The sequence below is a fragment of the Tachypleus tridentatus genome, chromosome 6 (assembly GCF_004210375.1).
Source record: "Tachypleus tridentatus isolate NWPU-2018 chromosome 6, ASM421037v1, whole genome shotgun sequence".
NCBI lineage: Eukaryota > Metazoa > Arthropoda > Merostomata > Xiphosura > Limulidae > Tachypleus > Tachypleus tridentatus.
In genome coordinates, this window is record NC_134830.1 from 138,473,560 (window position 1) to 138,545,648 (window position 72,089).

General features: G+C 33.9%; 2 protein-coding genes across 4 annotated transcripts; both read left to right on the forward strand.

The window, feature by feature from the left end:
* Positions 1–36,995: 36,995 nt before the first annotated feature.
* Positions 36,996–52,209, forward strand: LOC143253802 (sphingomyelin phosphodiesterase 4-like). Of its 2 annotated transcripts, XM_076508204.1 has the most exons (9): positions 36,996–37,117; positions 40,184–40,267; positions 43,010–43,234; positions 44,424–44,526; positions 45,172–45,233; positions 47,034–47,206; positions 47,623–47,922; positions 49,364–49,426; positions 52,070–52,146. In XM_076508204.1, the coding sequence occupies exons 1-7, from the start codon at positions 37,073–37,075 to the stop codon at positions 47,870–47,872; spliced, it is 942 nt and encodes a 313-aa protein (XP_076364319.1). In that variant the 5' UTR covers positions 36,996–37,072; the 3' UTR covers positions 47,873–47,922; positions 49,364–49,426; positions 52,070–52,146. The 2 variants fall into 2 exon arrangements, with proteins under 2 accessions (XP_076364319.1, XP_076364318.1); XM_076508203.1 differs by lacking the exon at positions 49,364–49,426 and having other exon boundaries at positions 52,070–52,209.
* Positions 52,210–56,567: 4,358 nt separating this feature from the next.
* On the forward strand, positions 56,568–66,855 carry LOC143253801 (sphingomyelin phosphodiesterase 4-like). 2 transcript variants are annotated; one of them, XM_076508200.1, is made up of 7 exons: positions 56,568–56,683; positions 57,321–57,445; positions 59,444–59,483; positions 60,029–60,195; positions 63,103–63,321; positions 63,994–64,266; positions 65,971–66,855. In XM_076508200.1, exons 2-7 carry the CDS (start codon positions 57,425–57,427, stop codon positions 66,331–66,333), a joined length of 1,083 nt encoding a protein of 360 aa, XP_076364315.1. In that variant the 5' UTR covers positions 56,568–56,683; positions 57,321–57,424; the 3' UTR covers positions 66,334–66,855. The 2 variants fall into 2 exon arrangements, with proteins under 2 accessions (XP_076364315.1, XP_076364316.1); XM_076508201.1 differs by lacking the exon at positions 57,321–57,445 and having other exon boundaries at positions 56,583–56,683.
* The last annotated feature ends 5,234 nt before the right edge of the window (positions 66,856–72,089 follow it).

A 72,089-nucleotide genomic window follows, 5' to 3' on the forward strand; every position in this document is an offset into this window, starting at 1 on the left:
GATGATATTATTAGTCCTTCGAGTTGGCTTTTTCACTAATATTTGGTGTTCCATTAAAAAGCGTAAGTACAGGGTGAAAAAAGAATTGCCAGCCAATAATAGATGAATATTAGATGACTTTGACGCGTGCTTTGTACATTATACGTTTGGTGTCTTCAGGGAACTAACTTCTGTATAGTATATAAAGTGAGCGAGTAAAAAAAACCCAACAAAAAACCAGTACATATATTGTTATGTTTTATTACATATATTCATATAATACACTAACATTCGAAAAGAGATTAAAAAAAAGACAATAAAAACATTTTATTTATGTCAAACAATGTAGGGCCCACAGTATCAAAAAGAAGGCAAACACGAATATAAGGATGATACAGTTATACATAGATTATCCCTACATGATTTTCAATATTACAATTTAAAGGCAATCCCTAAATGTTTTTATTACTTGTATAGTATCGTGTACATGATTTTCTTCCTAAACAATTTATTAAGGTGTTGGTCTGGTGGTTAGGACGCTCCACTCGCAATCTGCTGGTCAAAGTTTCGAATTCCTTCACCAAACTTATTCGTCTTTTTATCCGATGTAGCGTTATAATGTGACGGTCATCCTTCTTTGATGTTGATAAAGCGTATCCCAAAAGCTGGTAGTGAGTGGTGTTGATTAATTGCCTTCCCTCTAGTCTGTCACTTTTAAATTAGGAATGGCTAAAGTGTATAGACCTCGAGTATAGCTTTCCGCGAAATTCTTCAAACAAACCTTAAATGTTGCAACGTTCGCCCAACTGTCCTGAGAACAGTGGCATTACACACGATCTGTTTGTCTTTGTTTTGGTCGTTATTAAGCGCAAATTTACACTGTGGACGGTCTTTCCTCTGATAAACATGGGTATCTAAACCCAGTTTTTAGCGTCGTAAGCTAAAGTACTGAACTTACCACTGAGCCACCTTCAAAGGCTGTTATTCCATCGTTTTAAGTTATCAATACTATGAAGCTTGGTGTCTATGTATGTTGAAAATTTTCCAATTTCCCTAACTGTAACCGGTATCGAAACCCGGATTTTAGCGTTGTAAGTCCGCAGACATACCGCTCAGTCACTGGGGGGCTGAATTTATTTTCCACCAGTTACCTTGCAATTTGCTTTACTTATATTTGAATTTATTTTCCACCAATTACCTTGCAGTTTGCTTACTTATATTTGAATTTATTTTCCACCAATTACCTTGCAGTTTGCTTACTTACATTTGAATTTATTTTCCACCAATTACCTTGCAGTTTGCTTACTTATATTTGAATTTTTCGATATTCTCTTTTATGACATCCAACACTTATTCATGTTTGATTAACTTATAAATATATATGTATATATTTCAAATGTTTGGATGCAACTCGTTAAAACGTTAAAATATTTCAAAATCTCATTAACGAAACGCGTGTAGAAACAGAACAATACATGTAAATCAATTGGTTCTTCTCTTCTGTCTCCAAGATGGCTCAGCTGCACGTCTAGGGGCTTATAATGCAAGAAATCGGGTTTTGATTCCCGCGGTGGGCACAGCACAAATAGCACATTCTTTAGGTTTTTGCTTAGTAACAACAACAAAAAATTCGTCTCCTCTAAATTAACAAATAGACACACTCTGCCGGTTCCGTGAGATTTTTATAAGTTTGTGTCGAATAGAGGCCACAATAAAGATTAGTGGGCTGTCTTCCAAGATAGGATCAGTCAACACCAAATGACTTCTCCAGCTAATTTACTGACTGCAGGTTCGGTCTTGTTTAATCAGCTGCCTAACAATATATTTCATATGGTTTCATATGGCGGATATTACGATTTTTACGGTGGTAGAACTATATAAACTCCCACCCAACCCATGAGTTTCTTTTTCACCTTCCTCCGCCCTCTATCTCGTGCTCTGTCGCCCACACCCCGCTAAATTCTGTTCTACCAGTTCAGCTACTGTCCCCGTAGGCAGCAAACATCGTGAGAAATACGAGGCTACAGCTGGCCAAGATCCGGGCTTCTTTTCGGACAGCAACAATTGAACCTAGGCTCCGCCCACTCCTGGAAAAGACGAAGTTAGATTTGCTGCAAGTCATACCTTCCTTCGATTTTGAAGAAATTGGCAAAGTCACGTATGACAATGACGAATCGCTGCCATTGTACTGTTTTACGAAGCTTTTAACCCAAGTTCATTCAAACCCATCATTTGTGGCAAGTGGGTGTAGGGAGGAGTGGGTGAGGAACCACTGCTTTGTTTCTATAACATTATCCAAAACAGATTGCAGAGCAAAATGGGTGTAAGTAAATGACAATCGAGTGTTTTCAATAGTCTAGTGTTCATTAAAGCTGCAAATGGGCTAATATACTAATTTAGACATAAAATTTTGTTACAAGTATGTACGAAGCATGTAGTAACCAATCTTTAAATAAACTCTTTTCAGAATTTATACTAACTTTCTTGTAATAGCAGATTAAAAGTTCTTATGAGCAATGAGTCTGTTTTAACGCAAACTCGCTCAGTGAATTATATGTGCCACATCCACTACTGAGAATCGAACTTTGTATTTTAGCATTGCAAGTTCCGTATACTTACCGCAAGACGACCAGGTGTGGGGTGGGGCAGTTCTCATGAAGTATTGGAGTGGAAATCGTGTAGATGCGATACAGTAAGAGTATAAGACTCCAGTGAAATTGTTTACAATTTTTTTAGTCATTGTTTCCCTACTTAAACGGTATTATAATATGCACATATTTGGGCTGAATGGAACATTTTTAAGGTGTGTATATAAAAGTGATTACTGTACTCGTAACGTTACATTTCTTCACAACCGGCATATTTTTGGTTACTTACTTCTTCTTTCATTACTTACCTGTTTCATACTCAACAACAAAAAAATAAAGAAGAAAACATCTCCGTAAGAGAATTCTTTGTGTGTTTTTTTTTTAATTTCGCGCAAAGCCACACGAAGGCTATCTTTGCTAGCCGTCCCTAATTTAGTAGTGTAAAACTAAAGAGAAGGCAGCTAGTCATCACCGCCAACTCTTGGGCTACTCTTTTACCAACGAATAGTGGGATTGACCGTCACATTATAACGCACCCACGGCTGAAAGGGCTAACATTTTTGGTGCGATAGGGATTCGAAACCTTAACCACCTACCTGGCCATGCCAAGCCTTCTATAAGAGAAGCTTTTCCTTGGTGTCTCAGCAGCAAATTTTGGGGCTTATATTGATAAAAATCTGGTGTCGATACCTACAGTGGGTAGAGCATAGATAGTCCATTATGTATTGTGAGCTTAACAAAAAACGAACAAACATTCAGGATGTTGACTGGGAGAGGTCAAAGGGAGGTCGTTTTCGTTCCCTCAATCCAAAGATGTTGAGAGATTAATAAATGAGTTGATTTTTTTTTTCACACATAGCTGCACAACAGGCTATCTGTGCAATGGGTATCGAAACCAAGTTTCTAGCATTGCGAGTCCGAAGATATACCGCTCTGGGTATATATACTGGGGAGAGAAGTGACAATCATTAGTAGTATGACACGTATAAAGCTGTTCAAGTAAGAATTTGTCGGAATTTTTCAGGATTCGAACCATTATAGGAAGGAGTATTCGAATCCTGAGAAATCATAGAGCATCTCCATTGATTAATGCAAGTTAAATCTGTCGATAATATTTTTGTTTATTTAGTTTTAGGAATATTTCCGTGTGTACTGTCGGGTTATATGAAGTACAGAACAGCATGTGAAATGTTATAATCGTCAACAATTGAAAAGACCCAGGCTGGTGTTGACTGATCTTGTAGGTTCTCACGTGCTCTCTATCTCTTTGTCAGTTTCTATCTGCGAGTTAATAGACCGTTATTATATATGCTAGTTTAATATTAACATTAAATTAACATTGTAACATAGTCAGAATATCTATTTTACGTAACAGTTTATCCATCACAAAAGGCAGAATAACCCGGGGCTTATCTTATGACAACATAATTTTGAACTTAACTACGCTGTTATTTTATGTAATTGTAAAGGGGTGTACCAAAGTTAACCCCTCGAAAGAAATACATTTAATGATATTGTATGCTGCTACTATACATTTAGAATAATAAGCGCCTAATAAATAGGAGACAAGAGCCCCTACTAGTCCACCGTGGAGTTAATTTTCCTACTTCACGGTAGGGGGTGGCATTCGTAATAACAGAGTTATTTATATACGCTATTATTAACAACTATGTGAGTTTGTATATGAAAGCAATCTTTGCTGATATATAAGAATAAAGTAACAAACAACGATTTGTTAATGTGGTGGTTTATTTTGAGAAACATGTGGTATGTTTCCCGAAATAAAATTACGTCACTCTTTGTTTGTCAGTTGTTTGTCAGTTTTATACTAAAAGTTTGACAAGTTGAGCTTTTCATTTGTTTTTACCCCTCTTTCCAACAACGTATAGCAGAGTACGTCTCTCTCTGTATATAAACACACACGTATAAACACTTCACTGTATCTCATTCCTTTAGCCAATCACAATTCTATTTGTTTCTGTCAGTTTGTGGTTTATATTCCTCACCCATAAGTGGCTCTTCATGTGGTTTCATACAGGATTTGTTTTCCTTGAGGGATCACCGTATACCCTAAGAATTTATTGTTCTTGAATATTTCATGAGGTACCCTTCAACCCCAGTTTCTCATTTTTTTATGTCGCCAGCTCCCCCTGAAGACCGAAACACGGTAGCATCTGTCACTAACGTACATGCAAGGAACAAATCTGTAAATTACGTGATGTGTTCTTCCTTTAGATACGTGTATACATACTGATGTCGCAGTATATTTAAAGAACAGTGGAGCCACCTATGAGATATCATCGCTCGAGTGGGACAGCGCTAAGTCTATGAAATGGCAACACTAAAATCTCAGGTTCGATTCACCTCGGTGGACACAGCAGATAGTCCAATGTGGCTTTAATCTATAACAAACCAATGATATATTTCGATTTTAAAGGCGTGGTACAATATAATACAGTGACCTATTTAATATTTTGTCATCTAAAGACCACAGGCGACGGAAACATTCGAACTGGGAGAAGGGGTCACCGACAATAGGGAACACTTTACTGATTATGTGTAAAAAGCGGCTTTCAGTGATAATTATATACGAGACTCTGTTCCCATATTTAGTTCATATTTTACTACTGGGTCAAAGTTGGTCTTACATATTCGCTGTTAGGGCAGTAGACATAAATCTATTACACTATACAACAGTATCTAGAACCGATGTTTTCTCTAGCTAATAATTATTTTCCACACTAGCTGTAATTTAATTTGGAGCCAAATGATACATGGTTCACAAAAATACCCCAATCCAAAAACTCTGTATTGAACCTAAAGTACTAACACATATTCCACTGTCATTCTATTAATATTTATTTAAAAATATACAATAACCAGTTTTTCTACTGTCTGTACGTGAATATTTATTTAAAAAGACAATGACCAGTTGTTTCACTCTCTTTACATAAATAGTTATTTAAGAAAAAGATAATGACCAGTTGTTCTGCTGGTTTTGCATGAATATTTATTAAAAAAACAATGTCCAGTTGTTCTACTGTCTTTACATGAATATTTATTAAAAAAAACAATGTCCAGTTGTTTTACTGTCTTTACATAAATATTTATTTAAGAAAAAGATAATGACCGGTTGTTCTACTGTCTTTACATGAATATTTATTTTAAAATACAGTGACCAGTTGTTTCTCTGTCTTTACATGAATATTTATTTAAAAAGACAATGACCAGTTGTTCCATTGTTTTTACATTAATATTTATTAAAATAAAACAATGTCCAATTGTTTTACTGTCTTTACATAAATATTTATTTAAAAAGACAATGACCAGTTATTTCGCTGTCTTTACACGAATATTTATTTTAAAAGACAATGGTCAGCTTGAATCTGTGAGACATTTTTCGTCATCCAAACAATAATTTTATTTTTGCGTTAGTCATGGGCCTTACCTAGGCAGGTGGATAGGGTCGCGAAATCGAAACCCGACACTGAACATGCTTCTCCTTTCAGTCGTTGTAATACGATGGTCAATTCCACTAGTCATTGATAAACAGTAGCCCAGTGATTGGTGGATGTTGTTAATCATACAGTCTATCTTGGCAAGTAGAGGCGTCAATTTTCCTGGCCCGACATGACCATATGGTTAGGACACTCAACTCGTAATCTGATGGTCGCGAATTCGAATCCCTGTCACACCAAACATGCTCGCCCTTTCAGCCGTCAGGGGCGTTATAATATACGGTAAATACCACTATTCGTTGATAAAAGAATAACTCCAGAGTTGACAGTGGGTGGTGATGACTAGCTGCTTTCCCTCTAGTCTTACACTGCTAAATTAGGGACGGCTAGCGCAGACAGACCTCGCGGAGCTTTGCGCGAAATTCAAAACAAACAAATAAACAGAAAGGAATATCAATTAAAACAACAACAACCTTATAAAGATATGCAGTTTCATAAACACAAAATGTTGTGGACATAATTAGTGTGGTAGTGTGTTTCCGTATCCACACACACACACACAAGAACATTTCTAAACCATTCGTGGATCTATCTAGCCGTATGAGCCCCAAATCCCCATTTTTTGGGCTCAACTCACTTGTATTTGAAAAAAAATGGATTTAGATTCTATGGGGATTCAACAGCATGTAAGCAAAATTTCAAATTAGTCGTTTTAATTTTATGAAAACAGTCTGTTTTTTAAATCAAGTAAACGCTTATATAATATCATGTATAGCTTTACTATGGTAAAATGTTTGTTATGTTTTTCTATCCAATTAAAACCGCAAAATTTGTTCCCATAAGAACGAGTTTTTTTTCGGGTAACGTGTGATAACCAACAAATGAGAGTTATTACGTAAGTTTATGTATCTATATTTATTTTTGTTAAGCACGATGCTACAAAATGGGCTATCTTTGGTGTGCCCACCATGAGGTTATGTATATAACTGTGAATATGATTAGATAAAACAAGCTTTCCACCAATGGTAACTATTATTGCCCTCGTTTCAACCATACTCTTGTATAGTTTCATTCCGTCTCGAGAAATGGCGAGAGTTTAGATAGAAGAAGACTAAGTGGTTGTTGGGAATGTGACGTCACTTAGGGCATCCCGACCTGTGATAATAGGAACAGCTAACGGTACACGAAAACTTTTGGCTTGGTTTAGTTTGTTTTGAAATTCGCGCAGAACTACACGAGGGCTATCTGCACTAGTCGTCCCTAATTTACCAGTGTAAAACAACTAGTCATCACCGCCCACAGCCAACTCTTGGGATACTCCTTTACTAATGAATAATTGGATTGATCGTGACGTTATAACGCCGCCACAGATGAAATGGCGAGCATGTTTGGTGTGACGAGAATTCGATTTCGCGACCCTCAGATTGCGAGTCAAGCGCTCTAACCACATGGCCATGCCGCGTCCGTTTTAAATGGCACATGTTATCACTATGACCTATCGATTTACCGTGTGACATATTTTATTTTATCAAATATTAAGTACGAATCACTGGTTTGGTTTGTTCTGAATTTCGCGCTAGCCGTCCCTAATTTAGAAGTGTAAGACACCTAGTCATCACTACCCACCGCCAACTCTTTACCATCGAATAGTGGGATTGACTGTCACATTATAACGCCCCCGCGGCTGAAAGGGTGAGCATGTTTGGTGGAAGTGAGATTCGAACCCGCGACCCTCAGATTACGAGTCGAGTGCTTTAACTACCTGGCCATGCCGGGCTGAGAACTTTTGAGAAACATTAAAATGAATTAGAAACAAACAAATAAAAACACCTCAAAATTGGGAGGTAGTCTCAGTGAGTAAAACACCTCAAAATTGGGAGGTAGTCTCAGTGAGTTAGCAACCTTTTCAATCTACCAGTACACAACGTTTGCGTGTTGTTGATATATCCTTTAGTTAGTTCTTTTAACGTTTTATTAATATAACCAATCTGTGAGATTCAGGATTATACGAGTTGTAAGAAAAGACGTGTTCTTTCTTAGGTTTTCCAAAACTTTAAATGACACCTATTATTTAAGTACCGAAACAAAGGAGCGGAGACAAGACTTATTTATTTATTTTTTCAAGAATGTCATTTGTGTGTTTCCCTTACGTGTTCTTTTTATGCTGATGGATCCGAACTCACGTTCCAGTTAGCTGTTTACCTCTTTGTGATTGGTTACGTAGAACATTTGCTAACCATAGCAACCGTTGTTAATTATTTCTGCCTCTGTCTGTCAGTTGTTTGTGACATAAATTATAATTCCTTATAATAAATATATTAAACCATCCAGTTTTTGACTAAAGTTGAAGACGAACGAGTGACTGCAAAAATGGATTGTAAAAGTTGTCAAGGTAGTAGCCCTAATCTATAACACCATGTTGTTTCTTGGCTTTTTTATCTTTCTTTTTGTCGTCGATTGATATATTCAGAAGATATCACGAGTTCTTTTGTTTCTTTGAAATCACTTTTTTTTTAGAATAATTTTTAAAAGTTTTAAATTAAAAACGACACCGCCAGGTGACGGATGAACACATTGATTCTTTTGAAAATGTTCTTATAAAATAAAAATGCCTTGAAGGTATTTTTGAATATTAAAAAATCAATATCAAATAAGTCATATAGCTATGAACACTTTGAAATATTCTCGTGTAGAGTAGTGGCTAGCGTTCCCAGAGTGTTAATCCGAGTGTCATTCTAGAAACTGGCATGGCACGACGGTTAGGGGATATCGACTCTGAAGGCGCAGCTCCCAGATTCGAATCTTCTAACCAAACATACTCGCCTTTTCGATTGTGAAGGCATTATAATTGCGTTGTACTTAAACATTCCTGGATATCGTTAGTTTGTGCTTGAAACCAATAATAAAGTGAATGAAGAATTAAAAAATTCTAAAACTCTCCACCACTTGAAGTTTCCATAAGTAACAGTCTGTGACTCAGACGAAAGCATCTTAAAAACTTCCCATAATACTTAAAATGAAGAATATCTTCCCCAGCTTTGCATTCGAACCTTTACTTTAGCACTGACTAACATTACTCATTGAAATAGTTAGGCCTCTACGCAATTATATCTGAAGTGTAACTTGCTCGAAGGGCCATACTTTCACTCATGGTAGAGGTCGCTGCTTGGCTCATGTTAAATTCATCAGGCCTAACGTTAACCTTAAACATCGTTAGTGCAACCGACAAAGACGAATAGTTTTCGAGATCCCACATTTGTTTGAATGTCAGCTCTCCGAGAGGACAAAAACAGGGTGAGTTGAACAACTTATCACTAGAGGGCGACGATGCTGATTGAGATAAATGGTTAAAAAAGGGTCTCCGACTATCTTTGCAAACGTTGAAAACAAGCTTGTTATTGTAGTTTTACGCGTTTGTTATTCTATTCAATTAAACTGCTGTTATAAACCATGAAATGTACATCAAGGTAACAACAGTTATAAAACAATTTAATACTTTCGGTGTACTATAAATACCTTAGTCCCCTTATCATTAAACCTAAAAGACACTAACTCGTATTTTTTATTAAATTTATTACTTACGTCAGTGGTAAGCTTCTGGTTTTGCAATGCTAGAATCTATAGCTTGGTTCTCCGCAGTTGACAAAGGGCAAATAATAATTTGTGTACCTTTACATTATAAATAATAATAATAACAACAGTGTAATATTTTGTTGCTATAAATAGCATCTCCCACACGAGTGATGTTATTTTCAGCTGAGGATAGTGGTGTCGTTACTGATAGAGAAGTTGATAATTTTAAAAATAAATTTGATTTAGATTCACGTTTATTTATTTAATTTTTAACCATATTATTTAGCTGAATAATTCTGAAGAATAAAGTAGTCTTTCGGTTCTGCATATTCTGGAAAGTTCTAGATAAATATAGGATTAGTGTTTGAGTAAAGTATTATTTGTCTGTTTCTAATTACGCGCAAAGCTACGCGAGGGTTATCTGCACTAGCCATCCTTAATTCAGCAGTGAAAGGCTAGAGAGAAGGCAGCTAGTGATTGCCACCCGCCGCCAACTCTTGGGCTACTATTTTACCAACAAATAGTGGGATTGATTATGATATTATAAAGCCTCACGATTGAGAGGGCGAGAATGTTAGGTATTCGAAACGCGCCACTCACAGATTGCATAGCTCATTGTTTTATATTAAGGGCATCTTGCTATAGAGGGAATTTAGACGCAGCAGGATTTGTTTGTTTGTTTAAATTTGAGCACAAAGCTACATAATGAGCTATCTGTGCTCTGCTCACCACGGGTATCGAAAGCTGGTTTCTAACGGATGCTGTGCCATTGAAGGGGCAATGCAGTCGGTAGGGTGCCCTTAATGTCGAGGTTTTATTATTGTTGCTACAGATGCTCCTCTGACGAGAGAGGGCAAGTGGTTAAGGCACTCAACTTGTAATCTGAGAATCGCGGGTTCGAATCCCCCGTCGCACCAAACATGCTTGCCTTTTCAGCCGTGGGGGTGTTATAATGTTATGGTCAATCCCACTATTCATTGGTAAAAGAGTAGCCGAAGAGTTGGCGGTGGATGGTGATGATTAACTTCCTTCCCCCTTGTCTTACACTGCAAAATTAGGGACGGCTAGCGCTGAGAGCCCCCGTGTAGCCTTGTACGAAATTCAAACAAACCAAACTGACGAGAGAGATTATTTTTTTGAAAAACTTTTTGTTTATCGGGATTAGTTCATATTTACCCTTGAGTTACATTCAATATATTTTTACGACTTCAAATTTCAATAATAATTGCAAAAAAAGGAATTGCAATTTGCATTCAACTATTGCTGTTTTGCCAGGTTCAAAATCCTCTACTCAGTAATATGCAACAATGACATCATTTCATTTGCTGCAGCCTGCCTTACAGCCAGTTTCACAGGAATGAGTCATCTGAGCTGTGACAATTTCCCTATTTACTTGAAAAATTGCATAGCTTAACTAAAACTTGCCAGATGTTTAAAGTGCTGAACAGAGATAAAAGAACAAAAACCAGCAACAAACAACAAATTTATAAATTACTGACAAAAATTAAAACTAGGGGCCAGAACACTCAGGCGTCTCAGAAATATCTAGCAGGACACCAACACAACATTACAAAAACCTGTACACCTAATCGATCTAATTAAAAAAAGTATATTCGTATTTCAAATTCGTAAATTTAAAAAATGTCATATAAAAATATTAATATCAGTAATTTTTATTGTATTCTGAATTTTAAGGCCCTCCATTTTGTTAAATATATAAATTTAAAGCCAGTCTTGTTATATGTATGTAAACAGTTTTTGTGCATACTGTAAAAACATTAAATAAATAGATCAAAGTGTTTACAACTAGAATTCATCAGAGTAATAAAATTGCACTTTGAGTCTTTGAAAGCGTTTATTACAATATTTGGTTCGGAACAATCCAATAAACAATGCGGGAGTTTGAATACTCTTCAGCCTTCTGTGATGTTTGGAATTTAGTGATATGCCATAGAGACATACAAATATATTTGTACGCATAGTTCTAAAATTCTGTTTCCCTATCAACAGACTTATTCATCAACGAATGAATATTATTTACTCACAAATGTTTGAGCCCTTTCAGCCGTGGGGACGTTATAATGTTACGGTTAATCCCAATATTCGTTGGTAAAAGAGTAGCCCAAGAGTTGGCGGTGATGACTAGCTGCCTTTCCTATAGTCTTACACTGCTAAATTAGGGACGGCTAACGCAGAGAGCCCTTAAGTAGCTTTGCGCGAAATTCAAAAAACAAAAACAAACAAACACAGATATTTAGATTTTCGTTATTTTTGTTAAAACGCGAAGTAACAAATGAAAAATACTTCGAAAAAATTTATTATTTACAGCGTTATGAGCAGTAGAAAAGTTATTTAATAAAATTTCGAAAATGACTCTCTTAAAAGTCATGACATGCTTGTCCCCCAGTGGCTCAGCGGTATGTCTGCGGACTTACAACGCTAAAATCCGGGTTTTGATACCCTTGGTGGGCAGAGCACAAATAGCCCATTGTTTAGCTTTGTGCTTAATTCAAAACAACAACATGACATGCGCACTTCAACCTGTCTCAGCGAAAGAGTTAACTTCCCGCTTTATTGAGTACCCTATACATAAACCAACATACCTTAGTTGATCATCTGAACATCTTCCTTCCAATCAACAAATCTTCTACCTGTTTTAGGTTTAACCTTAATCTAGAATATCGGGGTTCTCATTATTACAAGATTTATTTGGGTTGCAAATATTATAATAAATAAAGAGATCGGAAAAGCGTGTTCTTAATTTTACAGTTTGTTTTGAAGTTCTACTGTATCGTTTTCACTTCATAATATTTATCACTTGGATAATTTACTGGTTACAAATTTCTCCACCCGGGCCCGACATGGTCAGGTGGTTGAGGCACTCGACTCTTAATCCGAGGGTCACGGGTTCAAATCCCCGTCACACCAAAGATGCTCGCTCTTTCAGCTGTGGGAGCGTTATAATGTGACTGCCAATCCCACTATTCGTTGGTAAAATAATAGCCCAAGAATTGACAGTGGGTGGTGATGACTAGCTGCCTTCTCTCTAGTCTCACACTAATAAATTAGGGACGGCTAGTGCAGATAACTCTCGTGTAGCTTTGTGCGAAATTCAAAACAAACTAAAAAAAAAAAAACTCTCCACCCCATCCCTCAAGATAAAACTTCCGATTTTAAGATTTGAAAATGGGAATTTGTCCCGGTTTTATTATTTGAACATCTGGTCAACCTACGTTAAGTTTGCTTTTTTTCTCCAGTTTATTTTGGATTATTTTATTTTGTTTAAGGTTTTAAATAAAACGAAATTACCAGGTAACGAAAAAACAAAGTTATATTTTTCAGTAACTATTAGTTTTGTGTTTTTTTGTTTTTTTTTGCAGAATAGTATATGTTTGAGGAAAAGTCGTTATTGAGAAACTTTCTAACCTTGCAGCCAGCAGAGGTCCACAAATTGAATTATATTGAGCAATTTTTACTTGTTACAACGTTCAGTATAATTAATTGACTTCAAAAACAAAATATTGAGTGCAATCAATCAATTACCGGGTAAGATCATAGGGGATCCAACAAATAATTAATAAGGTTAATTACAATATTGATGGTATTTTTATCTGCATTTGGTGTGTGTGTGTGTGTGTGTATGATTCGAAGGTAATTATGTATTAAGGACTCCGTAGCCCGAGCAAGTTGGTGCTTACACAGCTTAGTAAACTTTACTTTAAAAGCTAATGGCATTCATTATCGGTAATTTTAGGGTTAAGCCAGTATACAGACTAATATTACGGTACATCAGTCTCTGTAAGTTGATTTACTTATAATAATAATAATAATAGTCTAATTAAAAACGAGCGAGTCGTAACATTGTAACAATACTTCCCACGTTTTACTTTAAATAAATAATACAGTTAGTTACTGAGATATTGTGAAGAGCTTTTACCTAAACAAAAACAATTTTATCTTGGGCGTGTATTTATAATTTCAAATTCTCTGTTCATTGATAACTACAGGGTTTGTTTGTTGTTTTTTTTATCATATATTTGCAAAATGTGTCTGGTTTAGAGGACTAAAAGCTTTGTTCTTGACTGGGAAGTGGCATTACCAGCTACCCAGTGTAGGAGGGGCACCGTTAGTACGGTGATAAATAAACTAGCACCAAGCACTAAATCAGAAATGGCATGTGTGGCCACGTTAGAAAATAAATAAAATAGATGAAGGGAGGTAAACGTCGAGTGCTTATAGGAACTTGGCAGAAGTTATGCCAAGTTGGGAATAAACAAAATAAATCATTATAAACAATTATTTAGTTTATGAATGTACCAAAGCAGGAGGCCCTGGCATGGCCAGGTGGTTAAGGCACTCGACTCGTAATCCGACGGTAGCGGTTCGAATCCCTGTCACACCAAACATGCTCGTCCTTTCAGCTGTGGGGGCGTTCGTTGGTAAAAGAGTTGGCGGTGGGTGGTGATGACTAGCTCAAGTCTTACACTGCTGAATTAGAGACAGCTAGCGCAGATAGCCCTCGATTACTTTTGCGCGAAATTCAAACCAAAACAGGAAAATTTGACTTAAAAAAAATTTAAACGTTGAAGTATTGGAAACAGGCCTATTGTTACATATCTCGAAATCAAGATGAATGTGAAAAAAACATCAAAAAATTATATTTTCCTGTTATTTTGTTTTTACCTGCGCAGTGATACGTCATGTTTTGCATGTTATTTTTAGGATTCGGTGTGATAGCGGTAAGTTACGGACTTACAAGGCTGAAAATTCCGGGGCTCAGTTCAACGTGAATGGCGAAAGATAGATAGTTTATTGTGTTGCTTTGCACAATACAATTGATTCGTTGATTCAATCAACGATTTTAATAAGAAATATTTAACCCTTATTATGCCAGTATAGGCTCATTTTAACGTCGTGCACTGAAAAAGGAAACTCACAAAAAACACAACAAGCCTGACAAGAAAAAAAGTGTTAGTGGTCGTAGTGAAAAAACCTCCATGAGGAAAATTATACTTAGAAAAATGCTAACATACAATACAATATTATTACTACATAGCCGACGTTAACTGAATAAGAGAGAAAAATATATGAGGCTCAGTTATGTTTTGAATTTCGCGCAAAACTACTCGAGGGCTGTCTGCGCTAGCCGTTCCTAATTTAACAGTAGCAGACTAGAGGACTAGAGGGAAGGCAACTAGTCAACATCACCCACCGCCAATTCTTGGGGTACTCTTTTACCAACGAATGGTGGTATTTACCGTTACATTATAATGCCACCACGACTGAAAGGAAGAGCATGTTTGGTGATAGGATTCGAACCTGCGATCCACAGATTGTGAGTCGAGTGTCCTAACCATCAGGCCATGTCTGGACCTAAGTTTCTTCGAGCTAGTTACTCTTCTTCTCAGTTCTGATCTAAACTACACTGAATATAAGTTTATAGATTTTAATAGAATGTCATGATGTTTACGCAGATATATAAGAGATATTTTTAACAATTAAAAAACAACAGACAAATCGGTGACAATGGTAAAAGGACGTCATATCTGCCTGGTATGACTTAGTAGTTTGGCGTAACTCAAAGTGCGAATACGAGGGTTTAAAGTTTACGTCCCGTTGAAAAAAAACAACAATAAAACGCACCATGCACTGTGTAGGTGCGCTATAAGAGAGATCGTCAGCTTCCACTATTCGGTAAAATAACAGTAGTACAAGAATTGGCGGCTGATGCTTTTGACTAGATAGATAGCTGTCTTTGCTCTAAGTAATCAATCAGTTCAATATTATAACTGAATATGTGCATAGCTTTGTACGGACATTTTAAAACAATCAAATGAATGTTACAATACACATTTTTTTACAATAGTTAGCTGAAACACAACATAGTTTGTCGATATACTTAGAAATCATCATAACTAATTTGAAATACATTGTTGTTTGATAATGGGAATCAAAATATCCAAGATATTTTGATAAACCATAGTTTCAGAACTAAGCCTAAAAAAAAGCATAGGATTTAACTTCAACAAAATACAGCTACTGCGTGCGTTTGTATATATATATAATACTGATGTATATTTAGCTTTATATATATTGGTTGTTGAAAAACCCGTTCCATGGTGGGGGGTGAGACAGGAAAACAATTATAATAGCTTTGAAAGCGTCTCTGGTATTTTCAGTCGTGCGTGACACCAAACAACCTTTTAGGCTTAACACAAAGGAAAAAATAAAAAAAAAAAATAAATAACGAACGTTTAGAAATAAAAAAAAACTCAATTTCTGCACACAGATGGCTCTTGTACTGACCTATTGTCTTATTTTTAATAATCACGTGAGCTGTAAATGTCCAGGTGTGATTATTTCTTACATGTGTACTGAGATTGAACAAGTGAAACAATTGTCATCATTAAACACCCTTATAATTTGTATAACTTTTCCAAATCTTTTCAAAAGAAGTGCTACGTGATTTTAGGATTTTGAAATATTCGACAGTTATTTTTCTATGAAGATGGCCACGTTGGGATATCGCCTGTGTTCACCGAGTGGAATCGAACCCCGGATTTTAACGCTGTAAGCCCATAAACTTGCCGTTGGCTCACGAGAGACATTTACGGAAGCAAGAAGTATGTGGTTCGTTGTTTTTACATGGAGTAAAAAACAAGTAAAATAAATCGAAAAATTCCTTGTCAAAATGAGACTTATTAGATTTCAGAATTTGCTCTTGTTTGGTTCTTTTCGAACATAAAGCTGCACGATGGGCTATCCGACCACCGCGGGTATAAGAAGCCTCGTTGTTCATACGAGCTCCAAGACATCCTGCTGAGCTATCGGAGGGGCCTTTTTTTACAAGAAGGATTATTAATGAAATATTAATTTATTTTTACAATAAAAATAACTTTAAATCATAAATCCAGTTTGGAAAAGGAAGGTAAGAAAGAACAAAACTTTTTTTTTTTTACTCGTTTACTGCTGTTGAACTGCCCGGTACAAAAATGGAATGACCTCTTGACCTTTCACTGTCTTGTTCTTGCAGGAGACCTCTCCACTTGCTTGTGAAGAAATCACAGGAGGGGATAATGGCGTGTTACTACTGGGTCGTATTCCCGAAAATTTGTAGAAGATATCTGCGCTAACTAAATGTGGTTTTGAAGTGATAGACTAAAGAGAAGGCAGTTAGTTAACACTACCTAGAGCCAATGTTTGGGTCATCTTTTGCCAGTAGTTGTAAATAATAATAATAATAATAATACACCTTACAACAACTTCCGGATTTGCGGAGATAATTCTTTGTTTATTTGTAGTTAAACACAAAGTTACATATTGGGCTCTCTAGCATAATGAGCCCGCAGATTTACCACTGAGCTATTGCGGGGGAAGTTAGAAAGATAAAGATTAAGTGGTGATAGTTTACATCTTATATGACTTGAATACCAAACAGAACAAACGCCCTCTCCCCTCCAATAGAAGGCCCTATTTAGAACTGCTGACTACAGGGACGCCAAACGGTTAAAAGCACCTGCTCTCTACACGACTATTAAACAAATAGCAGGACTGTCCTTCACTATTGTAGCGTGCACACAGGAAAAATTCTGATTCCCAACCTAGCACGCTAACCAGTGGGCCACGCACAGTCGAAAAAGTCTGTAAAGCAGTTCAATCTCCGTTTAAATCATTCTGGCTTTCTGTAAAGCAGTTAAATCTCTGTTTAAATCATTCTGGTTTATAAATGACTAAAATAAAATTGGACTGGCTTAATTTATTTAATTCGGCTCACACGAAAAGTTGTTTTAGAAAGCAATTGATGACGTAAGTACCATCGTGATTATTACAATGTCTGTCGTATTCCAGTCATCTTGACGAGTCGCGGTATTGATTGACAAGCCTCATCGACAATGGATATGGTAGATGTAGTGTGGTTTTATGTATTATTCTTTGCTTTCACCCACTTAAATTCTCAGGCCCCGTCACACCAAACATGCTCGCTATCTAAGCTGTGAGGAACGTTGTAAAATCACGGTCAATCCCACTATTTGTTGGTAAAAGAGAAGCCCAGAATTAGCAGAATGAAGGAAATTGTGCGACATCATGCAGTTTATTTGAGATCTTGAAAATTTAATTGCGCACACGCAGTATTCAAACGAATGAAAGTTTATGTATAAACAGAGAGTAGCTGAAAATAATTTTGTTTTAGTGTTATTTTAGATTATCTGGTAAGAATAATTCCACTTAAGCCATAAAAAAATAGTTTATTTCCTCCTTTAACGATTCTACAAGATTGAACACTTGTAAACTGTCGTAACTTATTGTAGGCCTACGTTACAAATGACGTTCAAACCCTTAAAACGATCTAGGAGTAACGTAAAAATTAAATCAATTTACTGGCACATTGTAACCGCTATAGCTTACATACGGACTGACTCAACTTTCTATCTCGAATTAACTACACACTTCACAACCATCTCGTATTTATAAGCTAACTTCCAATATGCGAGAGCAAATTCATGTCAACTTAAAATCTGCTAGGCGTTCTAGGTTTACTTAACATCATACGTTCCCTACTTAACAAATAAATGACAACAATAAAAGTTCGGCCCACCACATAATAACCATTAATTACGGACAAGCACATAAATGCCAACAACGATTCTATTACCTTAACGCAAGGTTCTAACAATGTACCAAAGCAATTAAAACGTTTTCTTGACAGAAATTACAAAACCTAGAACGTTTTCTCTTCTTTTTTTCTCTAAAATAGCTTACAAATTTAGAAGCATTTACCATTCTAAAAATAAAATAATGTGATATCTTTTATTCAAAATTAGCTCAACAAACAGAGAGGTACTAATTAATTAATTGAAGTTTTCCAATCGAAGGTAGTACTTTTTTTTTCTGAATTTAAAGGGGACGGAGAGCCCTGAGTTTAGATTATATTTTAACAAGAACTTCCCGTGCGCAGACCACGAGCGACACACCTGCCTCACACGTGAACATCTCGTGAGCTCACGTGTGATTAATGGCGGAGAGTGAGGAATACGAGGTCTGGCTACTGCTGCAATACGTGATGTTGAAATCCCAAGTGCATGACTCATTATTGTCATTTTTTTATCATATAATTAAATGTTTATTTTAAAACGATTAATCCGAATTTGTTTTTCTTGCCATTTATGATAATTATTAAAATTTGAGAAAATAGAAACTGAAATATCCGAAAAAAATCTTATCCATCATAGTTAAGTTTCATCACGGATATTCGGTATTAATAAATATACACACACAATGTACTTATCGGTTGCTCTACTACACGTACAAAATATTTGTCAGTGTTTCTTTTACACATAAAACCATTGACATTATTATTACTACACTCAAGTGATATTATTTCATGGGAAAATATAATTATATGTTCCATATCTGAGGAAACTATGATGTTCCACATCTGGGACAACTATAATTATATCTTCCATATCTGGGACAACTATAATTATATGTTTCACATCTGGTACAACTATAATTATATGTTCCATATCTGAGGAAACTATGATGTTCCACATCTGGGACAACTATAATTATATCTTCCGCATCTGGGACAACTATAATTATATCTTCCATATCTGGGACAACTATAATTATATGTTTCACATCTAGTACAACTATAATTATATGTTCTACATTTGGGACAACTATAATTATATCTTCCATATCTGGGACAACTATAATTATATGTTCCACATCTGGGACAACTATAATTGTATAAAGTATTTATATAAAACAAGCAGCTTTTTTTTCTTATTATTCTTTGTTTTTGCTGTTGACGTTACTTTTACCGTTCACTGCCAGTAGGTGGCCTTAGTGGTTATTGCTCTTGACTCATAACCTACGAGTGTTGGGATTAAAACCCGTCGCCGAACATGCTAGTCATTTAAGCCGGAGGCGCAATATAATGGAATGGCCAATTAAACTATTCGTTGGTAAGAAGTAGCCCAAGAGTTGGCGGTAAATGTTGTTGATTAGCTGCCTTCCCTCCAGTCTATCACTTCTTAATTATGTGAGCGAAGATAGCCCTCGAGTAGTTTCGTGCGAAATACAAAATAAACAAACAAAGAAACTATCATCTATAGCAATGTATTTATTATTAGTACTTCGTGCTTAGGCCTGTCATAGCACGCGTCTTAAAGAACTGATCAAGATAAGTAGAGGAAATCTGTCATTTTCCTTGTCAAGTACATAAAGAACGTTAGCGGTAATTAGTGGAAGAAACTAGTTTTGGTTTATTTGGAATTTCGCGCAAAGCTACACAAAGGCTATCTGCGCTAGCCGTCTTTAATTTAACAGTGAAAGACAAGAGACCATCTTAACGCCCCCACGGCTGAAAGGACGAGCATGTTTGATTGTGAGGGGGATTCGAAATCTCAACAACAGAGTCATGGACTCATAAACGTGCGTCAGCAAAATATATTGAAAAATGCGATGGGAGTCCTTACGGACGCCATGGATAATTTTAGAGTTAAATTCTCATATTTGATTTTTGTTTTCCTTTACGAGGGTTTGTAAGAACAGGATTTTTAACTCTTGTCTCCATCCCACTCACCACCACCTATCTCCAAGCCTCGTATTAGGTCTTGTCTTGGTGTTTCGGATGTAAAGATCTATATGGTAAAACGACCTGTCTACGCTCAGTTATTTTCTAAAGGGGCACTACGTTCGCTTTCGATAAGTACTGGCTAGCTTAATGTAGTTTCCCTTGAAGTCTTGATAATTTTAAGAATTATTTGGTGAGTGTAAGATGTGTTTTTAAGCACAAAGCTACACAGTTGATTATCTGTGCTGTGCTCACTACAGGTATCGAAACTCGGTGTTTAGCATTATAAGCTGTCAGACTTACCGTTGATCCACAAGTGGGCAGAATCTAGAATAAAACAGTTTCTGTTAGTGACCGTTCAGTGTTAGTGAATTATAGTGCATTTAATATCTGCCATAATTACGACTGAACTCCTATGGAAAACAGCATCATGCATGACAAAATAGTAAATGGTTATTAGAAATTGGATTTATTTGAATTTTTAAGAAATGAATTTCAAATGATATTTAAAAAAAAGGACAAATAAGAGGAACCAATAAGATTTTAGTATAAAAATGAGTTGAATTATGCGTAATGTATGTCAAATACCGCGAAAATGTACGTAAACCAATAGCAATTAGTATCAGTCACTTTATATCGTTTACCCCGTTGTGAGCTTTATAGAAGTATCGGTTTAGGGCTAAGTTTCTTCTCATCCGCTAGATTAGGCCTACTTGCTTTAGTTTCGTATAATGCAATATTTTACACGAATTACTGTGTTGTAAAGAATTTCGATTTTTCTTGTACAATGATCACGTAATGTTATTAATTGAAAGGATTTCACTGGTTTGTTTACCTTTTCTAAGCACCAAGTTGAAAAGTGTTAAAACGTTTTTAATTACCTTTTATTTTGCCGTTAATAAAACAACTTGTTCTGAAAAATCTTAATTGGCACGTTTGAAACACACCGAAGGTTTTATAATTACAGGAGTGAATTTGAGCCGCCTCTATGGAGTATATTAAGGACCTAATGAACGTTACTAATTAATTTAATATTTCGTCATCTATTTATCTGTAGACGTATGCGTGTGTTCTACTTTGACAGACATTTATTTAGACTAAGTTTTACGAGGCCAGTTACGACCTTATATGTTGGAAGATCGCCAAATGTATATTTAATTGGACATATATAAATATTTCTTTCTTTGCGGCGTGACACACGTCTGTTATGACTGCATCCGTCGTAAAAAAGCTACTTTAATATTCTGTTCCTGTCTATTTCTTTCTTTTATCTGTCTTGGAAAATTAATCACTAGACATCAATCATGTTTGCATTGATTTAAGCGTTGTTGTAAGACATTTAATACACATATCAGCTAGTCGTACAAATTCTATAGCCCTGTAGGTGCTTATGTTATTACTGATGGTGAGAACCTCTCTGTGGTGGCACACTTTAGGGTGTAATAGAGAACCACATTAGAGTATCATAAAGAACCACTTTCGGGTGTTATAGAGAGCCGCCCTCGGATATCATAGAGAACCACACTCTAGTGTGATATAAAACCACTTCATAGTATCTTGAAGAACTACTTTCTGGTTTTATAGAGAGCCACTCGCGGTATCATGGAAAATCATTTTAGGGTATCATAATGAAACACTTTCAGATGTTATAGAACTTTAGAGTTTCATGAAGAACCACTTTTGGATGTTATAAAGAATAACTCTCTGGTTTTATGGAGAGTCACTCTTGGACGTTATAGATAATTACTATCTGATGTCATATAGAACCACCTTCGGGTGTCATAAGAAACCGTTTTAGGGCATCATAAAGAATTATTCTCGGCTTTTATATACAACCACATTCGGGTTATGCAGGAAACGTTAAAACATGACTTAATGTGTGTAAAAATGTTTATAATAAAACGTAACGTCTTTGTATCCGCCATTAGTAACTGTAAGACTCTTGTACAGATTTTTATGTATATATCATAAGATATTATTTCTACGTATTTCTAAACCAACCATACCACATGACTTAAATGTTTGTGTCTTTACCTTCGGGTACAACGTGTATGCGTTTATAAATCAACCATACCGTGTGACTCGTGTGTTTATGTATGTGGTTTATAATATGGGTTTAAATATTTTTATCCATATAAAAATTTATATATGTTCTTTCTTTCATTACATATTACTTATTTTAAACGTTATTTGACATCCAATTGTAATTCTCTTTCTCAAATTAATATATAAATATATATATCTACATTTCGTGCTCAAATATATTACCTTTCTACCAGAAAACGACAGGAAAAAAAGAAATTCACATTTGTAAATATGATGAAGAAAGTCACCTAGCGGTAGCTGAGTGAAAAATTAAATAAATATTTTTTTGTAGAACACACTGCAGTCCTGAGAGCTCTATTGGCATAAAATTGGGTTTATTTAGGTGTAAAACTGAGTATAAACGTAGCTTTCTTTCTTTAAATGCTTATTGGTTTATTGGAAGGACACTCAGCAGTTTTGTTAAATCACCAAACAAAGAAAAACAATATCCAAAATCATACAAAATGTTCACTTATTTGAACAAAGTAATAAAATTCGTAAGTAAACTTTTCTGCAACTGACAGCATGATTGATACCAGTTGATTTAAGACATGAAACAAAAAGCAAAAGAAAACACAAAAACAATCATTGATCAGGCACCTACACCTACGCCACCTATATTTCTTGAGTCATGTGACAATAAAAATTATTAAAAAAAAAGGGAAGAATGTTAAATTTCTTAGTTTTAGAGCAAAGCCACACTGCAGATACTGATACCTGGGTTTTAGGCTTACCACTGTTCCACTGGAGGACATGTTAATAAGGAGGGGGAGAGAAGAAGAGAATGAGAGTATTTATTTGGAATATTCTCAACGATTTTTTTTCTCAATTCAGGAACTACAAACATATCGCGTTTGTCAGTGGACATTATATTTAAATAACTTCTTTAACCACATCAAGTTCCTAGGGTTAACCTTCACCACTTCTCAAAAAAGGTAGAAATCTTAACGAATACCAGTACTAGAATCAATTATCTAAGACGCGCCCGTGGCAACAATGAAGACAAAAATTATTATCACTATTTATAGCAGACCACTACTTCTATATGACAACGCAATAACATCTAACATGTCAGATAAATAATATAACAGAATACTGTGTTTGTAATTCGGCACAAAGATACATAAAGGGTTATCTGTGTTCTGCTCACTACAGGTATCGAAACGTGGTTTCTAGTATTGTAAGTTCGCAGACATATCGCTGTGTAACTACTTACTTTAAAGCACTTAAAATAGCCTATTAATGTACAACCCTTCTGAATACATTCACTCACTGGCATAACTCCATCTGAAAAGTTTGGTTTGTTTTGAATTTTGCGCAAAGCTACACGAGGGCTGTCTACGCTAGTCCTAATTTTGCAGTGTAAGACTAAAGGAAAGACAGCTAGTCATCACCACCCACCGCCAATTCTTGGGCTACTCTTTTACCAACGAATAGTGGGATTGACCGTCACATTATAACGCCCCCACGGCTGAAAGGGCGAGCATGTTTGGCACGACGGGGATGCGAACCCGCGACCCTTAGATTACGAGTCGCACGCACTAACACGCTTGGCTATGCCGGGCCCAGCAGGTACCAAATGTAGACTTGTTCTCAAGTAAACAAAGATGTAATCTTCTTGAGCCCCTATAAACAATTACCATCATTTCGCAGGCCTTTATAAATAAATGTCATTTATCAACAAGTAAAAAAAAACGATGAATTTAAAAACATTTAAATAAGGATCCTATAAGGATTTTGATTCCCCCAAATGTAATTCTAAGTAACAGCATGGAACCAAAATATGGAGTTATAGATTGGGTAACAATGTTTACAGTAACTCCAACCATGTTTCCTTAGTTTTTTGTGATTTATATTTGCAGAGTTTTCAATTCTTGTTTTTTTTTTTTGTTTGTCTTATTTTCTGGCTTTTCTATATGCTCAACAATGGGCAAAACAAAGCTAGTGACTAGCTGATATGGTTCATGACGATATACTGTAGTCATTGACTAATTGATCGCATTAGTTTGAGACGTAAAATGTTGAGCTGGAGATTTGAGAGTATAGTGAGCATTTATATACTCTTCAAAACAAGAAACGCAAAAGGGATATTTTTGTTATTTTAAAGAGAAATATATGTAATAACATTACAAACTCAGAGTGAGCATTTATATACTCTTCAAAACAAGAAACGCAAAAGGGATATTTTTGTTATTTTAAAGAGAAATATATGTAATAACATTACAAGCTCAGAGTATGTGATGTTACACGTGTTAAGGCACTGATTGCCAGACCAAAATGACAATAAAAGTTGTGCACTTTGAAAACGGAGGAAAACATCGGATTTTTCGCCAAAACGTATGCGCGTCCAATAAATTTGTTTGAGAGATCTGCATGTTCTGCAAGTACAACATGTGCAAAATCCCTATAAAAGTGACGGGTTCTCGATTTCCATAGCTCAGTGTTAAGCCACCGACACGCAATACAGTTACGCCAAGACTGACTGAAGCACAACGCAACAACGCCATTGGTTGCTTGGAAGCAGGCGAATCTCGATCAGATGTTGCCAGAGCTGTGAATGTCCACCCAAGCACCATCACAAGGCTATGGAATCGTCACCAACAACATGGATCAACTCGTGACCGTCCACGATCTGGCAGACCTCGTGTGACCACGCCCGCACAAGATCGCAACATCCGGTTATGTCACCTTCGGGATAGGACCACCACTGCGACGTCTACTACCTCAACCATACCAGGGCTGCGTAGGATTTCCGATTAGACCGTACGCAACCGTCTACGAGATTCTTAGGCCCCATGTGCAACCCATCATGGTGAATGTCAACGACGTTTTTCAACATGACAACGCCCGTCCTCACACAGCCCGACTCACCACTGTCTTCTTGAGACACCACAACATCAACGTTCTTCCCTGGCCCTCCAGATCACCAGATTTAAACCCCATCGAACATCTTTGGGACGAGTTGGACCGACGTCTGTGACGGCGACAACCTCAACCACATACTCTACCTCAGCTTGCAGCAGCTTTGCAGGCTGAGTGGACAGCCATTCAACAGGATGTGATTCGTCATCCCATCGCTTCCATGGGCAGGAGATGCCAAGCAGTTATTGATGCTCACGGAGAGCATACTCGTTATTGACGTTGAGTGACGTTAAACTTCACCTAGTGAGCGTGGACTTCGCCTTTGCAGACTTTGGATGCTCAGCAGTGAATGTGCAAAGTTTCACAAATGTCATACAGAACTACCCGGAATAAACTTGTTAACAATTTGTCTCATATTTTGCCTTTTGCGTTTCTTTTTTGAAGAGTATAGTTTCTGTGTAACTAAATCATATATATATATATATATATACAATGCATGGCAATCAGCAGATATACGACTAGACTACTAAGTGTGTATAAAATTACATTGAATATATACATATTTGACACAGCGGTATGTTTATAAACTTAAAATGATAGAAATCTGGTTGTTGTGCGCGTGGTGGGCACACCATAGACAGCCCACAATCTGCATGTTACAATCACCCAATTGTCGTCTATTATTGGATTATAATTTCTGTTTTATCTTGTACTCAAGCTTTTTAAAGGAACGTCAGTTGTATGTGAGATAGCTAAGTTTAAGGGTTAGTGATAACATCGTTTACACTAGAATTATGAGTTTTTTTTAAATTTATGTAAAATATAGAAAAAACAAATAGACTTTTCAATGCTCTACGACCTTCGAAATACCTTATTAAGTATTCTTTACAAGGTTTGGGTGCAATATACGAAGCCATTTTTGTTATAGGCTGACAAGACAAGAAGAAGAATACTTACAAACGGGCCATTTTGAATGAATTTTCTTTTCCTTGTAAATCTAACATGCGTATTTTTTGTGCATTTTTATATATGTACAGTCTTAGCAGTCAATAGTAATTGCATTGAATTGTTGTTTAAACTGAATCTTTACTATTTAAGGCACTTTTTTGCCCGAACGTTCTATTACATTTTTGTGAATTTCTTGCGATCCATATTATGAACTACCATTACAGTTCGTGATGACAGTTGTACTCTCTAAAAGTTTTCACGCGGCTATATAACAATAGAGTGTGCGCAAGATGTCCTCAAATTGTGTTTGGTAAAATATGTAGATTAGTTACAAATCTTTATGGATTCCATACAGAATAACCATAGAGTCACGTCGTGTGTACTGCTTAGGTTTCCTGGGATGGACGTGATGTCACATTTTCAGTAAGCTCGGTCGTTAGCACCTTTAGTGTATTACGACAATCTTCATTTACCACAGTCCTTGACGTCGGTTGGCTGACAAAATTGTCACAGATTCAATTACGACGACATTTTGAGATAAGCTCAAATATTCTACTCAACAGACACATTTGGATCTGAAGAGCTGGAACCCTCCGCCGACAGCGCGATCTTTCTGTTGACCTTGAAATTCAACTCGGATAACAGTCTTACTGTTCCAGTAATAGCATCGGTAACACGTATGTCTACACAGCACGTTAGTTCGTTTTGAATTTCATGCAAAGCTACACGAGGGCCATCTGCACTAGCCGTCCCTAATTTTGTAGTGTAAGACTAGAGAGAAAGCAGGTAGTCATCACCACCCACCGCCAACTCTTGGGCTACTCTTTTACCAATGAATAGTGGGATTGACCGTAACATTATAACGCCACCGCGGCTGAAAGGGCGAGTATGACGGTGATTTGAACCCGCGACCCTCAGATTACGAGTCGAGTGCCTCGACCACCTGGCCATGACGGGCCCACCTGCTGGGACAGCGGTAAGTCTTCAATTTACAAAGCTAAACTTAGTGTTCGATTCCCCTCGGTGGATATAGCAGATAGCCCGATGTGGTTTTGCTATAAAAAAACACTTGTTTAGCGGAGAAATCTGTAAAAAAAAATTCTTCATCTTAGGTTTGTTAACAATACTGTCATTTTAGGCGTTTATAAGCACATTCTTTAATACTGAACAATATCTTATGCAGTACAATAGAATATACTTTAATGTAATATTTTATACGCATATACAGTATGAACATTGTTAGTTTTATACGTAATTTATGTTTGTTTGGTTGGTTTTGAATTTCGCACAAAGCTACTCGAGGGCTATCTATGCTAGCCGTCCCTAATTTAGCAGTGTAAGACTAGAGGGAAGGCAGCTAGTCATCACCACCCACCGCCAACTCTTGGGCTACTCTTTTACCAACGAATAGTGGGATTGACCGTAACATTATAACGCCCCCATGGCTGGGAGGGCGAGCATGTTCGGCGTGATGGGGATGCGAACCCGCGACCCTCAGATTACGAGTCGCACGCCTTAACACGCTTGGCCATGCCGGGCCTACGTAATTTCTCTTGCGTAAAATGATTTAACTTCAACAAAGCTCGAGCGGATAGGCGACTTTTTAATTAGGTAACACTGATTTACTACACAATCAATGTTTTGTTTCTCCCCTTCATCTCTTCCTATAAATTAATTAACGGTCCCTATGGACTATCACATTAGTGAGTGGGTATTTGCCATCTGTTCTACATTTTCCAGACACAGCCCAATGAAATGATTCATTCTAAGAAATCTAGCCAACCTTCAAACAGCCACCCCTCCAGAAACCAATAGTACTTACCGTTCGAGAGTCCTCATCATTTATTTTACTTTACTTGACCATAAAGTGAAACAGACAAGCCGACCTCAAGGGAACGTTAGAACAAATGTTTCGTTTATAACTGTTGAGTAGTTGGTTAGGAGAAACGAAACCCAGGAAGTTAATGAAGCTATTTATATGCAGTTTGTGTCCCCAGGGAAAACACTTAGGTTTGCGTTCGAGCTATCTCATTGTAAGACTAAAAAACAACAACAACAACGTTACCTGAATTAGATTTATTCTTATCGGGTTTCACCTTCTTCTTTCTTCACTGCTAATAGATAGATAAATAGAATATTACGAAAATATTTTATCTGTTTGCGCCTTAATTAATAACTCATTTCATTAGAATTTTAATGATCCGTGATTGGTACGTTTTACATCACGTGTACTTCAATTATATGTTGTATAAAACAGTCCCTTTGAATGGGTATTTAAATTCTATGAAAAACATTCGCTTCACTGAGTGACAAGTTTGTGCCGTCTTGTCAGCTGTTCGTTTTAACACTTTGCCACGTACACGTCCCCCGCTGGTGCAGCAGTAAGTATATGGTTTCATAAAACTAAATTCAGGGTTCGATTCCCTTCGATGGACCTCGCAGATAGCCTTGGCTTTGCTATACGAAAACACAAACATGCTACGTACATAATTGAATTGTTGGTTCTTTACAGAACTAGAAATAGGTAGGAAAACACTGGCGCCATCTTCTTGATGACGAGAAATACATTTGAAATAAAAATGTATCTCAAAACCTGAAGATGACCTTGAAAGGTCGAAACATTGTTCTCTCCTTATCAATAAAGTGTTAATACTCATACCAACAGGCCCGCCATGGCCAGGTGGTCAAGGCACTCGACTCGTAATCGCGAGTTCGAATCCCCGTCACACCAAACATGCTCACTCTTTCAGCCGTGGGTGTGTTATAATGTTCGGTCAATCCCACTATTCGTTGGTAAAAGAGTAAGTAGCCCAAGAGTTAGCGGTGGGTGCTGATGACTAGTTACCTTCCCTCTAGTTCTATACTGCAAAATTAGAGACAGCTAGCGCGAAATTCAAAACAAACCCATACCATTCGTTCTGAGATATGCTATCGCCATCTCTTAACAATTTTGTAAACACGTCGAATAAGAAGAACAATAATTCATATTAATCATAAGAACTTTACTAATTAACAGCTTTTATAAGTCGATGATAAGAAATTTCACTCACTTCGAAATTAAGTGAAGATAATTGTCTGAAGTAATCTTTATTCAAATACATCCACCGATATACTCTTTCATTTTAGAAGAATGATAGTGTTTATTTGTTATAAATTATAGCGTATTAATTGAGATTAGCCATCCCAATAGATCAGCAGTAAGCTTGAGAACTTATAACGCTAAAAAATATGGGTTTGATACCTGCTGTGGATATAATGTAGATAATTCACTGTGTAGTCTTGCACTTGAAACAAATAAACATATAACCTAATCGCAGGGCCTACTGATAATTATAGTTCTAAGTTTTGACAGTGCCTCATCAGTTTATAAATGTTTATCAAGGCTTTGAAACCCATCTTCTTATAGTTCTATTCGAGGAAAAGAAAGTCTGTACTATTGAACATGGTTTTACGATGAAATGATTTCTTATCTTTTTTGGTGTTGTACGTCCATAAAATTATCACTGCCATTAACTTTGAGGCTCAATACTTGCTGTGGACATAATGTAGATAGTTCACTGTGTACGTAATATAATTACATGACCTACTGACACAACAGATAGCCCAATATGGCTTTTGATTCAATGAGCAAATAACCTTGTTGTAATGTAAAGACGTTTTTGTATTAGAAGTTAGGCTACAAGAAAACGTAGCTGTAGCAAACTTTCATTGATGGAATAAATACAATTGATTTTATTTTATTGATTGTAGTTGGTATTATTATAAAAACGTCAAAGATATATTTGTAGATTACCACTAAAGTTCGTTATTTAATTATGAGCAGTCTTATAAGATTATTACATGTAGCAACTCACATTTCGTCTATTTGTAAATAACGAAACTACGAAAAAGCTTGTAAATCGACTTGCAGCTTCAATTTCTTATAATTTTAACACATAAAGTATTTTTTTTCTCTTAAAGGTGAACTAGAAAAATCGTGGCTATTTACCTTGTTGTCATCTATATTTGTAATGATTCAATTTAGTACGGAATTTAGTGTTTACAAGAGAGCACGTGACTCTAAAATCGAAAAGTTTCATTGAATATGGAGAAACAAAGGTGTGATATAAGTACAGGAAAAAGTATATCAGTGAGGATGGGTTGGTTGACTCAGTTCAGTAACAGAAAAGTTATTGAGTGTTAATAATGAGAGTTATTGCGTTTATTTTGTATTCACTTACTCGGTATTTATGTGTTTATTTATCTATCAAACTTAGTTGATTAGGCGTACGTACAATTAGTCTCAGAAGTAATGCTAAAACGTTGTATTAGAAGTTAGGCCTACAAGAAAACGTAGCTGCAGCAAACTTTTACTGATGGAATGAATAAAATTGATTTTGTTTTACTGATTGTACTTGGTATTACTTTTATCAAATAATAATAACAATAAAAACTTCAACGATACATTACAATACTGGCGACAAAAGCAGGATTATTTTGGTAATAATAAAATAGATGACAACTCTATTTCAAAGCGAGATAGAAACTATTAGACGTGATGAGGGCCCGGCATGGCCAAGTGTGTTAAGGCGTGCGACTCGTAATCCGAGGGTCGCGGGTTCGAATTCCCATCGCACCAAACATGCTCGCCCTTTCAGCCGTGGGGGCGTTATAATGTGACGGTCAATCCCACTATTCGTTGATAAAAGAGTTGCTCAAGAGTTGGCGGTGGGTGATGATGACTAGCTGCCTTCCCTCTAATCTTACACTGCTAAATTAGGGACGGCTAGCGCATATAGCCCTTGCGTAGCTTTGCGCGAAATTAAAAACAAACAAACAAACAAACTATTTGATGACGTGATGAAACAGGTAAAAGAAGGGAAAGAAGAAAATTATCTAAATATGACAAAAAAAAAAAGAAAATTAAAGGAAGATTACAAATAAATTTATAAAAAAAGTAGAATAAAAACAAAAAATGTAAATTAGAATAACGAGAGAAAAAGAAGAAAAACTAGAAAACGGAGAGAGGAATTTCAGAAAAGAGTTAAATAGTTTGTTTGTTTGTTTTGGAATTTCGCGCAAAGCTACACGAGGGCTATCTGCGCTAGCCGTCCCTATTTTAGCAGTGGAAGACTAGAGGGAAAGCAGCTAGTGATCACCACCCACCGCTAACACTTGGGCTACTCTTTTACCAACGAATACTGGAATTGACCGTCATACTATAACGCCCCCACAGCTGAAAGGGTGAGCATGTTTGGTGCGATGGGAATTCGAACCCGCGACCCTCGGATTACGAGTCGAGCGCCTTAACCTTTCTTGCCATGCCGGACCTGAAAAGAGTTAAAAGAAAGTGACGTAATTTTTACAGAATAATTGAAAACAAAAATAATATGTTTCCAGACAAGATCACTGAAGGTGTGGGAGACGTACAGAGGATTACAACACAAGGTACAAAAAGTACAGAAAGATACTAACTAATCATAGAAAGGCAGTAATGACGAGGTTGAAGAAGTACAAAAATAGCTCATTGTAGTAAAAAAAAGATCAGTGACGAAATCAAGTATCTGAAAAAAATTAATAATTGTAAAAATTAAACCAGCCACAACTCTTTTTTGTATCTGACCAATAATTCTAACCTAAAACACCATTTACTGCAAAATACGAGATAGATTCTACTTGGCCTACACTTACTGTCTTTATTGTTGGTCCTTCTGTTATTGAAGGGCTTTCCTGGATTACTCAAATCATGTTGCTATCAAATCTGGTATAACAAGTTAGTTGAATAATTCAGCAACGCTGCCTGATTGAGAAACCAATAGACTACGACTGAAAGGTAACATATCGTACTCAGTTAGAAATACTTTCCAAAGTGAACAGACTGAAGAGTGAACAATAAGCTATTCATCTTGCTGTCTATTTAAAAGACTTGATTTAACAACATTACGTAACCTTCCAGTTAAGAGCTATAACAACAATCAACAATTGGTAGTTGTCTTATCCAACAGATTCAGAATAAAATATTAAGAGCCAAGTTTCATGACATATGATGGCGGAAGGATTTGTTTGTTTGTTTGTTTTGAATTTCGCACAAAGCTACTCGAGGGCTATCTGTGTTAGCCGTCCCTAATTTTGTAGTGTAAGACTAGAGGGAGGGCAGCTAGTCATCACCACCCACCGCCAACTCTTGAACTACTCTTTTACCAACGAATAGTGGGATTGACCGTCACATTATACGCCCCCACGGCTGGGAGGGCGAGCATGTTTGGCGCGACTCGGGCGCGAACCCGCGACCCTCAGATTACGAAGCACACGCCTTAACGCGCTAGGCCATGCCGGGCCTGGCGGAAGGAAGAGACAGTTTAACGTGGATATAATTTGGAAAGTCTTTCCCAGTTACATTACCTGAATGGTCCACATGAAATATTGGATTTATTGGCACGTGAGCAAATTATAGATGTCATAATAAACAAGAGTCTAAGAATTATGTTCACGGGTTTAAAGGAAGCTGTCAATTAGAAACGAAACTTAAGTCCTTTAAATTCATCTATAAATAATTAATGGCAAAAACTATAAGTTATGGAATCGTTAACTGATTAGAATTAAAACATCAGTTCCCTCTGATAATAGTCTAGAAAAACTTAAAGGATTAATTAGAGAACTAGTTACATAGAAGTATGGAAATAAACCTTAAGACAGTAGATGTTTCAAGGGTAAAGTGAAAGAAAATATTGGTAGGAATTATATTTAAAAGCCTCTATGGAATAAAAACATAGTACAAAGAATGTCTGTAAAGCAGACTGTAATTAATGGGAAAAACACCTTCATTACAGCTAAGACTGTGCGGAATTAGGAACTTTTACTCAGTTTTCTTCCTCACTTATAAGTGCTGTATGATAAGAACTGTGGATGTCTTGCAGCTAACCAATGCCAGAGATTACGCACGTTAGTCATGAAATATCAAGATATCGTCTCCAGTGGACTTCATGACTTAGTTCTAACAAATAAAATATTTCATAAGATTAGTTCTCAAGATGCAGCCTCAATACATCAGTTACCTAGACGACTAGCACTGCATAAAAAGTTGAGACTTTCAAGCAAAGAGAATCAATAGAGGAACGAGGAATGCTGTAACAGAGTGCTAGTCCTTGGGAATCACTTATTGTACTTGTGAAAAAGACTAATGATAGATCCAATAAATTTTGTGTGGACTACCAATAAATGAAGTTACAAAGAAAGATGACTATCTACTGTCATGGACTGGCTCCGCTTTGGATATTGTCTATCTGGATTAAAGTGGTTTTCAACATTAGATATTAAAAGTGGATGTTCTTAAGTGCAAGACGACGATACAAGCAGAGAGAAGGCATAATTTACTGCAGAAAATTAGTTGTAAAAAATTATTATGTTACCATTTAGAATTATATATTAAATGATTGCTCCATTTCAATGACTAATGGAGTGTGCTCTCTCTGAACTACCCTGGAACGCCATACTAATGTATTTGGATTATATAATTGCACATTTGAAAACTTTTAAGAAGTGTTATAATAGGCTATAGAAATTTTGGATCAGTTGAAGAAAGAGAACATTATGTTGAATCCCAAGAAATATGAATTATTCCATCAACAGATAAAGTTTTTGATACACAAAAGCAAAATAGGAAGTTAACAAAATGAAGAAAGAATTAACTTTAACTCCTGTATTACCATGCTAAATTCTCGAAGATGCACTCATAAAACAGATGTTAGTGATTTTTGCAATTGGAGCACTATTACTGTAAGCAAAAAACGTGGTTAAATACTATGGTAGGGTAATGAATGAGAGGTACTGTACCACTTGAAAAGAACAACTTAGTGTAATTTGAGCTTTAAATTATTACCACCGTATATGGACCCAAATTTACACCCCAGATGGATTACGCAACATTGTAATGGCTAGTAAAGTTTTAGAAACAAGAATACCAGATAGAAATATGGCTCCATAAACTTTAGGAATAAAACTTTAACATCATATATCATCCTGGATGGAGTCATGGAAATGTTGTCAAAATATGGAAGTACTAAATAGTAAAGACAACCAACCTAAAGTACAAAAGTACAGTTCAAGATGGAACCTCCACAGATGTTGATGAAGAACTAATGTGGTTTAATACTCAAATGAAAGATGCTGAGGTAGAAAATATGAGTTTGAAACCAATTACTCAGTGGATTTATAATAATGCAGATACACCTTTATGGCAAACAGCCATTTCTTAGAACCAAAAGATAAAGATATACTGTGCACAGCAGCTTTCATTATACCTACAACAGATCTTGTTATATTGGAATTTGGAAGACACCAGTGGACAAAAACAACGATTACAGTTGGTACTTTAACAGTCTCTGCATTCTGTAACACTTCATCATCTCCACAATTTTATAGTTGCTGAACGTTTGGGTATCAATAAGACACTGAAGAGAGTAAGAATTTATTTTAATACCCATACCAGTCATCTTGATATACGTAGGATAAGACAGCATTTCCATCGGATTGGATGCTGGTGTCTATAGATAATTAGTGTAAATTATGCGAACTGAGAGAAAAAAAAGAGCAAGAGTAGCTACAGCAATGTTTTGTTGAAATACCATTTGAGATTATTACTTTTGATGTGCTTGGTCCTCTACTCAGAATAGCACTAGGCTGCCTTGCCACGTATCTAGAAGAATATGCTGTTCTTAATCAGGTCAGAATCTCTAGCAAAGAAATTCGTCAACAAATTTGTTTCCAGATTTAGAGTGTCTATGGAATTTCACTCAAATCAAGGACAAAATTTTGAATTGGTTGTGTTTAAAAAAATATACCAGATGATTGGAACAATAAAGACCAAGACAACGGCCCTTCATATACTTTTGGCCACATGGTAGACATGTACACTTTTAAATTAATTGGCCATTCATGATGGTGGACATCAGAACACGCCAGATCAAAATCTTCTACTGGTACACTGGCACTTGTGAGTTGTTGAACAACAAGACATGAAGATATTCAAACAATACAGCATTATCATTGATGTTTGAGAAATAACTTATAGTGTCTTTGGTCCTTCTGTACTCATATCCAGAGAACAGTAACTCAGCAGCTTCTGACAGAGAAAATGTAGAGATACTAAGGAACATGACTTAAATCATATAGAGATAAAATGAAATATATCTATAATGTTAATACTGATGAGATTGGATTTCATCAAGGTAATGTGATACAGCTGTTCAGTCCAACCACACGAAACAACAAACTTCAAAGTTAAGCATATACTAAGAAAAACCACATATTGTGCTAAAAAGAATCAATGATGTGGTTTACATTATTCAGAAGAACAGATGGTACAAGCCAAAGGCCATCAGCCATGATTATTATTAGAAGTCAACCTGTTAAAGAACTCAGGGTCCCCGTCGAGACCATTTCCATAAAATCATCAAAGACAGAGCCGTCATTGGATTCGCCAGACCACCTACTCTGGGAGAACTCAACTAGTAACAGGACAGCATATGATGATAAGGGACAAGATATTATCCCGTTTGTATACCAGAATCCTCAGAGAAAAAATGAAAATGACATGGTAAACGGACAGTTTAGTTAAAAAGAATTCACAGTACGGATGGGTTGATTGACTCGTTTAGTTGTCAGAAAAGGTTTTCAGTGTTAGTAGTGAGAGTTAATACGTTTACTTTGCTGTTTATAATTCAGTTTCTCAGCGACATATTTGTTTGTTTATTGATCAAAGCTAAGTAAATTAGGCATACGTGAAATTAGTATCGAAATTTCTATTAAAACGTTGTATTTAAACTTGGCTTATAAGAGAATGTTGCTGTATCAAAACTTTATTGAAGAAATAAATTAATTTATTATCATTACGTGGATGGACTTGGAGTTAATTATTTCTACCAAGTGACCCAAAAACACTCCTAGAGATAGAAAACACTAGAACAATATAAATTATACTTTTTTTGCTGCTATTAATTTTGTCATCTGAAGTTTAATGCTTCCTTTAATAAAATTAATTATGATTGAAATAAAAGTATTGACTGACAATAAAAGCTATAATTATTTAAAAAATGACTCAACAATATGAAACAAAAGACGGTTCGGTTTTTTTAAGATCAAACACGGAACTGCCAAAACATAGCCTTTTTGTACTAAACTTCTTAAATATGAATTAAAAAAAATATATATACATGTATAGCTCAAATGTTAAATTTTTACTCTTTCTAATACCTATATAAATACTTTTAAGCAGGCCTGGCATGGCCAAGCGCGTAAGGCGTGCGACTCGTAATCCGAGGATCGCGGGTTCGCGCCCGTGTCGCGCTAAACATGCTCGCCCTCCCAGCCGTGGGGGCGTATAATGTGACGGTCAATCCCACTATTAGTTGGTAAAAGAGTAGCCCAAGAGTTGGCGGTGGGTGGTGATGACTAGCTGCCTTCCCTCTAGTCTTACACTGCTAAATTAGGGACGGCTAGCACAGATATCCCTCGAGTAGCTTTGTGCAAAATTCCAAAACAAACAAACAAACAAACTTTTAACTAAATTATAGTTAGCGCCACTTTCTTCGAAATTTATTGTTATTGACATATGAAGACATTGCATGTTTTAAAAATGTTTAGTGAGACCATATTTTGTTAATTTTATCCAAGCAAATGACAGTCCTCTTTCTTTAATATTTTACTGAAACAGATTAAAATATAATAGACTAAACTAAATGAATAAAGTTGTACTACCTTGGACGTGTTATAAATAACATCAACTTTTTAATTCCTTTAGATCTATACTGCAGATAGCCTTTGAGTAGCTTTGCCAAAAACTTGACAAAATAACAAAACCTTTAAATGTAATTTTCTGTGAGACGGTGCTTCCAGAAGATTAACAAGCTACGAATGTTTGTATAAGATATACAAATTTTATATTTCATGTACACAACAATATTGCACAATAATATATACATATTAAAAATTTCAACACTAGGGAGCAGCGAAACTTTCAAAAAATGGCGTCGTCCGTGAGTGTGGGTACTGTGCAAACCATGTCATTGGTGAGTTATACATTTACTTTGTGTTACTTCTTAGCAATAAGCACTTTTAATTCATAATACTAAACAACGAACGAGTATTTCAAAATAGTAAGTACAATTTTGGTTTATGTGGGATAGCTTCTAGCTGTAGTGTGATGTTTACTTCCGAACCTTTACAAATTACGCTTTTCTTACCAATTTTTAATATAACTTTTACAAGATACAGTTAACTTATGAATTTGAGTGAGTTCACAAGCTTCATATAACTTAGTTTTCAAAATGATTAAGCCTACATGAACTGGGTTGAGTTTTGACACATTGTCAATGACATAAGGCTTCAGTAGGCGTGAAAACAAAAGCACAAAAAGCTCGATTAATCCCTTTGTCAAGTTGATGTGCTAACATTTGTTTATCTTCCCAGTTTAATTGTAACATTGCACAAAACTAGTATTGTTAAACTTGTTTTGGCTAAATACACATTTTTATCAACTTTATGAAGATTTTATACATAAAATTTGCATTTATTTTAAAAAGTTCACATTTAAATGTGTCAAGTTTCTAATTTTTTTGTGAAATACAAAATGCCATTTAGGTGGAAGAGCAAGAAAAAACATTAACACAAGAAACTTTCATAGAAGAATAAATAAAAATGTGTTTTGTAAATTGTAAGGTGATTTAAAATACAGCTAACATGTAAAACTGAAAAGGATAAGGTTTATGAATCACTAGAGTTCCTTTCTTAAAGTTTTAGTCAGTTAAATCACTCAAATGTTTATTAAGGTAAGTTTGATACTTTAACAGGACCTAATTTTAAATGTTTACAGTCATTGGTACTTTATCAGTGTTCTAATTTCTTGTAAAAACTTAAATTTTGTACACAGTATTATTAGTCAGTATTATAATTTTATAAGTTTAGCAAAGAGACTTTGTAGACTAACTAAGAAAAGTGAAATGCAATTTTAAATTTTCTGTAAGAATGCTTTTTATTATAATGACAAAACAATTGACTTTAGGTATTTATGCAGTAGTTACTATTTTTTCTGAAATTTATATCTATTAAAGTGTCACTGTATTAAGCTAGATATCATCAGTTATGAGCAAAAGCTGGAAAATTACCTCATTAAAGTTTATTAACATAAAATGACCTTCAAAGACAGGTATAACTATTGGCATAAATTCTTCAGAGACAAGTATAACTACTGATATAAAATGACCTTCAAAGACAGGTATAACTATTGGTGAAAATTCTTCAGAGACAAGTGTAACTACTAATATAAAATGACCTTCAAAGACAGGTATAACTATTGGTGTAAATTCTAGAGAGACAGGTATAACTACTGATATAAAAATTCATTTGAAAAGCAGGTAAAGCTACTTTGAAGAGTAGTGTAACAATTTTATTGGTCACATTTAGAAGAAAAATATTTTAATGTCTGTTTATTTAATGGTGTTTTTTACATGTCTACACAATTGGTTTAATAGACCAGTTGTTTCAATGAAAAATATTTAGGAAAGGTAACATGGATCTGTCATTTCACTGGTTTATATATTTTGTGATTTTATAAAGGATGAATGTAGTCTAAAGATATTGCTGCTGATTTGAATTCAAGCTAACAATGTGACATATCATATCAACAGAAAAACTATGTATACACAGTTCAACCATTGGTTCGGTTATAACATTTTCGGAAATGCGTATTAAATATCTTAAGTTTTGTTGTATTGGAAAGTTAATACTATAAGTGGATATTGTTAATTGCAGGAAATTGATGGTTGTAATAAAAATTAACCTATCAAAACCTAGACATTTCAAAGCTTAATTTGTATATATTCTAGCTGGATTCAAGGTTATGTTCATATCTTAAATGTGACCTGTTGAACAACCTGCAGTAATGTTTTTTTTTTTTTTGAGTAGTGACATGTAAAAGTCACTATAGATCTGAAATGCTATTTCTATACATACCTTATTTTAAATGTGAAAAGGACACAATAAGAGTAACATGGAAAGAAACTATCTGCAGTTTCATTATTTTTATTATAAATTTTAAGCCTGTTGGTTTCTAATACCTTGTCATCTTTTGGTGTTTGAACTAAAACTTTTATTGAAGTATTATATTGTACATAAAAATGTCATGTGAGAAAACCCCTTTTTATGTCTTATCTGACAAATTCTGCTATTGAATGAAAGGCCTTTTGGGCAGTGACTTGTGGGATACAAGAGAGAGAGATGAAATGTTACTTTTATATGCCTCCTATTTTGATCCAAAATGGACAATGTGAGAGGAATATGGAAAGAAGACATTTACAATTTATGTGGTTTATATATAAAAAAAAAAGTATGTTGAAACTAGAATAAAGTTTTATGATTTATTTACCCTACATAAAGTGTGCAACTATTTTAATTATGCTGAAATTTCTGTCTGTGTCTTTGTAATTTTAGCCTCTTTTTGATTGGGTTACATGGTTTGTTACTTAAAGTCAGAGTTGATGATGTTAGTGTTTTTTGTATAATTTGTACTTGGGTTATTTTTTACTTAACATTTGTTATTTTTTAAAATTTAAGTTTGAAAACACAGGTTTGTCATATACATTTCTAAATTTGTTCTTTCAGTTGTTTTTTTTTATGGGTTGCACTTAGAAACTATTTTCATGATTGTTTATACCTTTAAAACCTAATATTAAGAAGTCTGTTGTTTCCTTCAAATTCTCTCCTACAAATTTATGTTTATGGGCCATAGGTTCTACAAGTTCAATTTGTCTTATCTTTTGATCTTGTTGTAATACAGGGTGTTGAAAAGTCACTGTGCAGTTTTGTCTGTTAATAAATATATAAGTGTACAGTTACTTTCCGAATACCTGTATGATTATACATCTTCATCTTGTTGGATATTTAAAAAATTTGTAAAATGAGTTGAAAATGTATATCAGAAATGTTAAAAGACCACTTGTTAAGCTTAATTCCATTGATTAACCCTTGCTTTTTATGATGAATTTTCAAAATGTTAAGTAATTTTGTGTAGTTTATTGATTTCATTGTATTTTCAGAAAACTGTGTGTCACTTATTCTTTCACCTGTTTTTCTTTCAGGTACATTTTCAGAATGCTTTGGCAAAACCACTGCTTGAAAGATGTCAAGACATCCAGTCTATTATTCAAGAGTCGAGTATAAAGGTATCTTACAAATGTTTTATTTATGGATAGCATTTGTAAGTTGATTTGAAAAGTAATGGTGTTAAGTGAGTGTTTTCAGAGATGTCTTGTTAAATGTTTTTTGATATCATTGTAAAAAATTTTGATCATACATCTTGAGTAGACTAGCATGTTGATAATTAGACTTTCAGTACACACTATGACCTAATTTAGTATTCCTGTTCATAGCAGATACTGTATAGAAAATACTTTATTGTTAAATATCTTATTGTTTAAATATCAGTATAATATTCTTGCCAGACCGTTTATGCTTTTTGTTATTTTAATAAAATGTGTATCTTGTAGAGTACATTAAAACTTTAATTCAATTTTATTAACTTCAAAGGATAATAAAGTTGTTCTGATTTATAATTCTATCACAAAACTTTAGGATTTTTCCCTAATCTGGGAATACAAAACATTTTACTAAACCCTTGTGTTTACTGTAGCATTCTACTTTGTATGCCCTCTGTTCCTATCCTCAGGGACCATGTGGATATACATGTTAAAGGTTTCTTGCAATGAATACATTAATGTATGGTGTGTAGGGTCCTTCCTCAATGAATATCATATCTTTATATTGTCTAATTTTCCAGAAACCTCTGGCTCCTTAAAATACAAAATGTTTGGTGGTTAACAGCTATTAGGTAAAAAAAAAGTCTTTGATTACAGAATAGGGTATTACTGATACACGTTGTATGGAAGTTGAAGTTACTTGGAGATGAAATATTAGAATGATTTTTTATTATTCACAATTATGCATTTTTCTAACAACATACAAAATTAGCATATTTAAAGTTGAAAATATAAATTGTATAATCTAAGTATTCAACTTCCTGTTTTTAAATACTTAGTGTAGGGTTGATGAGAAGTGAAACAGAAAATTGGTTTCCTGTTTTTAAATACTCATAATGAAATGTCAGATTGGTGAGAAGTGCAACAGAAAATTGGTTTCCTGTTTTTAAGTACTCATAATGAAATGTCAGATTGGTGAGAAGTGCAACAGAAAATTGGTTTCCTGTTTTTAAATACTCATAATGAAATGTCAGATTGGTGAGAAGTGCAACAGAAAATTGGTTACTTCTTAAAAACTTGTTAATTTAATTTCTTAACTTTACTGTGATGTCTAAACTACTTTTCTGGTGGTTTTGCATACAAACAATTAAGACTTTTTAATGGGTGAAAGCTCATCTGTATTATAAAATCTGTCTAAATTAACTTTTCCCAAGCAAGATTACAAAGTGTTGTTTAAATTTCATCTGAAATAAACAAACCAGTTTTGTGTTTTATTGCCAACACTGCTATAATCTTTATTGGTCTAAACCTCCAACTGTTTTTGTTTATATGAGAATAAAAAGTTGAAGTTATAAACTATATAAGAAAATCAATTGCACATTGACCCTTGTGGTAGGTAGCACGTAATGCATATATAATTGATTCTTGGTTGATGTGGTGATGTGTTTAGCTCAGGTTTTAAAAAATAATTAGTTACAAATGTAGAGTATTAAATTTTAAAACATTTAACTAGCTTTACATGAGTATCATCTGGTAACATTTAACTAGCTTTACATGAGTATCATCTGGTAACATTTAACTAGCTTTACATGAGTATCATCTGGTAACATTTAATTAGCTTTACATGAGTATCATCTGGAAACATTTAACTAGCTTCATGTGAGCATCATCTGGAAACATTTAACTAGCTTCACATGAGCATCATCTGGTAACATTTAACTAGCTTTACATGAGTATCATCTGGAAACATTTAACTAGCTTTACATGAGTATCATCTGGAAACATTTAACTAGCTTTACATGAGTATCATCTGGAAACATTTAACTAGCTTTACATGAGTATCATCTGGAAACATTTAACTAGCTTTACATGAGTATCATCTGGTAACATTTAACTAGCTTTACATGAGTATCATCTGGTAACATTTAACTAGCTTTACATGAGTATCATCTGGAAACATTTAACTAGCTTTACATGAGTATCATCTGGAAACATTTAACTAGCTTTACGTGAGCATCATCTGGTAACATTTAACTAGCTTTACATGAGTATCATCTGGTAACATTTAACTAGCTTTACATGAGTATCATCTGGAAACATTTAACTAGCTTTACATGAGTATCATCTGGTAACATTTAACTAGCTTTACATGAGTATCATCTGGTAACATTTAACTAGCTTTACGTGAGTATCATCTGGAAACATTTAACTAGCTTTACATGAGTATCATCTGGTAACATTTAACTAGCTTTACATGAGTATCATTTGGTAACATTTAACTAGCTTTACATGAGTATCATCTGGAAACATTTAACTAGCTTTACATGAGTATCATCTGGAAACATTTAACTAGCTTTACGTGAGTATCATCTGGTAATGTGATAAGTTGTTAATTACTTTTAAATTTCTTTTTTCTACAAAGTCAACATAAAATCCGATTATGAAAGTTGTTAAAAATGTTTCAGAAAACGTACAATTCTCGAGCTTTTGGCCAATAAAAATGTTTCATTCAAAATGGTCATTGAACACTTTCATCCATTCCTTTTACTTACCTCTCTCACGTGTGTTACACTGTCATATGTTCAACTATTACAACCCTGTAATCTTATTCCAAGGATCATGATATAACATAGGTAATAATTTACAGTTCTTTTATGCACCAAAAAGTGGCAGTGGCTAATATTGTAACTGTTTCTAACATTCTTCCAGGAACTACAGTCTTTGTTTCCAAGTTTGGTGGAGAATATTTTTGGATTTGGAACACAAATGGGTTGGGAACTGCGGACCATTACTCGCAGTCTTCAGCCTCGCTGTTTTGATACTTTTCGTTACTTTCTCTCCCCGGATGGCCATCATGGGACACTTTTTAATCTTGTTTATAAACTCTTGGGGGATGGCTTTCTCAAGTATGAATTTCCTGTATGCTGTCTTCCTGTGAGTGCATCTTTATTGCTTTCTTAAGAGTTAAGATTGTGTAGCTTATATGTTTATCATTTAATCTTAGACTCTTTAAGACCTGTTACAAAACTTTTAAAGACAGAGGTGGATTGCCATTAGTTTTAATCCTTCAGTATAGTTTAATGAGAAGGAGATGTAACTTTAATTTTCAAATACAACATAACCATCAGGATGTTATATATTGACTTCTAACTTTTATCTACATTTTGTTTTAGACATTATTGAACATTTAAATATCTGGTTCTCAAGTATGCCATAAATACCAGGGTACAGAAATTTGGTCTTTAATCTTTGTGTACAATATAATCAGCTTGATGTATCATATTGTCACCAACCTTGATTTATATTTGTGTAATGCAAGTACTCTAAATTAAAGTTTTTATTCTATTTATGCTAAATCAGCTGTTTCTGTTTTACTTTTAAGATTATTTATATTGAGTTAACTGAGTAAAGTTTGTTTGTTTCAGTTATCACACCATAGAAGTTGTACAGAGGCTTGAATATTATATTAAAATAATTTTGAATACATGAGGCAACAAGTCACATGACAACCTTAGCCAATATAAAGTCATAGTGGTAGAATAGTAGCTACCAGAATTCCATTGGCAATTTGTGAATATTGTGATGCCATGTTTTGGAAAAGTATGTAACAGCCTTTTTTGATGCAAGATATCAATACAATGACATTATAAAGGTGTACTCACATCATGGATTTAGATTTTCCAAGATAAGGATATCACTTTTACTTAAGTGCATGGGGAAACAAAGAATTATGGATCAGCTTGGGAACAGCAGAGCTATTCAGAAAGAGACTGGCAACAAGTCATACCTTAGCTGTTGTAAGTAAATTGTGGCACCTGATAACAGGTGATGGAAAACCTTTTGCATTGTACACTCGATAGCTTATGGAAACTAGGCAGGGAGTAAAGGTGTGCTTTTGACATGACAGACTTATAATTAAGCCTTTTTGCAGTGGAAGTTACAGTGCAAGGCCATTATCTCAATGCTCAAGATTTAAGGTAGAACATGACCAGATGTGCTGACATGGAGACAATATGGTGAAACACTAATTTTAATATAACATCTTCAGTCTTTTTAAAAACTCAACCTTAAGACTAGTTATTTTGTTTTAGACTAGAAATGGATTGCATCTTACTTGTTTCAGGTACCTAGTTGCCACATGCTGGAAGAAGGAGCTGTACCTTTACTGTATACCAACAAACTCCACTATCAGAGTCCAGGAAGTCGACCAACCAACCTTCTTTTGAGTATCCTTTGTTTTGAAACCTAATCTTATGTATTCAGGATAAGAACTACAACCTGCTACTTGCTTAAATGAAGTTATACCTCTGACAGGTCACAATCTTCTAAGTTGTGAAGCAGTGTTATGTAACACTTTTGACCAGTTCTTCACATATAAAATAGTAAATTATGCATTTTACTGTATTTTTAATTAATGTAACCAGTTTAATAATAATAATATTTATTATTTATAAAATTCTATATTTATAAAATAAAACTGGTATTATCTATGTTTTATTTTTCTAAAATGTGTATTTATAGGTTGTTTTAAACATTGATTCTAAAAAATAAAAAGTGTGACTTATCAGCCATATGATAAAAATAGTTATGCAATAACTCTTTGAAGAAATATTGAAACCAGAAACAAATGAAATGCAGAAGTTCAGAATAGTTCTTTATTCTTGGTTTGTAGGTTAAACACAGTTATGTGTCCGTGTTTTCAGATTCAAAGGACATGAATATCATGGTAGTATCAAACTTGATATGAACTAGGTAACAAGTGATTTGTGTAAAAAATAATAATAACATTTAAAAACATAACTAGTTATTAAGTACTTGTAAGAAATTAGAACACAAAAATAAGGTTTGTTATTCATTTCACTGGCAGCAAGATCCATTTGAATTTTATTTTTTTCACTTTGCCTACTTCATTGTGAATCCCTCACATCAGAAGGTGAGTTGTTCAACAAATTTTGAATGAGATTACTTCTTTGTGTAATTCTGTGCCCAATTTATTTTTTCAAAATCATTGACCATTCAGGCCATTAAAATATCTTTTCATTTTGACTAGTACTTCAGTAAAATTGTTCCGTTTGGAAAGAAGAACATGCTGCTGGTGGCTTGCAATAAATAATAAGAGGCTTCATTTTTATGTCTTCATGTTCGTGGAAACTTGTAGAGTGAAAATGAAAGTACTTACTTCTCCTTTTTATAATCTCAGTTATGTCATTGTAGATAAAGTCACTTGAGGAAATAGGCTTAATGGATGAATTCCAGCTTGTTGAAATTTATGTATTTATTTATCACCCTGTTTCTTCTAATGCTTCATTTAATAATTGTAACCTACTGTGTATATAATCATATATTTAGACCCTAATTTTAAACTACGAAATTTAATGTGTAATTTTCTTTAAATTCTTTTGGAAAATTAGCTCACATACTTGTATGTTTGTGTTCTGTATTAAGTAATTTAATGATAAGGTGATTTTATCTCCAAACAGTACACTTTGTTTCATTAATACTCAAAATTTGTCACCCAGAAGGAGGCAGAAGTTATGTGTGTATTTTTGTTTTCCAGACTCTAGCTTCTTGAACCACAAAATATGTATACAAATTTATAAACCATTACTTTGGGTTGTGTATATGGACTTATCAGTTTCTAAAATTTAAAGAAATCAAAGAACTGTTGATGTAGTTAGATGACAGTTTGTGTTGTAGAAACACTACCTACATCTCCAAGTTAAGGGTAAAAAGGCTCATAAGCTATTGAATTTCTGTTATTTTTAATATTAACAATATGGATATTTTTATCCTGTGTATACATACCTATGCAAATATTTTCAGGTGATTGATTATACCTTTCCACAAACTTGCAAGACCCCATTTATAAAATAGAGTGAATGCAATAACCTCTTAGTTTAAATGCTATTATGTAAATCTCTGTAAAATATGTAATAGAATATGGTTATGGTCTTCATTTAAATAATAGACAAGTGCTATAATGGGTAATTTAATTATTTGTTTATCAAGAAACCTTTTAGTAATTTTGGGAAAGAGTGTCTATACAAAGGTCAAGTCTGTGTCAGGGTTTGATGTGTAAATACCAGAGTACACAGTTTTTAGTCTTTGAAACAACTATTAAAAAAAACCAGTCATTTCAGAAGATTTATTCATTTCAGTGAACTATTAATGAAACACTTTAAAAAAAACCAATGCTACATTTTTTGTGACTTTTTTTTAGAGCGACGATAGTTTGTTTTGTTCATAAATAATGAACTGGTAATGTTTTAATTACCACTGCCCTGATTCTAAGGAGGCTACTCTGTTGTATTACTAAGTTTGTTTTGTAAGATCTTATGAGTTTCTTTTCTGATATTCTATTTTTACTTCTGAAGTTTTGTGCTCTAATCTGGCACAGTATATTGAATTTTAGTGCTTAATTCCAAAACTAAAAGACCTTTGAAATCATCAGGCTAAGAAGCTATGCTTGCTACAATATGTTTTTCCAACACATAAGGGGTGGTTAATAAATTTTTATATAATATTCAATTTAAAATAAAATTCAAGTTTATTTCAAGTAAAGAAAAAAAAAAACAAGGCTTGGAATGGGATCCATTAATGATGCAGTCAGAGTACTTAATAGTTGATTTTCACTTGGAAGAAAAATATTTTTAGTTTTTGGTGACAGTTTACACAGTGAGTCAAGAATTGATGTGCAAAAGAAGTGTTTATGAGTGATTGTTGTTTTATCCAGAACTTCAACACTTATGGAAACCCAACTGAAGCTTTATACTCCTGTCTTCTAGAAGACTACTTACGCTACTTTTTGCCATTAGATGGAAACACGGTCCCCCCACTTCCAATATCATCAACATCTCTCTCATTTTCTTCTAGACATCCATTGTATTCTTCATCTTTCTATAACAGGTAAAACACCAATTTGTTTTATCTAAAAACATCACCAAAAAATTCCAAACATTGTATTATACTCTAAGAAGTAGAGAGATAAATTTTCTTAGTATGCAGTATATGTCAGCAAAGTTTATTTTCTTTCATTATAATTAATAGGGAATCTACTTTAGTGCTCAAAAGGCATTGATGATAAAGCATAGTTAGACATGCTTACAAAGTGAATATTTTCAAGTGTATAATATGATGGTTGAAAGTTTCAAATGCCTAAGTATTTGTTTCAATTTTTTATTCCTGTGGTATTTAAAATTACAGCAGGTTTATGATATCTTTTATAGAATGTTATTTATTTATTTATTTTTCTGTAGTATATTGTTAAACAAAATGTATTTAGTTTCAATTTGATCCTTTAAAACTAATTTTGCCTCCTAAAGCCCTGTTTCTCTGGGTGGGTTTGGTTCCTCCCATTGGCACTCTCCACACCAGTCTCCTCTTCACATGCCACAAATTCCAGGGTCTCCATTGCATAGGCATTCACACACATCTCTACTAAAACCTGGGAAGAATGCACTATTGTCTCCAGTAGCCAGAGGCTCCAACCTAAGCATCGGAAGTCAGGATAGTATTCGTCCAGATGTGTGGCGTTCTGAAGTCTTAGCTGTCATTATCACTGATTTTGGTTAAATCAAGCAACTATGAATGTTCACAGAGTGGAAATAGGTTCATCACCTTCAGTGAGTAAATCTCTTTTAGTTAAAATCTTTTTCATGTCATATTTTAATTATGGGTGGTGGTGTAAAGGTTGGAGTTAAGGATTTATTTAAGTTGTTTGTTTAAACCACATAATGTGTATGTCTCAATTTTAGTGTATGCGTAACTTGTGAAAAAATTTTAAAGTTTATTTATCTCAGGTACTTTTTTAACTCTTTACCTATGACTCAGTCCAATTGCATGTCATTAGATTTTACACTGGTACATTGAAACTCTGATCAAACAATTTTATTATCAATGTATATCAACAAACCTACGATGTAGGTTATAATTCAAGTTCTTTTATAATTTAACTTTAACTACTTACTTTCACAAAGATGTTTAGGAAAATCTCAGACTTCGTTTTCCCGTGTCTCAAGCTCTAATTTGTCCATTTCAGAATTTTTTAACTTCCTAAAATAGGTTGCTGTAATTTCAACCAATTAGAAACACAAAATACATAAACAAGAATGGATAATTTTAATATATTACCTTCATGATTTGTTGAGATATCAATAAGTTTGTTAAAACCTTCAGAAAACCTTTACCTTTTTCCCTCTGACTTGAGAATATTGGTTTGAATCCCTGTCACACCAAATATGCTTGCTGTTTCAGCCATGGGAGCATTATAATGTTATATTTAATCTCACTATTCATTGCTAAAAGTGTAACTCGAGAGTTGGAGGTGAGTGGTGATAACTAGCTGCCTTTCCTCTAATAATTTTATACAGTTAAATTAGGAATGGCTAGTGCAGATAGCCCTTGTGTAGCTTTGCACAAAATTAAAAAATGAACCAAGCTAAAACATATGAAATTTTACCAGCTTGTATGGTATAAAGCATTACACTTAGTTTGTATGCTATATATTAGCTGCTGGAAAGAGTTAAGAGGTCAGAAGTTGAAACTACTGAGATAAAGTAACTTGTGACTTTTCGATCAATGCTGTAGTTTGTGCAGAGATTTTATTTCATATGTTTCTGATTTTTATTTCTCTGTACACTGGTGATTTCTCTACAGAGTTGGGGAAGATAAGAGATAAAATCTGAAATTTTATTGGACAAAAAACTTGATATTCACATAGGAAGTTTTAGAGGTTTTGTAAATGAAATATGGAAACTGAAAGATGAAGTAATTTTATTCTTAGTTTGCAAATCACTTTTCACTTACAATGACTCAGTGAAAGTTTTGAACACTTACAGATGGATCTTTAGTTGCAAAAATTATTAAAAAACTTTATTTTTGTGTACAACAGACTCGTAAAATTTATTAAAAGCTTGCTAGGTTTTGTAAAGACACATTTAACAAATGCAAGAGCTATGTATAGTTTCCCAGTTACAAGGTTGAGCAAATCTACCAACTTTGTTCTTTTAGCAGTAATCATGTTTTGGAAACAGAAGTTCTCACTTGCTTATCTTTTCACTTTAGGAATATTGTCATCAAGGTTTTGATTACCTTCTTCTACAACAGAGGGCTACCAGATTTTTTCTTGTAAGTTAATGTGGGAGTGTTTCAAACATCCTAACAAAGCAGGCATGTGAACTAAAAACCTAGGCGTTAAGCGCTTTATTTCCTGATTTACGCTTGGTTCTAACTATGTTTTTGTTAAGTTTGCATTGCAAAAAATACTAAAATTTCCTACTGGTGAGAAGATGTAGGGTTATGCTTTATGCAGTAGATTTGATGTGTAGTAATGTGATTGTCTCTTATTACATGTGCCCTTGCTCTTTAGGTCACTTATATTTTTTATCAATCAGGTTTTTATTACAAAACATTCAATATTACGTGTTTGTGATGTCTTTTACATGTGTGCACAAAAATCATAAGGTGAAGAAGATTATTAAAAAACATTGTTATTATTAACGAATCTTGTCATACACCAATAAAAATAGCTTCAAATGAACGGGGATTACTGTGATAACATTTTGTCAGGTCAGATCACGCTATTTCTATGTTCGTATCTTTAAAGGATAATGCATATATTTTGTTTTCTGTAGAGGTTTAAACGTTTCAAATTTTATAGAGCATGATCCAGATAACTTGTCAAGCTGTTGGTAACTGGTTAGAAGAAACAACACATTTCTGCTTTAGTTAGTGCTGTTTTAGGCAAAGAATTTCAACATGCATGATTGATTTTTGTGTTCTCCTAATGGGGAACATATTCTGAAAGATTTGCTTTGTGGTCAAGCTCAGCTAACATATGTATACTTTTATGACTGTTCTGATTTTGTTTATGAGTTTTGTCTGAAACTAACTACTTATTTCATGAAGTGTCAAATCATAAATTGTTGACAAATTTGATGTATTGTCAATAAAGAGGTAGTTTAAGAAACAGTTGTTTTAGAAGTGTATGTAAACAGTTTTTGTTATATTTTACTATCAGTACAGTAGTTTATTGTTTACTGGACACTTGTTGACATTGTGACATTCTAAGTACATGTCTTACTGTGGTAATGTTTTTGTGGCGTGTATTTCAGCTATTTCTCAATTTTATTTTATTTTTAATCTCCAGATTTACCCTCGTTGGTATGAAGTGCCAATTTTTATGCACTTGTTCTTTAGGTTTTATACATTTAATACACTCTTTAATGAAAATCTTTTTCTAATATTAGATTACTCTTTCAAATTGCCCCAATTCCTGCTTGTATATATCGGATTTATGTGTAATTATTCTTTAATTTTTTATGATAATGCATTAGTAGAACCTTAGTATTATCCTTACTTTGGGTTCAGTTTCTAAATCAGTTACTTTTTTGTTTAATCTTTCTTTCATTCTCTTTTCTCTTCTGACCAAAGTGACTGGGAGGAAAATTTCCTTATTTACTTTGTTACCACTTTCAGTTTCTGTGTTTTAGTTTAGAGGATGTCAAACTTTCTTGTCTGCAGACCACTTTGGTCTGAACTTTGCACATTTTCGATTAAGACTGCAAAACAACCATCAGAATTAATAGTAAAAAATATCACTGCTTTCAATGTATTTTGTGTTTTGGACCAGTCTGTAGACTACCTAGAGGACCCTTGCAGCTACACGGTGTTATATGTATCTCTCTCAGAGGCTTTTTTTTCTTTCTTTTCACTACTCATATTTCGTTTTTTAGGATTGACTCTTTTTCTCATCAGGTTTTGCATTCTTTAAATAATTTTTAAATAGGCAAGTCCTTATCGTGGGTCAATAATATAATAATCATCTGTCATCATATTTTTCTACCTTAACTTCTTGGCTGTGAAATCAGTGGAGGAACCTGTCGTTGATTTGTTTTATGAAGTTAAATTTCAATCTAAGGTTTTATTGTAGGCCCAAGTATTGTGGCATCTTGTTCTATTGTTTGTTTGATGTTTACAATAAACTGTAGTGTTTTCTCTCTACTCATCTGTCTTCAAAAGTCATTTAGCCATCCGTGCTTTTTATTGTAGACTTGGGCTTCATATTTGCTCCATTTCTGATTGATTTGCTGCTTAGAGCATGCAAGCTTAGGATGTATTCTTTGACCATTTGTACTATTTCTCAGAGGGCTCCCTCACAATTTGCAAAGCCCCAGTGTAACAGTCAAGTTTCTCCATTATTCCCATTTACTTCTATGGCTGCTCTGCTGTTCCTAGTCCTTCACTTATACCATACCTTAATGACTTTTGAAACATGGTTAGCGAGACAGCATCTGCTAACTTTAGTCCTTATAACTCCAGAATTGTGGGTAGAGTTTGAGAAAAAAAAAAAAAAATCATACCTAACAAGAATTAGTATAAGATAATTTGGTATGCAAAAATGTTTCTGTTCCTATTTGTATCTCAAAATAGTCCAAAAGACCTTCAGCTTATGCTGCTTTTATTAGCTCCATCTTCACATTTCTGTACAGTTTATCTTTATAGGCACAATTCTGTACAGTTTATTTCTACGTGCACAATTCTGTACAGTTATCCTAAGTTGCTGTGACTCCATATTTCTTGTGTTCCTAAATACTCTCCTCTTTCTGATATTTCTCTTATAGCAGAAAACCTTATATCTGTAGAATTTAAATAATTGACTTTGTTAAAACATTTGCAGGACTCTAGAACCAAGAAAAGGTTTTTATGACAATTAAAATGTAATTTTCTCATAATTTTGCTTTACACTTTTTGTTTTCTCAATTTTAACAGGAACATTTTGTGCCAACTCATGACCACGTTCGAGTGGTTCGTATTTTTGTCAAACATCTTCATTACTTTGTAAATAGCTGTTTACTTCACCATCACAGCTTACCATACCAATATGACCCTCCAAGTCCAATGGAAGAACTGAAATAGTAAGTATAATCCTAGAAATTAGTTTTTCTATGTTAAATTGTAATGACCTAAACCAAAACATCTCTACAAAAAGGATCCAGCAAAAACAATTTTTTAAAAAATAAAATAATAAAAATTAAAAACCCAAAATAAAAGTAAAACAACTAGACCACAAATTTTATCACTTACAAGAAACAGCTAGAAGACCAATGCCTGGCCAAGACTAGGTATGGATGTTAATAAATAATACAACATAAAAATCAGTGTTATTAATGAATTAGGAAAAAGAACTGGAAGCATGAATAAACAACCCAGCTTCCAAAAAAGGACACAATGTTTCAAACCAAAACCATGCCTCAAGATCAATAATAATGAATGATATTAGCAGTGACTGGAAGCATGAATAAACAACCCAGCTTCCAAAAAAGGACACAATGTTTCAAACCAAAACCATGCCTCAAGATCAATAATAATGAATGATATTAGCAGTGACTGGAAGCATGAAAAAACAACCCAGCTTCCAAAAAAGGACACAATGTTCCAAACCAAAACCATGCCTCAAGAACAATAATAATGAATGATATTAGCAGTAACTAGTTCGAGCTATATCTCGTGTACCAACTTGTTTATGAAAGCTAGTTATTTAGTGGTTATACTGTGAGGTTACGGCTCATGTGACTAGCGATTATCATAGATTTACTTAATATTTCACAACATTAATATCTGTATGTCACCGCTAGAGGAAGCTTGCTTTGGTTTCATGTTCACATATTTACTCAGAATCAACATGCTCTAGCTAGAGGGTCAGTTAGTGCTTTAATGTAACTACAAATTCATAGTTGAATTGAACAATAGAAGGAATAACAAATGAACAATAAACAAGACCATAACAGAGTAAAAGTAGAATTTGTTATCTCGCAATATGATTTGAATTATTTGAAAAACTTCACTTTTTATTGATTCAGTTACAAAAACAAGTTAGAACAACTGTTAAAAAATGTCCATCTCTCCCTTCTCAGTTCTCCTGGTGAATTATAATAATTGAACTTTTGATACAAGTCTTTTAAAACTTGTATTACTTTACTTTCTGAAAATGGCCATGACATCAAATAACTCAAAACCAGGACTGGAAAGGCCAACTTCAGGTGACTAATGCTGATTTTTGAACTTATCCCTTAGTCATTCTGGCGAGCTATGACAATTACAATTATGATACAGAAAGTCCTTTACAACTTGTATTATTGTAGTTTTTCTCTTACTGCTGAAGACTAGATATAAAAATTGGATTTAATGCTATTTGTTTTTAAGTTGAAAATTCAACTTTGTTTTGTTTTACCTTAATTTCTTTTTATGAATTTTAATAATTTAACTTTTTACCGAATGTTTGGCGCGGATAGCCTAGTTGCTTTGCGCCATAAAACAAACCAACCAAACAACTTTTCTCATGTCAACATTATGGTTTTTGTGTTTAGTTTTAACAGGTGAATTGTATTTCATTTTTCATTCAAGTAACAGGCATAAACTTACTTGAAGATAATTTAGAACCATATCTAACCCACTTTCCTGCAAAAACATGTTACATGTTGTAGTTATGGAATATGGTATAGGCAAGAATAAGTAGTGATAGATGTACACATTATGACATCCTATGGTACGGTAGCACTAGTTACGTTCTTTATTATAGGGTCTATGTCCTACTATCCCGATGCTACCATATAATTGATCCTGACTTCAGCCTAATGTATGATAATGCCTACTGTATGTTAAATTCGTTGACAAGGTTCCTCGATGTAAAAATTTTAGTTTTATCAAACTTGTATGGGATATTGGAAAGTGTATCATACCCCATTAATTAACTTCAGACAGTGAATATATGGAAATGACCCTTTCAGAGAGGGTCTTATATAACTCAAGACATTATTAAGAGAAGGGTAGCAAATTGTCCAAAATCTTTTGAAAATCTGGAGGGCTGGGTTGAGAGAGGTGTAATTAGACCAAAGCTGGTTTAAGTGAGTTCCGGGTGAACATGCAGTTATGTGCTTCCAAACAATGGCTTTTCTACAGCAGTAGATAACAGTCATGTACCCATCTTAGTGAATATGATGTTTACATTAGAGATAGCAAGCAGAAGCTTTTTAATGTAAGTTGGTAGGATGCTCAAAACTGGCTTTAAACTTGAACAAGACTCCAATAGAATGATGGTATTTGGAAAATTGAAATTAACTTTTCATATATCATTTTGTTGCAACAAAATCAGTTTACTAAGGTTTAAGATAAATAATACTCCTTTCAGCTCTATGGTAACAACTTCACTCCCAGACTACATCCTGTAACACATATTGTGTGTATACTTGCAAACTATTGTATTATCCCAATCAAGACTAAATTTAACAATGGTGCTAGACTTTTAATTCTGCTGTTACAGATCATACTCGATACTGAGAACAAATGTCATTAGCTTCAAAAATATAAGGGCATCTCAAACCACATTCGATTATATAGGCTGACTGGTAAATTACTTCTCTATTTACTATCATGAGACTATACCTTGGATACATGAACTTAACCTACAACTGATATTACTCAATACATTGGTTCTTATCTTGACATAGTTTACAATTTTCTGTGATAATTGAGAGAACTTCATACCAGTGGTTTTACCTTATTGTAGTTACCTTTTTACTGCATGTGTGTTTTTGATAAAATGTTCATAATTTCAGTAAATTCTTGATTAAAATTACTTAAAGTTAAGCTACACGAATTGTTTTGTCTTCTTTCACTTTCAGTTATCCAGTAAAACATATAATTAGAATTCTTTAGAAAACATATGTTCAAATACAATTACTGTTTCCTTTAAATCAATAGAAAAACTGACACTTCTTTCATTTATTACTTTACTTCTGGCTTGTAATCAGCCAAAAGGAGTAAAATATTACAAATAACATTTTTTGACTAGATTAAATTGTTACTTACAGCTGTTGATTGGTTGGACTCACTTTAGTATATCTTTAGTGTTATGCTATGAAGAAAAAATGTTTGGTTATTCTCATATATTTATATTTTCTTTAAGTTCAATTCTACCACAGTTGGTGCAGAAGAAGCTATATACATTTCTTCGTCTTTGTTTTGACCGATGGCCTTTTGATGCCTCCTTTCGCATGGTAAGTAACATTTTTTAACATATCTTCTTAGTGGATAAATATTTGTCCACTTTACCTATTAATTCAATTAACATTGCTTTCTTTTCTTCCTTCTCACATTTCATATTTTGTTGCTTTTTTCTGTCCACAGTTTTTGCTAGTACAGCGGTAAGTCTACAGATTTACAATGCTAAAATCAGGAGTTTGATTCCACTCAGTGGACTTGGCAGATAGCCCAATGTGGCTTTGCTATAAGAAAACACATATTATTTCTGTCCATTAAACTATTATCTGTATCTTGTTTGAGCCAATCACTTATTTTTCATTAGTTCTTTATATTTGGTCAACTATTTTTATGTTTAGTTTCATCTGGTAATTTTATCTGTTATTTCTGCTTTAAAAGTTGTTTGTGTGACTTCCACTGGACTGGTGGGATTCCATTTTAAAGTTCAAAGTGTGAATAAATTAGATTGAGGCCGTAGCAGTTATGGTTTAAACTGGATTATTTGTGGCTTTTATCTTACTGTAGTGGAACACCTATAGAAATTTGTTACACTATCTTTTGCTAAACTATCTACTTTATATGGTTTTCTGCAGATAGCAGTTTCTCCAAGATCTTATATTGACAAAAGAAATTTCAGATAATATTAATTTTTTAATATTTCTTTGTTTACTTCTTGGTTAGAAAAGTAATTTGAACTACGTATCAAAAACAGTATCCAACTTTTGAATTGCTATTGTTAAAATCTTGTTTTTATGATACAGGTTCAAATTTTTTTTTTTTTTATTGGTGTTTGAAAACATAATTAGTAACTTGTTTATTGAGTCATTTCTGTGTATCTTTTCTTGCTTGTGGATTTTGAATAACTTTGTTATGTCACATCGTCTTACTCAGATGTTTTCAGGCAAACAGACTGTTTCTTTTCTTTTTTTCAATAACACATTTTAGGCTTAGGCTGAGTAGAGTGTGTGAAAGTTAAGACTGATTTAATTGTGTATAATTCAATTGATTTGTGGGTATAATATTGTACTTTATTTCAGTTTTGGTAATTGCAAATGTAACTTGAATATCAAATAAGTGAAAATTAAATATTTGGAATAATTTTCTCCAGTTAACAGAGAAATCTAAGATTATTCTTTCAAAACTTAAAATTATGTAATTTTAATTAGATTTACTAATTGTTTATTTATTAGTGTAACCTTGGTGGTAATTTTTTTTATTCTTATTCTAGCCACTTGAAACATGGCTCAGCTACATTCAGCCATGGAGGTATACCAATCCTCTTGTAGAACCAACTAACACTGGCATGGAGAAGGAAGATAAAGATAGGTCCGTGGATGTGAAGTGGTAAGTTGAAGAGTAGTGAAGATAAAGTAAAAATTAATAATAGAAGAAATGTGGTTGTGGGACGAACTTATTACTATAAAGGTTGATGAAGTACACATTTAATCTGTAGTTGTAGTAAAGATTCATTGATGAATTGGAAGTGTCTTCTGTAGTTGATGAAATAACATATGTTTACTCTGTATATGGTTGTTATTTAGATGTAATTCATAAAATAGAGATGTAATAAATTAAGACTGGTAAGATCATGTTTTAACTGTAGGTGTGGAAAAGCTGGTTTATAGATATGTTGTCTGTATTCTTAGTAAATGTTGGTGAAGTTTAAATTTTAGTTTTGTGGATTTAAAGGCTAATGAAATACAGGTTTATAATCTGTACATTTATTGATTAATAAAGTACAGGTGCTTGTTTTTTTATATTACAGAAAGTTATATAATGAAACTAAAGTTTTCATCAAAGTCAGAATAACTCATAATTTAATAATTGTTTTCTAGCTTGACACATTTTGTAAATAACGTTGATCTGTAAAATATTTCTTCATTTTCAACTTGGACAAGAAACATTTTCAGTCACTGGAATGCAAGAAACTTTAGGGCTTTCCTTGTATGTATCTAATAATAAATGGTTTCTCCTTCTCTAGGAAGAAGTTTATCACAGAAAACTTGTGTTTTTTACACAGTCATTTTTCAACAGTTGCTCCCTCGTTTCTTTCGGATTGAGCTGAGCTCTCCTAAAAATGCTTACATGTTGTTTCGTGTAACAAAGGTAGAGCCATATTTTGTTATATTTTGAATTTTAAAATCCATGTGGTAATCTCTATGGCAACTTAAGTTCCTTATTGAAAAATAAAACTGTATTAAATGATGGCCATGAACCTTGAGGAAATGATTGAGTCAGGAAAAAATTATCTTTCAGTTTTATTTCGGAAAATGTGTTCACATGTTAATTTTTCCAGCTATCGATGTAAAGGAGTTAGGTAACATTATATAAAAACAAAGCCAAATATGTAAATCAATATGTCATGTGACAGTCACAGCCAGTTTATAATGTAATGTATCATAACTACATTATAGTGTTGTTTGATGTTTAATAGGAAGTCTAATGCCATCAACCACTGATACTTTTGGGAAGGATATATAACAGCCCTGTCTGACACAAAATATTCATTCACTCAGCTAATAAAATGTGTTTAGGTCTTGGATCCAGAGTTTCCAAAATGGGGATACCCCTTGTATTTAGTGAGTTTTGAAAACAAAGGAATATAGATCAATTTGAGAGACCCAGGACCACTAAGAAAGAGACCTTTAATCAGTCACACTCTAGTTATAGTAATTGAAGTATGGTATCTTGTAAGAGGTGAGAACTCACAAACACAAATGTCAGTGGCAAAAACCATTAACAGGCAACAGTGTGCACCATAATCAAGAAGGATTTTCATCTGAAAAAGTAACACAAGCCATATAACAGTCATATACCTATCTTAGTGAATATAATGTTTACATTAGAGAGAGCAGGCAGATGCTTTTTAATCTAAGTTGGTAAGATGCTCAAAACTGGCTTTGAACTCAAACAAGACTCCAATAGAGTGATAGTATTTGGCAAATTAAAATTAATTGGCTCTGGGTTTTGTTTTTGTTTTTACAAGTGATGTAAAATGGAACATTGGTTGTGGCATTTCTACTGGGACTGTAGTCCTACAGCCACACAGAAATTGGGAGTTGAAACTTAATAATAGTAAATCACAACCATGATATCCTGATTACTGGACATTTTAAACTTTCTACAACCCTTAATGTCTTGATATACTTAACTACTACTGTCAAGAGTTACGGATGGTTTTTAACTCTTAGTTTTGTTGCTTTATTCTAAACTTGTCTTTTGAGAAATAGGACTATAGTAAAGTATCATGGTTGTAATGATGTGGTAAAGCTTTAAGGTCATTTTAGTATAATGTACTCAACCTCTGTGTGTTAGCATACTATTGGTCATTCACTCTGTATGATAATTGTCTAATTCATGATTGTTGATGATAGATTAGACCAACTGTTCTTTTATAATTGAAATTGTAAGATTTTACTTGTAAGAAAATACTAAAAAGAAAATGTATGTTAAAGTTTTTATAAGCAGACTTAAGTGGTGTTAATTCGCTACAATTTTGATCAGAATGTTGCCACCCTATATTATTGAGTAAAAGGATATATTTGTAGCTAGATTAAATCCTTTTCTATCACATCCAAGTAAAAATTTGTTATAATATCCATGTAAAAAAATATGTACTGGGAATCAGGTAAAAATATAATTTACTTAAAAATCTCAGTCCTTATAACATGGAATATTTTTAAATTTTAAGTGTACACTACAGTTGACTAAAATCAAAATTAACTAACTAATCTCACTGTGATAACACAAAAAGTGTATTTCTGCTTTTACCCTGGTAAAATACTGTGTAGTAACCATGAGAGACCTTGTATTCAAGAATATTCTATTGTGGTAAAAATTAAAATTATAAAGTTTTTCATTAATCAAATATTAAGGTCTCTTAAAGATATCTATAAGAGTGTTATATAGATATAACATATATAAATATAGATATATTTGAAATTTGTAAGGTTATAAATTATTAGTAGAAAGAAAAACATAATGATAGCTAAGAAATATTGTTCTGGATTAGCTGATTAAAGGTTTTTTTTCTCAGAAGTTAAGGATGATTTATTTTGTATGTCAAATTTCCTGAATTTATTTTTGTACACAATCCACTTTTAGGTTTTCTCTCAGCCAAACCTGAGCACTATGATATCTGAAGGTGAGTCAACCTATACTTGGAGGTGAATTATTTGCTCATGAGTAAATGAATTATGCATTTTTCAACTCCAATTTATCCTTTGGGAAATTTAACTATAATGCCTAACATTTTTCAAGTATATTATTACAATGATTTCTATTACTGTGTAGGCTTTGGAAATCACTTACTTCTGTCTGCTATTAAAAACTTATGAGTTATTTTATTTTTAATGAGTATTTCAATTTTTGAATGGATTTTTAATTTCAAATGTTTAAAATAAATATTATGTTACAGGTGACTCATTAGTGTGGTACTTACTTATGATGTTTCAATATGTTTCTTTCTGTAGAATTTGAAATTAATAGAGCAGGTGAATATTCGTTTTTCTGACTGAAAAAGATGTGCCAAACAATTTCTGTCTTGACAATATCTCTTTCCATTTTCTGTTTCTTATGCTATCAAAAAAATCTTTAGAAAAGTAATAAAACTAAAACAAATGTAATTATAAGATCTTAAAATAATTTGTATGTTTAATTCGTTTTTCACTTGTTTTTTAAATGTTTAAGTGGAGTCCAACCTCTGTGAAGCTCCAGCACGTCTCCTATGTCCAGCCTTCTCTTCACCCTCAGTCCATAATGTATCAGTCAGTGGCAGTCTGAGACAACAGCTTTCTGACTTGGAAGGGTCAGGCTTTCACTATAAACCACTTTTTGGTGAATATCAGAGATCACAGGTGAAGCTATGGATTTCTCATTACATATTTTATTCTCTGTTACTAGACTTATGTTAAGTATGATCTGATTGGCAGTTTTGTTACATAGGCTATTTAATTTTGTTAATCAGAAGTTCATTACCCAGTTCTAGCATCCAAATACTAAAATGTTGGTGATATATCAAGGTTTCCACACATTTTTGGTATTATAAAATATTCAGGAAATTGTTACATGACTTAAGGTTGTGGTATGAACTGGAGAGTTCTGTTCATTATGAAAAAGATAAATGATGGCCAAGTCAGTTTGCCCTTATTAACCATAAAGGTAAAATATTGGGTAAAAATAGGTCATGTTTTATTTCTCTTTTTAATAATTCAGGAGTTTTGTTTAACAATTTTCCAGTCTCAAAGATTTTGGATTTTTGTGAAAGCTTTACTGCATACAGATATTTTTAAAAATCTAAAGACTCTAATGTTGTATTCCTTTAGTTACTAAGGTCATATAACTTAGACTGTACCATTGGCAGATTACACCATATATGCCATTATATTGTGTACAGTTTGATCCAATTAGGAAACACCACACAGTAGGAACTATTGTTTAATTAAATGTTGGTGAATCATGTATGCATTCATAATTTACCACTAAAGCTAACAATATTTTGACTTTACACAAATATTTCTGAGGAAAATTTCCAAACTTCTTTTACAATATAACATTTAGTGTTAGGGCATAGGTGATTGATCTGCCAATTGTATTTAACAGTGGTACTGTAGTAGCTTGGCCTAGATGTTATGATCTCTTGTTAGTGTGGATGGAGACCACTTGGGAATCTTAAATTATAAATTAATAAAATAAGTCAAGATATTTAGTGCCATAAATCAAAATATACTTAAAACCATTATAAACATGATGAAAATGAACCTACTTCTTAGAAAATAAGTTTGTAGATGGTTTGAATGGATAATGAAGAACATTTTTCATAAAAATGAATGATGTTTTGAAACATCATACATTTATAATAAAGTTTTTTTCATCACCCATTCAAGTCATTTCCAAAGTTGTTATAATTTCCCTTACTTGTCATTCCTTTGTCTATTTTGTTAGAACTGTAATGTTTATGACTTGGAGATTTCATGGTTGTTGAGAATATAAATAATACTTTGTTGTAACATTAACATAACAAAATAAACAAATCAACTGGGACACATTCACAACAATTGCATGCTGTGCTGGAATTGACAAGAACATACAAAGTTAAACTGTTCAGATATTTATTTTAACAAATTACCTGTTTACCTTTCTTAGGGTTATTGCCCATCAATGAACGTGTGGTAAGTTAAGGTAGTTGACATTACTGACCAGAAACACTGTCAGAATGTGCAATATCAAGTGTCTTTGTCCTTATGAAACCTTGACAGAAGTAACACATCCAACAGCATGTTTCACAGAAATGCCCATCAAGGGTCCATCCCCTACCCTGAGAAATCAATATTCTCCATCTTGTTCCATTTGAAATTTTCTTGGTTCTGCTATCTATCTCTTTGATGACACATTTCCTGCCTCTGTTTTGACTATTTTAACAGCCAAAACAATTGTGTAGTCATATTTCATTTAATCATTTCTCACCAGTTAGTGCATTTTGACAAATCAAACAAAAGTTTAACTGTTTTTGGAAGTTCTATGTTCATGTCTTGGCTAAATACTAGGGATGAATACCAATTTTAGATCACACACACTTGGCACCACCATGCCAACTTCACCACTAACCCCATCTCACCCTTAAGTATCACCACCAACTGTACACTGATCTCACTTGTGATCTAAGTTAGATAAGTTATTGGTCTTGAGAATACCCATCATGTTGCACAGTTTTTTTTATAGATTTTACTATTGTTGTGATAAATTTCCATACCTCTCTTCTTCAGTTGTTTGAGGATACAGAGTAAAAAAGACATCAGGAAATATTTTGTAAAAATTGTAATCTTAGCATGTTTCTTATCAAGTTCATCAAACTTATCTTTAATTTCAAACGAAGTCTTGTTTTTTTCAAAGTTTTTAAACTCAGCAGTGTCTTTTGCTTGGGAGTACTAATCTAAGACTAAATTTTTGGTCATTATTGATGGCAATCATCATATTGAAAATAATTTTATCTGTAACCCTGTTTTCTATAACCCCAATAGGTACTTTCTGGCAGTTCAAAAGCTAATTAATTCTTGTCTACTATGTTTGAAAATATTTTCTGTGTATAGGACCGTCAGTCTAAGTGTTCATGTTAATTCACGTTGGGTGTCAACTTAATTGTTTGCCTACAAAATCTTCCAACATTTTTGGAGCTTTCAGGACCAAGCTCAGTCAGCTAACTTGTGGTAGTTTCAGCCAACTTCAGGATCCTGGGGGGGCACCATGATTAAAACTGTTTTCATACTCCCACATACAACTTAGTGGGACCAAATATGTAACCTGTAATTTGGTACCATGGGCAAGTGTCCTAACAGGATTTGTTTTGAAAACACTGCCTCCCTTACAGTAGCTTTAAAAGTATTATAGAGATAATGGAAAAGCTGGGCCTGGCATGGACAGGTGATTAGGACGCTCGACTCATAATCTGAGGATCAGAGGTTCGAATCTCAGTCACACCAAACATGGTTACCCTTTCAGCCATGTGGGTGTGAAAATGTAATGGTCAATCCCACTGTTCACTGGTAAAAGAGTAGGCCAGTGTTGGCAGTGGGTGGTAATGACTAGTTACCTTCCCTCTAGTCTAAAACTGCTACATTATGAATGGCTTGCACAGATAGCCCTTGTGTAGCTTTGTGCAAAAGTTCTAAACACATAAAATGGAAGAAATTGATCAAGTCTTGAGAAATGGTATTTTGCAATAGTTAACAAAAATTATGACAATTTTCTGTATTTTATCCTTAAAGGTTCAACAACTGCTGCACCTTATTGCCCAAGCCCGTGCAACAATAGCTGGAGTAATCAAACTTCAGGAAGCTTCCCAAAAAAGTTGGTTTTCAGAACTTATGGCTTTCTTTAGTCTTAATGAAGGTTCCTATGCTGGTGATGAGTACAGTGCTGCAGAAGCAAAAAAAGTTGAATTACATCTGGAATCTGCCATCCATCAACTGAGTGAACTGTTTCAGGTTTGTTAAACATTGTTTTATTGTGTGCGTGTGCTGCAATAAAAATATATTGTTAGTGTCTTAATGTCTTGTTGTAATAAAATCTATTGTTAGTGCTATAGTCTTTCTTGTGTGCTTTTTTTGTATGGAGTTGGAAAGGTGGGCGAAACAATAAGGTGTAAGGTATTGATAATTCTTATTAATGCTTTGGTTGTTTTCCTTCTGAAGTTCAGCATGTACATAGTTATAAAGATGATAATACTTATGAGTGCAACTTACCATTTATTGGTGTTTCATTCATTGTATTTGTAGAGAATAAAGTTCATTAATATATCACCACAATTTAGAGTCTGATCTTACATATAACATGGCTACTTTCTGTCAGTTACAACCACACTGTTTTAGAAAAGTTTCTAGAAATTGCAGAATATTTTTACAAAATATAAAAGGATTATATTCTACACACTACTAGTTTTAGGACACTGGTTTTCAAATTTCTTAACCCCCCCCTGAAAAAAATCCACATCCTGACTGAGGTCTCCCAAGAGTACATGTTTTAAAATAACAGGGCATATTGAAAATCATAAGTTTTATTTAGGAAATTTTGTACACCATAGATGAAATTATCCATGTTTGTTAAGATGGTAGTACGTACACAGTTTAAACCAACTGCAGAACTCTGTTTATTTCCAGCTGCCCATAATCAACACATCCTCTATTAGCCCAGTCTCCACAACACCAGGTGTCACCTTAGTAGGTTCTTCCCTCAAACATCTGACACCAGACACAGTTCCCAGAGACAACGGACCCCAACTAACACCACTAGGTCGATATCAACTTATAAATGGAATTCGTAAGTTTCCTCTTTGTTACCAAGGAAATCCAGACCTTCAACCAGTCAGAAGCTTTGAGGTGGCATTCTTGGTTCGATTACTTCATCATGTATCAACAGTGTTAAATGAAAAGGTAAACATACAAGTTTTTTTATATTATATCAATAGCTCAACTTTAACAGTGATGTCCTTTCTCAATTAGTGGACTGCTTCATCCCCATATTAATCCTCCCTTTCTACTCTGAAGTAAACCTGTTACGTTTGTTGATTAAATGTCGTATTTCTGTTACAGTCCTTATCATTATAATTTCCTGACATTAATATTAATTTTTTATTAAAACATAGTTGTATGAAATCATAAATTTAAATATTCATATTAGATTTAATTATAGTCTGGAATTCCAGTTTCCTCATCTGGATCATTAATTTATCAATTTAAAAGTACTGAAGTGAAAAACAAAATCCCACTGTGGTGTCTCATAAACATAGTGAAATAAAGCTATATGATATTATTCACATTGAATAGTTTTATTGATGCACTGTTAAACTGAGTTTACATTCTATATGGTTTTCCTCTAAAGGGAAGTAACTTGTACAAGGAAATAATATGCATATCAGGATAATGCTCACATTACACACATTATGAAGTCAACTTCATGGGATCAGAAAATGTATCACCTTTGAGGACAGTATGCGAGTGTAAAAAAAAACAATAACACTGGATGATACTCTTGTCCTCAGGTGAGCGATGCAAAATGAACTCTGGAAACAAGAGTAATTGGATAAAGAGGGTGTTTTTACTCATCACTGTTCCTTTTCATTCACTGATGATGTGGCATGTTTTCAAGAATAAATACTAGTTTACAATGAAAGAGAAGCAGGTAACTGCATTAGTTAAGGAAGTGCAGATTGGATTCATTGCTTGATGTTGTGATCTTTCTGTATCTTAACCCTGTGTTAGTCTTATGCAAAACTTTTCCATAGTCACGCTTCTCATGTCCCAGTGGACTACATCATAAAAATTAATTGAAAAATATTTGAGTAATATAGTATTATTTGGGAAACACTAACGTTCAATAAATGAACGTTGTTTCTTTCTTTTAACACCTAAACTAAGTATAACAATTCAACAAAAACTAACTGAACAATGAAGCTACTGAGAACAGTGAACATGTATGCAATTCCACCTGTCAACACCAATGTTTACAAAGTATGTGGGGTCTGTGAAGACCCAGGAAGACTATTGCAGGGTTAAAATTTGTGAGGGTAAGGGTCCATTGGCCATGTTTACTAGATTGTAGTGCAAGCATTTACCTTTGCACTTGTTATGCTTGCTTTTCCAAATTGTTTCCTTTACACAGGTGAATGATGGTGAAGCAAAAGTTATTTTGAAAGCCATTTTAAAATTGGAGTTTCAGGTTTTTGAGATTCAAACTGTGGAAAGGTATGCACACAGTTATTGGAGCATGAGAAGTTAACACTTTTCTCATTTAAGATCAAGGTATTTAAGCACCTGTGGCTGAAGAATCAGTTTTTTATTCATTATATCAGTGATTTAATCCTTATAATATTCTGCTATACCTTTAAAATTCTATTGCATTTAATACATGTTCATGTTTTCATAAACAACACTGGCTGTAAGCAAATATGATTGTTATTAATATTAAATTGAGATTTGTTTGAGAACTTTAATGGATTACAAATGCCTGTTGAAGACCTCACTACACAATCTGAAACAGGCAGTTGCAATCCATTGAAATTCTCAAATTCTAAAGTGAAACAGTGAAGTGAGATTTACCTAAAAAGAAATTATCTAATTTTTTTTCCTCTCCTTCAGTATGGAGTGGAATTGTATGATTTGTACTACAGAGACAGCTTGCTCGGACAACTCGCAAGACAGCTTCTAGCTCCTCCAACGCTCTACTTAAGAACGACCAAAACTGGGACTGCAGAATCTTCACCACGTGAACCGCACGTGTTACCTCCTCGTATTAACCTTAGGTTCATGGCCTACCAGCAAACTATTGGTTATTTGCTTGGACTGGTTTTATTTGGATACGTGTGTGGCTACAAACCTTTAACAGTTATCTTCCTGGTATTAGTTACAGTATTTTTTTACTGCATCCTGAAAGCATTTTTTAAGCCTATATCACCTCTGTCTCTCTCGAGTAGCTTTGAAAGTTCAGAAAAACACAGGTAAAAGAAACTTGGTGGTTGAGAAGTCCTGCTGTGAATTCTGTAGTCATTAAGGAGAACTCTAATGTTTATCTTTAGTCGTGTTAACCCAATAAGTTATTGGAAGGAGCTGGAGAGACAACGTGACTAATTCATAAAGCATACTGCATCTTACCTGTGATCAATTTTAAGTGTGGGTGTAGTTAGTAGCTACTGACATGCAATAATGGAAAATATTAAGATGCTATTAAGTAAAAAACGAAGACTTTTTCACAGATTTTCCTTAACATTATTGTGAAAACAAAGTGATTTCAATATTGTTGGTAGTTACAGAATCAGAGATTTTTCGAAGAGTATACTTCTAGTTGTTCTCTAAAATGTAAGACAGTAAATTTAAGGATTGTGTTCTGAACAATTTACATGTGATTATAAGCAGCAAAATTAATTATTTTTAAAAGCTTTGTTTATAAACTGTGAAAAATAAAAGGTTTTGTAATTTATCAATTCCTTGTTAGTTACTTCTAAAGGAATAAATCTAAATACCTGAGTTCGAGGTGCCTTTGCATTTTCATATTTTCTTTAATATACCTCTACATAGTAGAGATTTCATCAAGTGTTACTTAGATATGCTCTATTTTGAATAACTTGAATTTTAGTTCAAGGTTTTCAGTATTACAGCTTCACTGTGTACAATCACTGTTAAAAAAAAAACTAACATAAGTACAAGAGTTAAACTACGAAAATGTTTTATTTCAACCCTAAGTACACATTATCACAAAAAAAATGAAACCACTGAATCACTTATATAATAGTTATATTAAAATACAAGTCTGCTATTTTTTTGGTAAGTATTAATACACCTGGTGGTAAAAAGTTAGACTTTGTAAAAAGTGGATAAACGAACAATATGACAGAAATACAATTAAACAATAGTATGGAATAAAAAAACTTGCACTTTATTGTGACTTTGCACCAGTTACTACAGAACTCTATTCATGCTAGTAAATCAATGGAGAATTAGAAAACTGTAGTAAACATCTATTTGAAGTGGTTTATTGGCAGTTTTGTAAACTAGAACTGGATATTTATATTTTAAGGGTTAGTGTAAGCTAACTCTAGATGGCAAATGTTCTAATGCCAATGGTGTAAGTTCAGACTGATGTGTTATGTTTCAGGTGCAAATGAAGTTCTGCTGCTAGTAGTGTAACACAGAACTATAATAACTAGCTTTAGAAAACTGGTGGGTCACAATGTTCTGTTCCTAGTGGTGTTAACTAGCTTTCAGTAACATATTTTTGTGGGTAATCTCTTAAATCTGAACCAATTGGCTCTGGGTTTTGTTTTTACAAGTGATGTAAAATGGAACATTGGTTGTGGCATTTCTACTGGGACTGTACTCCCATAGCCACTCAGAAATTGGGAGTTGAAACTTTATATAGTAAATCACAACCACGTTATCCTAATTACTGGACATTGTAAACTTTCTACAACCCTTAATGTCTTGATCTACTTAACTACCACTGTCAAGAGTCATGGATGGTTTTTAACTCCTAGTATTGTTGCTTTATTTTAAACTTGTCTTTTGACAAGTAAAAACAAAGAAAAATATTTAATGTCACATTCACTGGAAAACTAAAGCAGATCAAAATTACAACTGCAGAGAAGTTGGCAATGTCAACCAACATATGGATTCAACTACATATTTAACAAGGTCACTTTAATTAAAGTACTAGCTTCATTATACCTGTACTTGTAAACTAAACATCGATGTGATAAAAACAGCACAGAAGCTAAGGTTTGTTAGAAGTCATCTATTTTATGATAAGCCCATATGTTTATTTTTTTAAAGGTGAATATAAATTAATCTTACATATAACTGGGTATGTAACTTCCCAATATTATCCCCCAGCCTAATGTACACTTTTTGAAAACTGAAAATGTTCTGGTTTGAAGTGATGTATTTTCAACCATAATACTCTTCAAAATACTGTTATTTTGCATCAGTATTGAACACATCAGTTGTCTGTGGTATTTGGGGTTAACTGCCACCTATAAATATATTTTTAATAAATCAAAACATCAGATGGCCTCATTAAATACTACTTTTAATTAACAGATTCATTTTGGTTAATTGAAGGATAGCATGATTCAGTTTTTTTCACACTTTGGATGACTGCAAGCTTGAGGCCAGTGCCATGCTATGATGTTATGTCCTCAAGTAAGGCACTTTACCCCAGCTGATAGCTGGAAGTTAACCAGCTATAGGGATTGTGTTAACATTTTCACTCATTTGCCAATCAAGCTACAGTTCAGTACCAGATCCTATGCCATCTTGGCATCTAGGGATCCGACCTTGACCCATTTTGTTTAGGTCTAGTGTTTCATACAGGAGGTATTGAATTAAAAAGATAACCAATATAAAATTAAATAAATTAGAAAAATAACTATTAATGTTGAAAAATAATGAAAACAGAACAACTTCCAATGAAACTCAACTTCGTCATCAACTACATTTTAGCCTAACGTAGGTTATTTCTGTCTTGTTTTGAGTCATACACTTCTTGTGAGTGATACACTTTAAATTTTGATGGTCAGTTTTGACCAGACCTGTCGATAACCTGCACTGTCATATCTTAACAACAACACTAAAATTTGAGTCTGTTTCACTCTCTTCTACTTGTACAGCATGCAAATTTTGAATCTAGTAACAACCTACATACTTTATCATTATTATACAATACAATTATGTTTAGGTAGACCAAACTTCCCATACAAAAAGCACCTTTAATTTATATTGAAGAAATTCCCCACTATGAAACTTTGTGATCTCTAACAGAGAAAAGCAGTCTGAAGGACAAATCTGAATGTTCCTGATAATTTTTGCAGGTTCGTCAGTTTGATGTCAAGCTTGTGAAATGATGTGAAAGCTAATTTTCCATCACAATTAACTCTTGCACATCAAGTTAGCTATCAAATCAAGTCACCTTACTTGTCTATGAACAGTGCTTCCAGGATGCTAACACATTCAGTGCCATATGGACGATGTGACATAATGATGGCTCACAGATAGTTGCATTTAAATGCCAAATTTCTCTCATGACACTATGATTGCTCATGGGCACCTCTTGAATGTTTAATTTTATTTAAACTTAATTTGTTATGCAGCAACAAAAGTGCTAAATTAGTGTTTCATATTCTTAACACGGGAAACTGTCCCATTTTTACACCTACCACTATGAAATACTAACTCCTGCTGTTAGGTTAACATATCAAACTGCACTATGTAACAGCCATTTCAGTTATGACAGTTTAAAAATAAAAACGTTTTCCTACTCTAGCAGGCCACAGGCCTACACTCACACAGACTTTGGAATCTAAAGCTGTTACTTACAGTTCACTTAGCTTTTTAAAAACACTGCAAACATATTATGACATTTAGTGTTTTATGCTTGATAAGGAATTGTTTCTGTCTTAAAGATAACTTTCTGGTGCATTCCAGAGCATCTTAGTTTTAACTTTTTTTGGGGGGTCACATCCCCTCACACCTTAGGCATTGAGTTTTACAAAATGCTTCATAAGTCTTTTTTTTTTTTACAAAACCTGTAAAGAATTCTAGCTTTCAAATGAAATAATGTTAAATGTTCACCTGAAAGTGGATTGACACTGCATAAGGTCATAGATCAGAAAATAATATGCATTCATTTCAGTTTTGTTAATAAGGGTTGTTGAAATATGGTGGAAAGTTTTTTTTTTCAAAATACCTTTAATAAAGATCTGTGATTCATATGCACTCAAGGATGAGCCACAGAATCTTAGTCTCAACTACCATTGGGTCAGAAAATATGTAATGAAATACTTTAAAGAAAGAGAAGGGAAAACCGTTTCTTCTGATCCAACCCAATGAAAAGTGGGATAATCTGTAGCTGCGAAGATGTTATTTAATTCACGGATCCAAACAAGACAGACATGAACCCACTTCCCTGAAACTACATAAAGACAGTTAGGTATTCAAAGCTGGAGGGTGGTAATTAGAAGCATCTCAGAATGAATGCTGTCAGGTCCAACTGATGTAATGTCGGACCAGTGAAGAACAAACTTTGGTTCCACCAGCGTGAATGGGTGATAACAGCTATAAGGATGATTTGTCTTCGTCACCAAAAAAAAAGAAAATGGTAAAGGGTCAAACCGCTGCTTAAGTACCAAGAGAGCAGGGTAGGAAAAGGTGTTGATGTCGTGAACAATAGCATCTTATGGCCATTGAAGAGCAAGATCTAAAAGGGAGGGAAGCATACTTACTAATAACATTCCAAATCCTGTGCCAGACGGCTTTGAAGTGATGGTAGAACAGATGTTGGTAGTAAATTTATTCCATGACTCTTTCTAGCTTTGAAGTCTGACAAGCTGGACATGGGCACAAACCTATTGGAAATTAATGAGTTTGAAAAAAGTAAAATACCTACAAAAGATATTCCAGGTTAGTTACTGAATATTGTGTGTCCACTGGCATTTAGGAGTTCACCTTGAATAACGTAGAAATTGGTATTTGATATTATATTCGAACAGATCTCGTCGAGTGTCTTCTAAAAACATATACTTTTACAATTTTTTTTATTATCCAATGAGAGATATAACAAATTAATATTTCCAAGAGGGACACTTTTTGTCTACCTCAACAGAAGAAAATATGTTTTTCTCTATCTGTATGTCTTCCCGGTGTAATGCTGCTTAATAATCTATATATAGTATAGGAAACTATACTTATAATGTAGGTGGGGTTTAGTATGGTAATACCCTAATATCTTGTTATTTATGTCCAAACATCGTATTGAAATCTGGAATGCTAATTTCAAGTACAGTATTACTCTTATCTCCTATTGGTGTAATGTGTTTTATGTTTTTGTTTATTTTTAATTTATTTTTGTGTTATTTGAATCTGGTTTCCATTTTTCTACTTGTTTCTCCAATATAGAAGTCGTGTCAGTTATCACATTGTATTTTATAAATAATGTTGGTGTGGTGTTTGTCAGTGTAGTTTTTACATAGTATAGACTTTAGTTTTGTGCCTGGTTTTTGAATAAATTTTGTTACTAATGTTTACCAAATGTTGGTAAAAGATAAAATAAGGATTTTCAAAAATTACAGGAATGGGTCAACCACCTTTCCTTCAACTTATCACACTTCCCAAAGAACATGATATGCCTGCTAAGTGTAATAAAGATTTTGTTAGATTTTTTCTAGACCCGGATTGTGTCATGTCTTTTTATACCCCAGAAAGCTTTATGAATTTTAATTCATAGTACTTCAACTGCGTGGTGAGTGTTGCTATTTTAAATACTTTCTATATTAGTAAAATGGTTGATTAAACAGTAAATCATTTATTTATTATATCCACTTGTAGCAAAATGACCTTCATATAGAAACTGAAAAAGTGCTATATGTTATAATTAGAGTCAATAAGTTGTCAACAAAGATTTTAAATATTTTATTGGACCTTATCAGCCAGTTTATAAAACTAATTATTATAAATAAGCATCCTAATAGATGTAAGAAACGTCAGAAAATGGAAAAAGTATGATTAGATATAGAAGGAAGAACTATAATCAGTACATAGATCATAAAAATACAATCATTTTTCTGTATCAATATTTATAAAAAAACAGTTATGACAGAAACATTTCAGTAGTATGTTAGTAACATTATTCTCTCATAGAAGCACAGGTAATTGAAAAATACAAACGTAAATTTCAATCTGTAGCAACTCCACAGAAGTATAGAAACATC

What these genes read in the sequence shown, in the direction of transcription:
- LOC143253802 (XM_076508203.1), top strand. Translation starts at nt 37,073, where the DNA reads ATGGCGTCGTCCGTGAGTGTGGGTACTGTGCAAACCATGTCATTG. An exon ending in TTCAAGAGTCGAGTATAAAG is followed by an intron (nt 40,268 to 43,009) that starts GTATCTTACAAA and finishes ACATTCTTCCAG; the next exon opens with GAACTACAGTCTTTGTTTCC. An exon ending in TGAATCCCTCACATCAGAAG is followed by an intron (nt 45,234 to 47,033) that starts GTGAGTTGTTCA and finishes TGTTTTATCCAG; the next exon opens with AACTTCAACACTTATGGAAA.
- LOC143253801 (XM_076508200.1), top strand. Translation starts at nt 57,425, where the DNA reads ATGTTGTTTCGTGTAACAAAG. An exon ending in GTGAATATCAGAGATCACAG is followed by an intron (nt 60,196 to 63,102) that starts GTGAAGCTATGG and finishes TTATCCTTAAAG; the next exon opens with GTTCAACAACTGCTGCACCT. An exon ending in CAACAGTGTTAAATGAAAAG is followed by an intron (nt 64,267 to 65,970) that starts GTAAACATACAA and finishes CCTCTCCTTCAG; the next exon opens with TATGGAGTGGAATTGTATGA.